Source organism: Zalophus californianus, chromosome 9, assembly GCF_009762305.2.
Source record: "Zalophus californianus isolate mZalCal1 chromosome 9, mZalCal1.pri.v2, whole genome shotgun sequence".
Classification (NCBI taxonomy): domain Eukaryota; kingdom Metazoa; phylum Chordata; class Mammalia; order Carnivora; family Otariidae; genus Zalophus; species Zalophus californianus.
In genome coordinates, this window is record NC_045603.1 from 10,927,999 (window position 1) to 10,997,200 (window position 69,202).

The window sequence follows — 69,202 nt, forward strand, 5'->3', positions numbered from 1 at the left end:
CCCCCCCATACCCATGTTGCTCCTATCCAACTTCTGCCTGTCCCTTACCCCTTTCCTCCAGCTCCCATGCTGCCCTGCGCCTCCTTAATCCATCCCCACAAGCAGCCTCTGGCCACTCTCGAAGTGAGCTCCTCCCTGGCTCCCGGGCTCCAGGGTCTGTGGGTCCCCTCTATGCCCACTGGGCACTTCGCTGCTCTCCAAGGGGCCACGCCACTGTGCTGGGGCTCTGCGCATTTCCCTGGGCAGTCCCTGCAATCAGGACCGTCCCCTCCCCACTGTCTGGCAGGTGTCCCACCCTATCCCTACCGGCCCTTCTCTCCTGTCCCTCACTGCAGGCCCCAGTGCTTTGCCCCTCAAGGAGGTCATTTGTTCCTCTTTTCTCTTCCCCGCCTCTGGCCTCAGCCTCTGACGCATCCATGTTTCTCCCGGAGTCCAGTGCTGGCCTGGAACCAGGTATCAGAAGAGCATGTTCTCCCCCAAGGAGGCCCGGTGGAATCTGGCTTTTCTCCTGGAGGGAAGTTGGATTTTAGGAAGAGGAGGCTGTGCTCACAGCTGCCTAGAAGAAGCCAAATGGGGTGGCGGGGGGGTGAGGGGTTGGGGGTGGGAAGGGCTGTTGGTGGAGATTGGTCCTCTCTGGTGACTGTGGGTCCAGAGAGGGTCTGCCACTTGTCTGAGATCATGCAGAAATTTGGGGCAAGGCCAGGACTTTGACCTAGATGTGTCTTACTTCTTCAGCCATTCTGGGGAGGTCTGGCAGGGTGGGGGGCGTGCAGGCTGGAGGAATGGCTGGGTCTCTGCTGCCTCCGAGCATTGGGGGAGGTGGGCCTTTCATCGAGGGGAAGGAGGGGTTCGAAGCTTGCAGCTAGGGTGGGAGGAGACCTGTCTTTGATTCTTTGGTGCTCATACTTTTTGGACCCCTGGGGAATGCCTGAGTCATCGCTGAGCCAGCAAACAGATTTAGCTTCTTTCATTGTCCCTAATAAATCAATTTCTCCAGGTCTCTCACACCTGCTGCTCGACTCCTGGCTGCCCGCACCCCATCATCTCCTGCCTGCTGGCATCTGGGCCAGTGCTCCCACTCCCCAGGCACGGGGCAGACGCCCCCCCCCTTGCCTCCTGGAGCCCCCTTGCTCTTTCCTCCTCCATCCCAGGGCATCCTGTGCCAAGCCTGTCCTCCCTTGTTCTGGGATGGCCTCTGTTCAGCAGCCACGTTCCTGGATCCCCAGTCAGAGCATCATGACAAGGGGCACCGTGGTCTCAGAGACTGGAGGCATTATTGTGCCTGCAGCTCAGCCCCTGCCAGGGCCCAGCCTCCCTCAAACTCTTGGCCTGCTGAGACTTGTGTTTGGGGCCCAAGGGAATCCCAGAAGTACCTGGCCTTGTCATGCTTCCTTGTCCTAGCTCCTCCTGGCCCCATTGGCTGGAAGAGCCTCCACTTAATCTTTCACGGGCACCTCTTCCAAGAAGGCTTCCCAGATCTTCAACTCTCCTGACCCCACGACTCTTTCCTCCTCCTATGGCCCCAGCCTGTTTTGTACCATGAAAACATGTGCATGGTTTCCTTTGTAATGAGAATGATAGCACTTAACATAACTCTGAGTAGGTACCCAACACCGTTCTATTTTGAACATACTGAATTATTCCCATTTTATAGATGGGAAATCTGAAGCTCAGATCGCTTAGGAAACGTGCTTAAGACACAGGGTAGAGTTAAGCCTTGAACCCAGGCCCTCCGGGTGGCTCTCACTACTGCCCCCCTGTGGCTCTTCACAGTGAGTGGCTCTCATGGCACCTTTTTTATCCACTCCGCCATTCCTCCCTGCCCCCCCACCCCGCCCCAATGGACCCTCCAAACAGTCTCAATTCACCCCAGGGCAGGGGCTGTGTTGGGGCCATGTCTGGGACCCCCTTGCACAGGGAAGTCCGCATTAAAGGTCGTGTCGGGGAAGTCACCTGGCTCAATCCTTCAAGGAGGAAGATCGCATCTAGAGGGGGTAGGCCGCTAGTGCAGGGTCCCAGGGCCAGAAAGTGAGAGAGCCAGGGTGTCTGGCTCCTGGGCTGAGCAGGGGGCCCTGTGCTTGGCAGGAGGGGAGAGCGCAGGCCCGTGCTCATCGGTGCCTGTGAAGGCTGCTTGAGCCTGCAGATCCTCTGCTTCCCCTTCTGGGATGCCCAGACCCAAGCTCTACTCTAGGCAGCTTCGCCTCCCGCAAAGGGCAGCTCTCAGGCCTCCCGGCTGCCTACACGGTGGCAACTCTCATTCATGTGTGGTGGGAGCCCCCTGCTGCCCACAACGAGGAGTGGCGGGCTGGCGGGGAGGTGGGCAGAGGGCCACCCTGGGGAGCGGCGAGGGGCCTGGGCCAGCAAGTCCAGCCCACTGGTCCTTCCCGACTGTGATGTGGCCCTGGCTGTCCGCCTCTTTGGCCAATCCCCCAACCCGCAGCCGCACCAACTTTCTCCTAGTTCCCTGTGTCTCTACACACCTGCACCCGCTGAGGCTGAGGCCCAGAGGGCCTTTTCAGTGGGTTTCATCCTAAGCAAGAATTATTGAGCACTGAGTAGGGACAGGCTGGCCTGGGAGGAGTTCGCAGTTGGTGTGTGCGTGCGTGCGTGTGTGTGTGCGTGTGTGTGTGTGTGTCGGGGGTGGGTGCAGCAGACACGAGGTAAGCTCACTGCAAGATCAGGTGTGTGTCTTTCCCCCGACCTGGCTGCCAACAAACACTCATGCACAGCTCCTTTGAGAAGCCTCTCTGCCCAGCCCAGCCCTCCACTGGCCCCCGTGCCCCCGGGCCATAACAGCGCGGGTTGGTCTAGGCTGTCCCTGCCCCTTCGCACCTGTTTTCCCCAGCAGCCCCCAGCTCCCTTTGAGGGCCACGGCTTTATCTCCATCATCTTTGGATGCCTGGTTCCGTGCATGGAGCCTGGTACGCTGTAGGCGCTGGGGCCGGAGCAAAGAACGTATGGAGAGACTGATCGATCAGTTTGGCACCTTCAGTCCTCAAGGAGCAGCTCAATGGTGGAATCTCAGGCAGGGGCCCGGGGGAGGGCGTGGAGGCCACTTCATCGCCCTACATCCAGAGGGTGCTGCCTAGAACCCTGGAATTCAGGATTGCCAGATTGTAAACCCCATGTGGGCTTGTCCCCCCAGTGCCTGGACCACTGTAGCTACTTAAACATTGTGGAAAGTACCAAGAAGTGAAGGTTACTGAATTCCAGCTTGGGAACCCTCCTCCCCCTCCCCAGTGACTGCTGGGGTCAGCCTGTACTTGCGTCCTTCCGGAGCCAGGCTGGACACCTGCCTTCCGAGGCAGCCGCTCACTCTCTCTTCGGCCAGCACTGCCTGTTGGGAAATTCTTTTGCCTTTCCCTGGCCTTGACAGGGCCACTTCTCCCCTGCCCCTGCTCTGAGGGGACCTCCATCGTAAATCCAGCCTCCGGGGACATCTGCCTGGGTGGCAGCCACGTTGCCCTGAGGATGAGGGTCCAGGGCCCTCTGAAGGCCCACTCTTCTCTGTCTGGTCCTCCTGCCTTCAGCTGGGAAAGGAACGAGAGGGAAGGGCCTGAAGGGGGGGGGCGTCAGGGACAGCAGGTGTGGTCAGAGAGAGGACAGACCCCACTCCCGAGATGTATCATGAGCTTTATTCTGTCTTCTGAGTGATTTCCAGGACAGCCACTCATGCCTGCAAAACACTGCTTCCACCCTCTCAACGACGGGGGAGGAAGCTGAGGGCCAGAGAGGGAAAGGGGGGCGGGGGGGCGAAGGCCACACAGCCAGCGTGTGCCAGTTGCGGGAGAGGACCTAGGAGCCCATGACCCTCAGCCCGGTGCTCCTTCCGTGACTGCTGTCCCTTCAGGGGCCGAAGGAGGTGGCGGTGGTGGCATCCAGTTCCCAGGCTGACGTGGGGTCTGTGGAAGTCCTCAGATGTCCGCCAAGGCCCCCTGCAGATGCCCATCCCAGACGCTCTTGAGTACCGTGTCATTACCAGGCACTCACACACCTCTGGAGACGGGGATCCCACCCCTCACAAGACAGCTACTTTCTCCATGACCCCATGAAAGGTGTGCATGTGTCAGTGGGGTTGGAGGGGAGGAGAGACTGCCCCCCCTCCCCTGGGGAGCCCACCTCGCTCTGGCTCGCCCACTCAGGCTGGTGGTGGGGCAGACGCAACCGCATCTCCTGTTTCCTGCCAGGGAACTGCCCTCCAGGGACTCCCCCAGGGCCCGTGTGAGGGGCTGAGAAGGGCTTCTGAGAAGGAGCCTGTTCAAGGAATCCTCCTCCAGGCTGGGGCCTCCCTGAAGGCAGAGCTGCTTGCGTGTGTGCTGGGAAGTCAGCTCAACCCTTGATGTGCTACCGCGGGTCTCAGGATGCCCGGACCCTGCTGGGGCAGCCCCTCAGCACCACAGGACCCCTGGTCAGCGGTCAGCAGAGAGGCTAGGACTGAGGCTCTGCCACCAGCTTCTATGTCATTCAGTGGCATGGGCGCCGCCTCCAGGCCGCCCTCCTGGTCACCACGGTTCCCAAAGCTCTCTCTCCTTGGCTTCGCAGTTGTGCCACCAGCCCTGCGGGCATACATCTGTCAGGGATGCTCTCTGCCATTTTCTTGAGGAGTGCCACCTGCCCCTCCTCCAAAATGGACATCCTTGCAATTGGAGCCCACTCTGCTCTTGGCTTCCCTGCAGCCTTCGGTCGGAACCCCAGCAGCTCAGGCATCAAGTGCAGACATCTCCAGCCAGAAGCTCCTTAGGTGGATCCAGTACAATCTTGTCCTTCTACCGAAAGGGAGCGGTCCGTGAGGAGGGAGGTGGCAGTTGGGGCACCGCTGGGACCCGCACTGGCGCTGTTACCGTTGCTGGGGGTGAGGGGGCACAGACACCGAAGGCACCAAGACGTTTCTATCCAAACCCCACAGTTTTCCAAGAACCAGAGGAGCGTGACTTGGCAGAGGACACACGGCGATTTGGAGACGGAGTGGGATGGCGTCTGCAGGCGCTGGGCTCCTAGTCCAGTGCTCCTGGCGTCGCCCGGCGGTCCTGTCTGTGGGTCTGAGCTGTGTGTGTGGGTCCCTCAGGCAGGGACGGCCAAGCCCCAGCCGAAGACAGGGGAGGAGCTGGCTGAGAACCCCCTGAGCAGAAGGAGGAGGCATTACCATGGCCAAGGGCGGGAAGCACTCAGGACCCCCACGCTCCTCCACCCTCGAGGGCCGACAGCATTTCAGAGTCCAGATGTTTCACAGAAGAGGAGACTGAGGCCCAAAGGGAGGACAGGGTGCTGGGTTCTGGGGCTGCTTTCCTCGCTCCTTGCTGCAGTGACGTGGGGGCAGGGGGCGGGGGCCTTTCCGGGCAGTGGCTGGGTGCCGAGGGCCAGGGGCCCTAAGTGCCACCTCTGAGCCCGTGAGGCTTCCCACTCACCCTCCTGAGCCCTGCCCCGCCCCCACTCCTGGTAGCTCAAAGTCATGGGGGCGGGGGCAATGTCTATGGGCCAGAAAAGGGTGCCCTGGGGTGGGACGTAAGTCTCCAGGTACCTCAGGTCATGGGGTTCCCGTGACGCCTGGACCCCCCCCGGCACCACCTCCCGGGAAGCTCAGTGCTTGTTGGCAATCTTCTTCTTCCGAGCAGAGACCAGGTCATAGAAGGGGACGCGGGTGATGCTGGCTCTGAAATGAGAGCAGGTGAAAAGATCGCAGGGCTGGGCTGGCTGCCAAGGGGCTCCCAGCTCCCAGGGTTTGTAGCAGGGGTGTGGGTCTCCCAGGGAGGGGACGGCCTGCCGGGTTGCAGGAGAAAGGCCAGATGGCCCCACCAAGGACCAGGTTATGGTGAGTCAGCCTTGCCCGGAGTCCCACAGGCTGGGCGGGAGAGGGTGAGGCCGAGAGCGCACAGCCTTGGGAATTCTGCCCCCCTCCCCCAGTTTTCCGGACCCCTCTTCAGCCTCCCGGAAGGAGGTGGCAGGAGCCCAGATGGAGCCAGCAGGCCTGCTTGTCCCCCCCTGGCTGTGTGCGGGGCAGGTCCCTCCCCCGGGGCGGCGGGGGGCTTGGGGCCTCATCTGTAAAATGGAGGTCAGAGTGGGTTTGGCCTGGCCACTTCACAGGCCTGCTGCACCGCTTGAGGGGAAAGAACCCACAAATCCCTGGGATACAGCCCCTCCCGGCCCGGCGACCACCCGGTGTCTTCCTCTGGCTGACAGGACCCACCATCCCCCAGATCTCCCCATTGGCTCCTGCCCCTCACCTGACTCCCTCCACTGCCCATCCTGGCACCTCAAAATCAGCCCCTACGCCATGGCCTTCTTCACCTGGCCACACCCCTTCGCTGTTTACCAGTCTCCCCGGTGCCCCCAGGAGAAACCCCCACACTAGTTGCCATGGTGACTAAGGACTTGGTCTCCCACTGCCCGGTCCCTGCAGAGCCAGGCCCCCCGCACTGCCCGGCACCAGGCCCCCCCAGGACACCAGGCTGCTGTCCAGGGAGGCCCTGCACTGACCTGCCCTCTCGTCTTTGCCGTTACTGGTCCTTCCCCCTAGAGAGCCCTTCCCTTCCTCTCTACCAGGTCTTTCCAGGGCCCCTTTGGATCCTGGTGCCAACGAGAGCGCCATTCAAGAGCACTGACCACGGGCCAGGCACTGGGCAGAGAGCATCTCGCAGGATCGTCCCACCAGCCCATGAAGTTGGGGCCTCGCTCCCGTGTCCTGGGGCCTGGCTACAGAATCTGGGCAGCAAGGATTTGCATGCCAGAGACAGAAGGGAGATTCCGGATTTAGCCCCTTTTGCGGACAAGGAGACAAGGCCCAGGGAAAAGCAGGGGCCTCCGGGAGGGACAGGAGGCCCAGCCGGCCCTTACCGGATGGCCTCAATCCACTGGTCGCGCTCGTCGGCGCTGGACGCAGAGATGCGGTAAGACTCGTGCTTGCCCTCCACCACCTTGCCCTCGCCGTCCGTCTTACATGCCTTGATCTTCTGGCCCCGGCAGCTGGGGTTGTACAGCTCGAGGCAGAACTGCGGGGAGGTGGCTGGGTGAGGGCTGGGCAGGGGTGGGAGGAGAGGGCAGCCGGGCCGGGCTTTCCTGGGCATTCAGAGAGGACTAGCCACTTGGGGCTGGGACCGACAGCAGGACACACACCACCCCGGGCCGGCTTCCCATGCGGGGCCAAGGGGAAGGAGCTGCTCCTCCTCACGTTGAGAACCTACTATGTGCAAGGCTTGACCTAAATCCACCATCTCCCCTAAAACCCCCAGCTGACTGCCGGGGAAACTGAGGCTCAGAAAGGAGCAGAGACTTACTCAAGGTCATTGGCCAGTGTCAGAGCAGGCTCTGAGAGACAATGAGACCATGCCCTTTTGATGCCATTGACCTGCCCCCAGGACCCACGGCCTCGGGAGGGAAACTGAGGCAACCCGAAGCCCCACCGAGGGCCTCCTGGAGGGCCCAGGCCAGCCGCCCCCTCGCCTCCCTCTCCATTTCAGAAATTCCCCCAGCGGCTGGGGCTCTCAGGACCCCACCGCGCCACCTACTGGCTTCTTGGGGTCGTCCACCTTCTGCACGGAGAGGTTCTCCAGAGGTATGATTCCCCGTGGCTCCTTGTCCTGCAGAAGGGGCCGGAGAAGGCCAGGATCAGCAAATGCAGCCTTGACACCCAGGGCAGGGAGTGAACTTGTGGGGCTCCCCAAACCCATAGAGGAGTGCACTCATCTCCCCAGACTCTGTCCAGCCTTGGAGGGGGAGGGGAGCAGCGGAAGGGGAGGGGAGCAGCGAATGGGGAGCCGGGGCAGGGAGTTAGGAGGCTGCACTGTAAGCTTGGCCCCGCCCCTCCCCCCTCCTTGCCCCTCAGTCCCCCCCACCCCGCCCCGTGAAATGGGTGCGCAGGGGAGCTGAATGATCTCAAAGGGGCCCCAGGCTCTGTGAGTGGACTGATTAGCACCAGTCTGGGAGTGGGGAGAGGGACAGGGGCAGGCTCAGGAGCCCCCTGCTCACAGTGGTGAATTCGAAGTAGTAGAGACAGTTGTCGGTCAGGATGAACCAGCGGCGTTTCCACGTCTTCACGCGGCCCCCTGCGAGAGGCCAATGGCGCAGTCAGCCAGACTTCCTCTCCCTGGGCCACTGACACTTCCTTCCGTGAGAGTGGGGCCTGGAGAGCTTTCCTCTGCCCCTTCCCCTCAAGCCTCCTAACCCCCAGCCCACCACAGTTTCCCCCAGACCCATCACTTTGTCCCTCAAACACCCTATTGGCACTCATCACCCCAGGCTACCCCTGGCCGCTTGAGCTGGCATTCGAGGCTCCTCCAAGATCAGGTCCCAGGACCAGCGGCCGCCCTTCCCCCTCATTTCAACTCTTGGCCGGCTCACTGCCTGGCACCGTGCTAAGTATTTCGTCTTTCGCTTGCCAGACAATGTTCTAGATGTTTTTAGAAAATATTTGCTTATTAATCCCTAGAACTGCCTATGAGGAGGGGACTGTTATTAACCCCATTTTACAGATGAAGAGACCAAGGCACAGGGAGGCGCGGTCGTCTGCTCAAGGTCCTGCAGCAGAGCTCAGATTCGAGCCTGCTGTCCCTAGCCCCAGAGCCCAAGTGCTTGGCCATTTTGCCACACATTGAACCCTCCCAGTGCTCGCGATCCCCATTCCACAGCCATGGAAACCGAGGCCGAGGAACCTGACCACTGGCACGTGCAGGGAGGAGCTGAGATCTGTGACTTAAGAGTCTCCCTGGGGCTGGGAACTGTCCATCGGGCAAGGAAGGAGTCGCCATGGTCTGCAGAAGGGCTGGCATCCGGGCATGGGGCCGTGGAGGGCTTGGGCGGGCATCCCCAGCCCAGGTCTCTGTTGCAACACGAGGTGTCTGTCCTTACCTGTCTCCAAACGCCACCATCCCTCGCTGGGCTGCCTCCGCTGGGGAGGCATCCAGGAGTGCTGGGCCCTGCAGTTCCCCTGCCAGATTTGGCAACCCAGCCCCCACCCGTGGCTCCCCTCTGCAGGCTGGAGGTCCTCCCAGCCCCCTTGTCATGCTGAAGGGAAGCTCCCCTGAGCCATATCCTGTACCATTTCCTCCCCCATCCTTCAGGGACACCCAACCTTTTGCCCACCCACTTGTTGGCTGTGTGGCCTCAGACAGGTACCCTAACCTCTCTGGGCCAGGCTTCCTCAGAAGCCCTCAGGAAGAGAGAGAGGCCTGTAGTTGAAGGGTCTGGGGGCCTCTCATCTCCTCTTCCGGCTCGTCCTCCCCTCCCCCACTGTCCCCTTCCTGCCCAGGACAGACAGATGGAGGGATGGGGCAGGCGGATGGCTGGGCGGCAGGGGGGGTGGGGGTGGTGGTGGGGGGAAGGGGGGCGGTGTTGCCTGACTCCACCCCTGAGGCTGCATGTCAACGTGTGCATGTGTGGCGTGTGCCTGCACATGTCTGAGTGCATCTGCCACGTGCCCGAGGGTGCGCCTCACCCAGTTTGAGCAGCCAGCCCTCGCGGTCAGGGTTGAAGAAGGTATGAGTGAGGTCATTGCCGTCATCCTCCGGGATGGAGAAGGGTTCGCTCTTGATACTGTCGAAGAGGTTCTGTCCCCAGAGAAGGGAGGGGAAGACCGGGCTGTGATGGCCATCCCAGTCCAGAGCCTGGACCCTGCTGGGTCCGTGGGGCCTGGAAACGCTCCCTGCTTCCCCCAGGCCGCTGGGGTCCCCAACCTCACCACATGCCAGGTCCCCCCGCTCTGTGGCCAGAGTAGTGCACACATGTGGAGGCCGCTCCTCAGAGAGACTGTGCCCAGCTGCCTCGCCCATGCCCGTCTGCTTGCTGGGCTGGGTCTCCCCCACTGGGTGGGGCGCCCCCCAGGGCAGCCCTGGGTGTCACAACCCCCAGGACTCCCCCAGGGCCTGGCCTCAAACAGGTTGGCAACTCTTTACCGACCAGTCGGTTGATGGTGCCCCCCTTTCCTCTCCCCCACCCCGGCCCCCATTGCTAGAATTCCAGCCCCCGTTGCTAGAATTCCAGAAGAGCACTGGCTTTGGCGTCAGGCTATCTGGGTTAAAATCTCAGCTTAGTCACTCGATGACTGTGTGACCATGGGCATGTTCCTCAACCTATTTGAGCTGCTGGTCCTCATCAGCAGAAATAGAAAGACGCTGACCCCTCAGAGTTCTGGGGTGGGGTGGGGGCGGTAAATGGACTACACAGGGGTCAGAGCCCCTCCCTGCCGTACGTCTAGGGGAAGGTGAAGAGGAGGGAGGGAGGAGTACAGCTTCTGCCTTCACCCAGCCACCCAGCAACCCTCTTACAGGTCAGCTGAGGGAGTCAGAGATCATCACCCCAGTGTCTGAGAGTGTTGCCGACAAGGACACTCAGCTGGGACCTGTACACCCCCACACAAGTTCGCCTGTGTGTGCACACACATAAACGCTCAGACATACCCACATACACACCGGGGTATAGCAGCCAGAGTCAGGGCCTCCTTAGGTAACATCCATGAGGGGAGGGGGGCCCCTCTTTTGCTTAGCTGCAGTAGCAGAGACTTCCAGGTATACCCTGGGTAGGGGGACACGGAGGAGCGACCAGGGAGTTGGGGATTGACTGCCTGCGTCGAGAGGCCCAGCCCAAGGACAGGCTCAACATGGGATGCTGAACTTGGCTCTCAAGGGCAGAGACCTGTTCCAGGTGGGCTGTGGTCACAGGGGTGGGAGTTGCCAGAAAGCAGATTTCAGTTTTCCATGCAGGACCTTCTAGCAGTTAGAGCTGCTAGCATATGGATGGAGCAACCTGGTATGATAATGAGATCCCGGTCACTGGAGGTATGCAAGCCAGGGCGGAGACCTCCCTGTGGGGGAGTTGTGGATGTCCACAGTGGATCATCCCGGTGTGTTTTGAACCCCCTGCCACAGGGCCCTGTGTTCTGTGATCAACCCGCTCATGTTTCCGTGTGTTTGGAGAAACATTCTCAACTGTTTCAGCTTATTAAAACCAGATCCAATGCTGGATCTCCATCTCGAAGATAATTAACTCCCTTCCTTCTGTTGCCTTTGTGTATACTGCTGTACCGATGGTTCCCTTGAGATTTGAAATGAAAAATTTCACAAGTACTGTTGGATTCCCCTAAGGTTTTAGAAATGATGTTTGTTGGTTTTTAAAAGGTCTTTGCTGACCCGATAGCTCCAGGGCTCGGGTGGGGTGTTGGTTACAATCCCACCAGAAGCAGCTTTTCCTGGGCTTGATGGAGGTGGCTTCGGATGTACTCCAGAGTCCCCGGCTCAGCCTGGCTGTGCTGGGGTGGGTGTAGGGAGAAGCAGGGACCACAGGCCCTTTTTTGGAACCCCCACACCCCTAGTGCAGCTGGGAAGCTCTGTTGCCCTTCCTGGCCAGGCCCAGCCCTGGGAATTCCCTGGTGGTGCTGGCTGATCGAACAAAGGCCAGTGGCAGAAAGGCCTTGTCAGCAAAGCTGTCAGCACAGACAAACGTTTGGGAGGCCCAGGACGCAAGCAGGGGTCCAGACAGGGGGGCCTCATCCTCCGCGGTACCCACAAGGGGTCTCCTGGCAGCTTCTGCGGGTGGCCTATCAGCTTACACGTTCTGCTCCCCACAAAGGAAATGGCTCGGTTCATCTACCATTCCTGCACCTTGTAAACACCAGCCCTCCCCCGTAAGTAAACACCCCTGCGTGGGGGGGCGGGGAGGGGGGGCAGCTGGTGGCCACCAAACCTGGCTGGGTAGACGCCAGCTTCCAGCGGTTCTGCTGGTCTTGTCTCCGTCTCTCTCCGCCCCCGGTTTTCCTCTGGGGGCTCCCCTGCCCAGACACTCTCTGTCCAGGTTGCTGAGGGGGGTTCACACCCACCGCTCCCCTGCCCCAGGCTCCAGGAAGGAGCGAATGACTCCCATCTGGCCAATCAGAACATTTCCTCCTGCTGGCCATGGTGTGTGGTTCAGGGAGGACATGTGACCCAAGCCAGCCAATAAGCCTTAGTTCTGGGACTTTAGTTTTAGCTGCTGAGAATGAACCCGAAAGCTGCCTGGGTGGTCTCTGCCGCAGCTTGAAGAGAGCCTGTTTAGGAGGGAAGCCAACATGGAGGAAAAGGTTGCCGAGAGATGGAGAGACCAGATCAAGTCCTGACCTCACTGAGCACCTGGATCTAGCTGAGCCTGAAGCCGGGAGATCTGAAGCCAAATCAATCCCTGATCTTTTCCATTACACGTGTTGAGATTCCTTTAGCCAGGAAGCAACCGGTAACTGGGAAACACAGCCAAGTCCTCCATTCCCAAATCCTGCCTTCTGCTCTCTGCTGAAGGAAGGGCCCTGGAGTCAGACAGGCATGGGTTCGAATCTGATGTCCTCACAAACTATGAGACCCCTGACCAGCTCCCGCTCTAGGAGGTCGGTTTCCTTTGCTGTGAACTAGGAAGGGTGCCCACTGCCTAAGGGTGTCAGGAGGAGTTAATGAGAACATAGAGTGCCCAGAACTGGGCCTGGTATGTGGTCAGTTCTGATGGAGATGTTTGGACAAAAACTCAGGAGGTCCAGGGCTGCCCACAGCAGTAGATGCCCTGCACTGGGAGACTGTTCCCCTGCCTGAGCCTCAGTTTCTCCACCTATAACACCAGAGGCTGGAGAGCCCTCCTTCTTGGCCTCTTTCCTTTTTCTGCTCTTCCACCTGAGCACCCTCTCTGGGCAGCTCTCTCAAGGTGAGTGGCCCTCTTCTTGGCATTCCTTGGGTGCCTGTCAAGTGCCAGGAGCTTGAAGTGCATTAACTCGGCTTCTCAGGAGAACCACCTGAGGGCACCATCATCTGCCCACTTTGCGGGTGAAGAAACTGAGGCTCACACTCAAGGTCACATAACCATAAAGGGCAGAGCTGGGATTTGATCTCCTATCCTCTGAGTGCACACCCTGTACCTTTGCCCTGAGTCTCTTAGGCATATCTGCCTCATCCCTATCAGGATAGCCAGGGCAAGACGGGCTCAACCCGCCTGTCCCCTGCCTCCCATAGTGCACCTCTCTGAAGCCTTGCCCAGCTTAAAAGCATTATGTGTCCTCAGCAGGGCCCAAGCTCCAGTACCACGATGGGGAATCTTTCCACAAAGTGACAAACTTTGAATATCTGAAGGTGCTTAAAGGTGAGGTCTTGCTTTACATATAGGGATGATGAGGCCCAGAGAGAAGGCAGGCAGATGCCCCCCAAACCACACAGCACCCAGGCTCCCCCCCGCCCAGACTTCTGCAATAAAAGCCTCCAACAGCAAGGACCAGGATTGTGTGGTTCTCTTTGCACCTTGGGAGGGGGATAATAAACCCTTCCCAGACCTCCCAGGCAGAGTGTGACCTTAATTGAGATACTAGACCCTAAAGCCCCAGGAGGAGAAAGTTACAATCTCTACACAAATGTAGCGCATTGTTATTAACAAAAGGCTTGAATTGGGAAACATGCCCAAGGAGGGAGGTGTTCAAGAAGGCTCACCGGGGAGGTTGGGGGGCTGAGGCAATAATGCTGGTGTGCCATTAACTCATTATCTGCCAGACCAGGTGTGCCCAGCCTCCTGTCACGGGCACCACAACAAGAGGACTTACCGATTCCCAAATGCATTTTAGATTTTGGGCATCTTGCTAGGTGCTGGGGTTTTAAAATTATTATTAGTTATTCCTCATAGTGACCTAAGCCACCATTTAGACCCTGTGCTCTGTACCTGGCAGGGGCTATGCCCTTTACATTTTTACAAATTGCTACTCCCAGCAGCTCAGTGACGCAGGCATCATTATCCTGGTTGAGAGAATGGTGGCTTGGAGAGGGGGGTGAGTCATTCCCCAAGGTCACCGACAGGCAAACGGGGCAGACGGGGAATTGACTCGAGCTCTAACCAGCTCTCAAGGCCTCATTCTGTGCTGTGGTCCCCCCCCCTTACCCCTGTCCCCCCCCTTACCCCCATGATAAACTTTCTCCTCTGGAGACCGAGGAGGGTGGTGGGCTAAGGGCGTGGCAGTTCTCAAACAGGGAGGGGCACCCGAGTCCTTCCAGACCCAGGCTTCCCCCCAGACCTGGCGGGGTGCTAAGCTGGGAGGGTGGGGTTCTCACCCTCTCCTCACCTCCTGCCAGGCTGTCACCGGGAGGCGACGGGAGCTTTATTGAGTTCTGGGGCATCTTTAGTGCCGGAAATGAACTGTCAATTCATTTTTGCCGCACCAGGTTCTGCGGCTCACTCCTGTGTTTACAAAACGGCTCCAGCTCCGTGTTGCCCATAGTTACCAGGCAAACCCCTGAGGCCATCATTCGAAGCCTCCTTCCCCACCTTGCCGCCTGTCCCTATCTGTGCATATCCACACCCCCAGCCAGCCACTGCGGACCCTTCTCCCTTTCCCAGCCAGGCGAGGCCTGGGTTCTGGCAGTTTCCCCTTTCTGGACTGTCTTTTCTCTGTTTCCCTCTGTGAAAACTCCCATTCAGTCTTCAAGGCCCGGTTCAAAGTCTTCTCCTCTCTGAAGTCTTCCAGGATGACCCCCTTCCTCTGCCCCCAGGAGAGCGACAGTCATGTCCTCTGTGTCTCTGTAGCTATGTTCCCGTAGTCAGTACAGCATGGATCACATGGGGCTCTAATTCACATAGGCATCATCTTCCCACCAGACCCTGAACTTGGCCTGGGTGGTTGATTCATCCCCGGGTGCCCCGTGCCGGGCACAGGGCCTGGTGCAGTGTGGCAGGAGTGGGGGCTGTTTGCGGAAGAGATGGGGAGGCCCGCAAGCTGCCTTGTGGAAGACCTCAGTTTCCCCCTCTCTGGAGGAGGGAAGGCTTTTAGCAGAGTCTGAGGATTTTCAGCCCTGACATGCAGAGACTCTAAGAATCTGGGATTCCAAGCAACACACCCAAGTTGTGTGAGGTGCCCTTTCTGGAAAGTGCGAATGATGGGTGCCCAGCGTCCCCCAAAGGATGAAGTCTGGGAGGACCTCCCGGGTGGTCTATAGAAGACATCCCCCTTAAGATGGGGGCCACTTGGGAGTGCCCATGTCAGGACCGACCCGTTTGGTGGTGGCCCAATTCAAGACAGTCACCAACCTGGGTGGTCCATCTCAGAGCCCCCTGTTGGAGTGGTCTATCTCAGAGGAGCCCCTCTTGGGCTGTCCACCTAACGACGGGCCCTGCCCGGATGCCTGGGGACCAGGAGGGTCGGGCCGCGTCCCTCTTACCCGCAGCTGCTCCTCAGGCAGGTCACCGCCGCCATTGATACCGCGGTTCATGGACACAAAGCGCTCGAAGGGCGGCCTGTCCCGGACATTGGGGTTGTGGAGGCTGGTGTTGAGCATGATGATGGAGAAGGACAGGACGTAGCAGGTGTCTGCGAGATGGGACAGCAGTCACAGTCCTGGCCCTGGTCACTCTCTCCTCCTGTGCCCTGACTGCTTCGAGGGGCCAAGCATCACCCGTCTCAACACCCCAAAGGTCCATGCTGTCCTAGCTTGGCATTCGAGGCCCGGCCTCCTCCCCGCTCTTACAGGCCTCCCTGCTCCAAAGAAACTTCAGCTGCCGCGCTCCTGAGCCGCTCCCATGCCTGCCCACCCCTGCACTTTGGCTCCTGCTGGGCCCCCTGCCAGGCACGCCATCCCCTTCCCTTTGCTACCCATCTGAACCCTCCCCTTTTAGCTTGAGCTCAAGCCTCTCCCCGAGCTCTTCCAGCCTCCCTCCCTGCCCACTCTGTTCTCTGCCTCCTCAGAACTCGGAGAACACTTATTGTTGGCTATACTGTTCAAGGCTTAGTCACGTGCTGCTTGGCAATCTTGCTGGCGTTGTGGGGCTCCTGGGGCCCAAGCTCCTGTTCCATTCTTCAGACTTTCATGGGCTTGGGGGCGAGGCTGGGCTGAGCATTTGGGAGGGAGGTCATTGCTCCTCTGGGGCATTTTTGGGCCCTGGGTCCAGAGCCAGAGAAGTCCAGCTGTGTCCCCAACTCCCTGGTGGACCTTGGGAATGTACCTGACCTCCTCGGCTTCTCCACCATCTGTGACATCAGGAAGTTTAACCTGAAGTATCTTCATGCTCTAGAACATCAATGATTCTACCCCTGAAAACAGTGGCACCCAACAGAACCACCTAATAGCTGTCCATCCCCATTACAACCCGGTGAGGCAAGTGCCCTTACTAACCCCATTGTACAGAGCAGGACACTGAGGCACAAGGAGGTTCAGTTACATGCCCAAGGTCACAAAATGACGCAGTTAGACTGTGATTCAAATCTGGTGCTTTAAAATTCCGTCCTTTCTATAAGTATTTATTGTGTACCCATGAAATGCTGTGGACTGGGGATTCATTGGTGAATAAATTTGATATGGTCCCTACCCCTGTGGGGTATTTAGACTCGTAGAGGTGACAGATGATAAAGAAACACACCCCCAATTTATAGGCAACTACAAGAGAGGGCAGATGCTCCATGGGACCTGACTATGGTCACACCGCCACGGACAAGCCACGGTGCTTCTCGGAGTCTGTGTTAGATGCAGAGAGGAGAACACTGCTGACCTCAGAGCGGATGAAAGGATTACCTGACTTTGCACAGGTAGCGCTCAAGAAATGGGATTCGTTACTGGTGCTGTGGTAACTTCAGGTACAGAGAAGCCAGGACAAGCCTGCCGCGATGACGTCTTGTCCACCCTGCTGGGGGCGGGGCGGTGTCTGCAGTACTGATCTTTGCTGGTATCTTTCTACACCCCTATGCCCCCGACCTCCTGCCCAGCATGTTTCCTGCTTCTGGCCTTTGCCCAGATGAAAACTCCTGTCCGAAAGGTCATTTCTCCACCTTGACCTCCTGGAGAACTCCTATTCATCCTTTAAAGCCCCGTTCAGACCCCACTGCCTCTGGGAAGCCGTCCTGGATAGGCTGACTCTGCCGTCGCTGTCCTCAGCCAGGGGGGCTGTGCATTATTTCCTGCCTCCTCTCCCAAGGACCGGGCCCTGAGGCAGCCCTGCCTGACAAGCGCCCAGCAGAGGGACTGGCCCAGCGTTGGCACTCAGAGAAGTCTGGGCTCCCAGGGTCTGGGTGCTCGGGGGGGGGGGGGATCTGAGAGGGTGGGGCGGGCATGTGCCCGCAGTTCCGGAGTGGTCCCACGTCCCACAGCCCCACGTCCCCTCCCACACACGCACCTGTGGACTGGAAGACGCCTGGGTTGCAGAGGCAGTATCGGATGGCAAACGTCTCCATCATCCGGTCGATCTTCTGGGCCTCGCCTGGCAGCCGGAAACTCCACAGGAACTGTCTGAGGGCAGGAATGGGGCAGTGGGTGGGGATCCCGGTGGCATGGGGTGGGGGGACCCTGGATAAGCTGCTCTGTGTCTCTTAGCCTTAGTCTTTATCCTGTACATGGGAGAGTCTGGCCTGTCCTCCAGGTGCTCGAGGAGGAGCCTTTTCTTTCAAAGTGGAGTGTGTGCATCCCCCTCCCCATCTGGGCCCAGAACCCTTTGAGGTCCCCTCCACCTCAGCCCAGGGGGGGCCTCTGTCTGCCCTGGGATCTGACTGGGGACCCCTGGGCAGGTGCCTTCCCCTGGCTGGGCTTCCTGTTCTGTGAACCTAAGCCCTTCCAGAGCTTCAAACTTAGTTCCCCAAGGGCAAGGGCTGTCTGTACTGCTCCTCTCACACCTCCCGCTGGCTTCACCCCGGCCTGGGTGCCGAGGGACTGCTCAGTAACGAGCAGAAGAAGGAAGGATTGAATATTGGAGACTCCTGACCACGTACCCCTCTCCCTTAAAGAGCGCGGGAATTGGTGGGAAGGCCACATTGCTTGGATGGTAGTGGCTTCTTCCTTCTCTGCCTTGCAAACTCCTAATCATCCTTCAAAGCCCAGATCAAGTGCCCCCATTCGGGAGTGATTTTCCAGGCATTACTCATAGCAGCAAGACTTACTAAGCCAATTCGAAGTACTTTCTGTTTAGTTGGTACAGCCCTATGAATTTGGTACTGTTATTATTATTAATTTCTTTATTTTTAAATATTTAATTACTTTATTTATTTATTTGAGAGACAGCAAGAGATAGAGAGTGTGAGAGAGAGCATGAGCAGGAGGAGGCACAGAGGCAGGGGGAGAAGCAGACTCCCCGCTGAGCACGTCGCCGGACATGGGTCCCGACTCCAGAACCCTGAGATCATGACCTGAGCCTAAGGCAGACCCTTAACTAACTGAGGCCCCCAGGTGCCCCTGTTATTAATATTTTTTAAAGATTTATTTATTTATTTGACAGAGGGGGTGAGTGGGGGGTGGGGCAGAGAGGGAAAGAACGTCAAGCAGACTTCCCGCTAAGCGCAAACCCGACGTGGGGTTCCATCCCAGGATCCTGAGATCATGCCCTGAACTGACACCAAGAGTTGGATGCCCAACCTCCTGCGCCATCCAGGCGCCCCAATTGGTCCTATTATTATTCCCATTTTGCAGATGAAGGAACTGAGGCACAGAGACTTGCCCCAGGGATGAGTCGCAGAGCTGGGATATGAACCAGGCAGTCTGGCTCCAGAGTTTAATACGTAATAATAAAGGGAATACTTACTGCGCTGTATTAATAAAATAAATAAAACACTAATCTCAAAAGTAGTGGGAATAGCAGAAGTAGTAGTAACACTCGTCACGATAATTAAATACGGCTGTAATAATGTAAGACCACGAGGAGCAGTGGCTGCAGGAAAGTGATCAGGCATCAGAGACCAAGGGGTGATGCTGTGTTTGTGCCATGAGTGTGGCTCCTGATCCCCCCTCCCCACCCCAGGCTGGGCCACCCCTGGGGGCCGGGCTGTGCTCTCCGGACCACTCACCTGAGGGCCTGCACGAGGTTGAGGTTGGCAAATTCGTGGCAGTCCACGAAGGCGTGGAGGACCTGCAGGTTGAAGGGATCCCTGGAGAGGGCAGGAAGGAGGGCACATGCACTTGGGAACTTGCTGGCACCCACCTCCTGGAGGGGGCTGAGGTGGGGGCGGGGAGGGGAGCCGCGTCCCCCTTCCGGACCCAGCCACCTTCTGGTCTGCTCACCTCTGTCTGAGCTCACGTCATCCCCCACACACCTTCACGGTGTGTTCACCCAGGAGGGGAGCCCTGGCTTTGGAGCAGCCTGCCCTGCATCAAGTCCTTCCTCTGTCACTTCCTGCCTGGATGACCCTACTCAAGCCGCTGGACCTCCCCAAGACCCCGTGTCCTCATCTGTAAAATGGAGAGAACCACGCCTACGCCTATTTCTTCCCACATCCCAGCTCATATCTGGAAGCACTGCCCTTTTCTGCCACCTGCAACCTCTGCTCTCTTAGGAGAAGGAATGTGTTCACCAGGGAGCCTGGGAGAAGAGTCGCTGGTCTAGCTCCCCTCTTGTCACTTACCGCCCACCTGGCACCCCCAACAGCCAGAGGGGTCCTTTCTCACCACTCCTCTGCCCAGAACCCTCCCATGTCACCTACTACTTCTTCCCTCCCTTGGTCTCTTCTAATCTCACCAGCCTGCTGTTCCTTGAGCACGCTTCTGCCCCAGGACCTTTGCATGTGCAGTTCCCTTTTTTGGCATGTTCTTCCCCCAGATGTCTTCACTGCTCACCCCCTTTAAGTGTCAAGCATCACTTCCTCCACGAGACCCTTCCTATCTGTAATACTTAAAGTCACAGCCCTTGACCCGTGGTCCCTAGTGGTTCTCATTTCCCTTCCCTACTTTATTTGCATTCCAAAGAACTTGCAATTTTCTAACATATTTTACATATTTTGGGATCTGTCTTTTGCACTAGAATGTATCTCCCTGAGGGCAGGAGTTTTGTTTGTCTTGTTCACTAGGATAAATTCAGGGATTAGATACTGCCTGACACATGGTAGATACTAAAAAATATCTATTTGTTAAACAAATGAGTGAATGAAGGAAGGAAGGAAGCCAGGCTTTGGTTCAGAAGGTGGAGGGGAGTGATCAATTAGCCCTCTCAAGCCCAAGAGTTGTGATTTCCCTAACATAATTCATTCCCTCATGTACCTGCACACATACACACACACACACACCTGTGCATACCTGCACACCCTCATTCCCTATCTCCCTAAGGCCACGCCCCACCTTACCTCTCCCCCAGGTAGGTGCCAATGGCCGTCTTGTTGAGGCCCTCCCCCTTGTACAGGAACTGGGCGATGTCCTGGACGTCGGGGGTCAGCAATTTGTGCTCAGTGAGATACTGGATGCCCTGGAGGGGGTACATAGAGCCCACGATCAGCCCTCACACAGCTGCTGGCCTGAGAGGAGGATGGGAGGGGGCCTCCATGGCCAGAGTGCGGGACAGGTGGTGGGGCACTGTGGCCTGGCATTCTGACATAGGCACAGACTGTTTTGGGAAGTTCTGTCTTCCTTAAGAGAAGCTGAATTTGTAAGGTGGTGAGTCCCCCATCACTGGAGGCATGCAAAGAGAGATAGCATTCCTGCAATGAACCAGGTTCACGCCATGATCTCCCCAGGTCCCCTTCAGTCTGAACTCTTGGATTATATGCTTCAATGATTCTGTGAATTTATAACTTTAAGATTCAGTGATTCAGACATTTCTTTTGTCCCCTTAAAACTCATATATTTAAAAATAGTGTTTCATTTTTTTCTCACAAATAATCTATGTCCATTGTATAAAAATAAGAAAAAACCCAGCTAAATCCAAAGGAGAGGAAATGGCCGAATCCCACCACTCAGAGGGAGACAGTGTCCAACGTGGCGCCTTTCCTTCCCTTTCTACATGAAACTGCTTTTCTGATCTGACGATATCACACATACCTCTCGCCCCCCACCAGCCCCAGCACTCAGAATCTGTCCAATTTTGGGAGTTTGAGGGGTCGGTCTCTGGTTTTCTGTGAGGGCTCCTTTGTGTCCCTGTTTGTCTTGGGGAAGAGGTTGCTGGAAGATGGGGGGCAGGTGGGGGGAGGCTCTCAGTGACAGGCAGAGGGTCCTGAGACCCCTCAGTGGCCCTTCTCTGGTGCTCTGGTGGGAGTATGAGTTAGTGTGCGTGTGTGTGTGCATGCGTTTTGTGTGCGTGTGCGTGTGCGTGTGTGTGTGTGTTCCGCGTGGATGGGGCCGGGGTACGATCCTCGAGGCTGCGGGAGGTGAACGGGTGTGTGACACTGTGATGGGGAAGAGGCAGCCTTCTCAGCCAGGGCAGTAAATTTCCAGGGACCCCTTGGCTGCCCTGACCCCACCTCCGTGTGTCAGCTTGTCGCTTCCTCCCGTCTTTGTTCAAGCAGGAAGGGAACCGGCTGCCACCTAGCTGGCTGAGAGGTGGGGCTGGGGTTGCTCGGAGGCAGGGGGAGAGGCGGGGGGGCGGTGTAGGAGGTGCGGGGGGAGGGGCAAGCCCTGGGTGCTCCATGCCAGGGGCCCCAGCCTGGCTCCCCCTGGCAGAGGCTGGAAGACACTTCTGGAGACTAAGCCCAAGGATCTAAGGGCCCCACTGTCCAAAGACCTACTCACAAAGGAGGAAGCAGAGGCTCAGCCAGCGGACTCCAAGTCCGTGAGCTTCACGCAATGTCCCCACATCCTCCTGGCTCCCACCTCATGCTATGCTATGGGGTGACAGAGCCCTTCAGCTTTGACGGGCTGTGGGACACTGGACAGGTACTGAGCTCTGCTGGGCCTCAGTTTCCTCATTTGTAAGGAGGGTAATTGTCAGTTGAGGGGAACCAGAGGCCATTGTGAAGGTGTCCAGCCTGGAGCTCCCCCAGCCCCAGGACCACTTGAGCCCCCCACAACTGCCTACCTTCATGGGGTCCATATTGAACTTCTTACGCCCGATGCATAGCTCCTTCTCCTTCTGTGCTAATCGGCTGTAGACACAAAGATGTCAGGCTGGACTGCCCCGGGACCCCAGGGCACCCTCTCCAAGCCCCAGGGATGCTTTGCTCAGCTAGAACCAATATTCCCCAAGAGCCTCCAAGTGGGGTCCTCACACCCTGCATCGGAATCACCTGGGAGAGCATGAGAAATGCAGGATCTGGGCCCCTCCCGGAGCTACTAAATCAGACTCTTCTGATGGGCCCAGTGCCAGCATTTTAACCAGCTCTGGAGCCATGGCCTTGGGAACCCAGAGGTGCTCCAGGGAGAGCATTTAGAGGGGCCTGTGCAGGACAACAGGGAGGCTGGGGGCGACGGCACAGGCTCTGGAGCTGGACTCCTGGCACAAATCCCACTCCACTGCTTTGTTGGCTGAGCTACATTAAGGTGAATCACTTTATCTCTCTGGGACTCAGTTTTCTCCTCTGTAAAATGGGGATGACACCATCACCTGCCTCACAGCATTGTGGAGAGGTGAAAACGTTCAAAATAGCTTGGTGATAGGTGCTCTGTAAATGTGTGTTATTGTTGGAGCTGGAACAGGGCATCTGGAGACCCAGGGCAGCCACGTGTGTGCCCATGCTTGCCTGTGTGATTTGTGTGTGGGTCTAGAAAGGTGACCAGAGACCAAGGGGTGGCAGGGGCAGGGTGGTGATTTCCTGAGACACAGTTGTAGGAGTCAGTGTCTGAGGCCTTAGGGGATTATGTAGGGACCAACATTCTCTCTCTCTCTCTCTCTTTTTTTTTTTTTTGAGAGCGAGAACGAGAGAGAGCATGAGCAGTCGCGGGGGGGGGCAGGCAGAGGGAGAGGGAGAAGGAGACTCCCCACTGAGCTGGGACCCCAAACTGGGGCTCGATCCCTGGACCCTGGGATCATGACCTGAGCTGAAGGCAGACCTTAACTGACTGAGCCACCCAGGTGCTCCAGAACGAAGATTCTTATTCTCCACAAGTGGGGAAACTGAGGCCCAGGGAGGGGACCAGCCCCAGGTCACAGAGCCAGTGGGGGTCTTCCCACGGGAGGGGCAGGTGGATGACACCCTATGGGTGCAGTGAGGTGGGCCAGCCTTGGCCTTGCCACGGCCCGGTTCTGGTCCCTGTGAGGCTCTTGGCTCCTGGTCCTCCTCCTTGGGGCTGAACTCCCCTTCTCCCGGCCCATCCCATGATGCTCGTGGCCAGCGACTGATCAGGGGCTGGGTCAGGGTGGGTTGGGAGAGACTTTGGGCGGAGGGGTTGAGGGTGGGGGTGTCTCTTAAAAGAGGGGGCCGCTGGAAGTAAGGACCAGACCAGACCACGCGGTGGAGTCTAGGGTCCTGCCTGTTCCTATCTCACCTCCACTGCCGCCTCCTCCAGGCCGACCCGTGGCTTCACCAGGGCCCCAGGCCCAGGCATGGCCCCTTGCTCCCTCATGCTCATTCCTGGGGTGTGACATCCTTGGGAAGCCACCGTGGCAGCTTCTCAGTGTCCCCTGGCCCGGCCCCTCACCTCTCCTCCGCGGTCTCGAAGCAGTCAATCTGGGCAAACACATCTGCGATCTCATCTTTCAGCTTCTGTGGGGTGGCAGGGGGCACGACAGGGTGGGAAAGTCAGGGATGGAGGCTGGGACGGAAAGAGATTCCCGAACACCCTCCCCCACACCCACTTGCACCCGTGGGCGTGACCTCCGACCCCACGGAGCTGCCACTGAGTGCCCCTACCCCTGACAGATCGCTTTCCCAGATGTTTCTCATTCTCACAATCCAAAGTCAACCTATTGCCTGTTGATACCCAATTCCCGAAGGGCTCCTGTCTTGGGGGAGGCAGTCCCCAAGTCCCCACCCTTCCCCCCATTTTATTTCCAGCCTTCCTTCTCCCCTCTGTAGCTGTGGTGTGTCCTGTCTTTTAGACACTCCTCTCTGGCTTCCATCCCCCATGCAATGACTCTGCAACTCGTCCTTGACTCCGTGCCGACTATGGGCCAGGAGTTATGGGTACACCAGGGTACCAGAGAGTGCAGGCCCTCTTCTCAGGGTTGTAATCCCAACGGAATTTACAGAAGAGGGCGCTGAGGTGCAGAGAGGTGACGTGATACGTCCGAGGTCTGATTCCAAGTCCGTGCTTTCCCCACTCCCCTCCAGCCTTTTCCATCTTGACCCTGCAGGTGGTGCCCAGGGGAAGAGGACCCCCTAATTATGCCAACCACAACCCCTGGGCAGATAGCAGAGTGGCGGCTTGTCCAGCACCCTTCTGCGGAGCAGCAACATGAGTCCCTGGCAAGAGTCCCTAGAGCCCAGCCCAGCCCTTCCTCACCTTTCCCTGCAATCTGTGGCATAAGCATGGTCCCCAGGCTTGTCCGAGAACCCAGGGGCAGCATGGGGGCCTGGAGACTAGACCTGAGCCCAGTCAGTGTCTGCCCATGTGATGATCTTGGCCAAGTCACTGAGAGACTTCCCCATGATTCACTTGCAAGTATTAATTGAGCACTTACTATGCTTTGACTATTGAGTTGGGGTATGATGGTGGGAGAGAGAAACCCAAACCTTTGTGGAGCTCCCAGTTGGGTGGGGTTGGGATCATGGGGTCATGGGCAAATGAAATGACGGTGCAGAAAATGATCTGAGTAGCTACACTGTGGTGAGCACGGCGTAAGGGATAGGCTTGTCCAATCACCATGTCACACACCCGAAACTAATGGAACAGTGTGTCAACTCTACTCAAATTAAAAAAAAAAAGAAAATGATCTGAATCATGGTACAGGAGGAGCCTGGCACATGGTAGGTCTCGAGAAAATACTTGCTGAGTGAATGATTCTGTATCTTCAACTTTCTTAGGTAGATGTGTGTGGGGTGGGGGTGGGGTCCCAGCAACCCCAGCCGGGTGGTCTGGGCCAGGGCAGTCTCTAGGAGGCAGCATTCGAGCTGACAGTGAAGTCACGAGAATGAGGTGCCATGAGGAGAGCTTGGGAGAGTCCCAGGCTATGGGAACTGTGAGTGCAAAGGCCCAGGGGCAGGACGGAGCCTGGCACATTCCAGGAACAGAAACAGGGCCTGCCTCACAGGTGGCTAAAAATCAGATGAGTGAATGTTTGAGCAACTGGTGCATTGGCGAGTGCCGGGCATATACTGGTGTTATCTTGATTATGTAGGGGCTGAAACTGAGGCCCAGCGTGGAGGTGAGGCCTGATGGGGGCCACACGGATGGGAGTAGAGCCTGCCGTGCTGTGAAGTGTAGAGAGCACTGGGTGGGGCTCTATACACAGTAGGTGCTTAGCCGATTGCCCCCCTTCCCTCCCCCACGCTCCTGGCTCTCTCTGGGTCCTGGCAGCTGGGCCTGGGAGTCCCCGTGGGATTCTGGTCTCCCCACTCCTGGGGGCCGGGGCCAAGGCCACATGTGGGCTGGAGCCTGGCCCCGCTGTCCAACCAGCCTCGGTCAGGAGTGGGGAGGTGTGTGAGCATGTAGGAGTGTTTGCTTCTGGGTGGGTGTGCTTGGAAGGTGTGTCAGCATGAATGTGTGTGTAGACATGCGCACGCACGTTTGTGAGTGTGAGTGTGCACACACCTGGATGTCTTCCAGAAGCTGCTTCCGGTGCCACTTGATCCGCTGCAGCTCCTCTGTCTCCCCACTGCTCAGCTCCGCTGGGTCTGGAGAGAGAAGAACCAGTGGTCACTGGCCCATTCACCACCCTCCCCTCCATCACTCCCCTCCAGCCACACAGGCTAGCTCTTGCTTCCGCCAGGGCCCTCTTCCTTCCAGAAACCCATGGCTTGCTTGCCCTCATCACTCAGGCTTTGGTCCAGATGTCACCTCCTCCAGGAGGCCTTCCCTGACTACCCTCTCTAAAGCAGGCCCTTCCTCTACCTTCCCTTCCTACCCAGCTTTGTACCCTTTTGGTACAGACTCCTTGAAACCATTTTGTTTATTCGCATCTTTTCTGTTCTACTCATTATACTCCTAGCACCATGAGAGCAGACACATCAACAATTTTGCTCACTGCTGCATCCTCAGCCCCTAGAAAGAACCTGACGTATAGCAGGTACTCAGAATACTTGCTGGAGGCATTTGTCCTTCCTTGGAACTTTCATTTACTCTTTCCCTGGATCCCGTGTTTATCATTTATCCACACTTATTTGCACAACCAGGAAGTGGTGTATCATTTTGTCTCACATGCCATTGGCCAGAAGTAGTCACATGACCACACCTAGCTGCAAGGGAAGCTGGGAAATGAGCCTTTAGTATGGTGGTCCTGATACCCTTATTATGTAAGATGGGGAGACTGGGTTTTGGGGGACAATTCACAGTCCCTGCTCTAGACATTGAGGCTCAGAGAGATGAGGTGACCTGCTCAGGGTTGCACAGGGACAAGCCGCTGAGCCAGAGTGAGACTTGGATTGGGCTGGCTACAAAGCCTGGGTTCCTTCCTCATCACCTGGAAATGAATGAAGGGAGACATGTGTGTGCTGGTATTCTGTGCAAGGTGCCACACTGGGGTCAGCGACCCACCTCTAACCCATTGTGCATCCTGTTCCATCCACAATGCTCACCTGGTCAAAATCCCCATGGACTCCATATTACTTTTTTTTTTTTAAGATTTTATTTATTTATTTGAGAGAGAGAGAGAATGAGAGACAGAGAGCACGAGAGGGAAGAGGGTCAGAGGGAGAAGCAGACTCCCTGCCGAGCAGGGAGCCCGACGCAGGACTCGATCCCGGGACTCCAGGATCATGATCTGAGCCGAAGGCAGTCGCCTAACCGACTGAGCCACCCAGGCGCCCCTGGACTCCATATTACTTAAGAGAGAAAAGTTCTCATCCTGGCCCTGGCCTCCCCAGCCAGCCTTATTTCCCACTCTTCTCATTAAGAGCCTGACAGTCCCCTTACCAGCTCCTCACTGTCCCCAAACTGTCTCTGTCTTATTTCCCCACGTTTGCTCATGCAGATCCTCCACACTGGCATGCTTGTCTGCCTGTCTATACACTCCCTGACTCTTTAAGTCATAGCTTTAGGGAATACCTGGTCACATTTCTTTAAGGTTTTCTAAGGACAGACATTATCCCTCTCAAATGAAAGCAGAGAGAATATTTTTTTAAGTTTTATTTAAATTCAATTAATTAACATTACTAGTGTATTATTAGTTTCAGAGGTGGAGTTCAGTGATTCATCAGTTGTATATAACACCCAGTGCTCATTACATCACACGCCCTCCTTAATGCCCATCACCCAGTTACCCCAACTCCCAATCCCCTCCCCTTCAGCAGTCCTCAGTTTGTTTCCTATGGTTAAGAGTCTTTTATGGTTTGTCTCCCTCTCTGATTTCGTCTTGTTTTATTTCCCCCTCCCTTCCTCTATGTTCCTCTGTTTTGTTTCTTAAATTCCACATATGAGTGAAATCATATAATTGTCTTTCTCTGATTGAGTTATTTCACTTAGCATAATACCTTCTAGTTCTATCCACATCGTTGCAAATGGCAAGACTTCATTTTTTGGATGGCTGAGTAATATTCCATTGTATATATATCCCACATCTTTATCCATTTATCTGTCAATGGACATCTGGGCTATTTCCATAGTTTGGCAAAAGAGAGAACTTTTTCTTTTAAAAGATTTTATTTATTTACTTGACAGAGAGAAACACAGCGAGAGAGGGAACACAAGCAGGGGGAGTGTAACGGGGAGAAGCAGGCCTCCCGCAGAGCAGGGAGCCCGATGCGGGGCTCAATCCCAGGACCTTGGGATCATGACCTGAGTCGAAGGCAGACGCTTAATGACTGAGCCACCCAGGCGCCCCAAGCAGAGAGAATATTAAGGGCTCCCTTTCCCTACGTCTCCCTCCCATTGACTGTGCAGCCATCTTGGACTCTGAGATGGAACTGAGTATTGAGATGGGGAGGCACCAAGCAAGTACTCAATAAATGGTAGGTGTCCAACAGATGTATAATAGGTGCTATGTTGTGCCATCAATTCTCCTCTTCAGGACCAAGGCCCCCATTCTCTCGGGGGCTGGGGGTGGGATTGGGGGGTAGCCTGCTGCTGTCACAGCTGAGTTCTTCCCTAGGAACCTAACTCGGCCAAATAGAGCTGCCCCACCCAAGGATATGCCCCTCCCAAAGGACAGCCCCTGCATAAAAAGCCACGACCTTTTGCCTACTTTCTGGACCTGAACCAGTATTGACATAGACTCTGCCAACTGAGAAGAAGCTAGGTCCCCAGAAGGAAGGGTCCTGCAACGCTGGGGCAACTATATATGATAATGATATACTGATAATGTCTGCCCTGCTCAAGTGGTCAGGATGGGTCTGTGTGACCCACAGAGTCATAAAGCCATCTGAGCACAAGAGTGATCCTTCATAGTGGCTCCCTCAGGAACAGCTGTGAACAAAGGGTTCCAGTAAGCCCCATGGACAGGTCACCCAGGCCCCTGTGTCATCCACTGTGGTTGCATCGGGTCCCTTAGCTCACACTATGTCTGCATGGGTAGGTCCCTTGTGATCTCTCTGGCAAAGGAGCAAAACACCTGAACTTGGTTCCAGAACGGGCGGCTTAGTGTTTGGGGACAAGTAAAAACTGGATAGCTGTGGAACTACAGCCCTCCTCAAAGGTGCCCCGGAGAAACAGTGGTGAGAAATCCTCCCAGTGGGGAGAACTGGGCCAGAGCACCTGGCCATCCATTTCATGGGCAAAGAGCAGGGGCACGAAGTGAGAATACACATGCATATAGGGTGTGAAAATTAATAAAAGGAAATCTCTGTTAGAATGGAGTCAGGGGGCCCACAGGGAGAGCTCTCACACCCTCCTCAATTGCAGACCCGAGAGAAGGAGACACACCTTGCAAGAGGGAGGCTCTTCTCCTCCCTCAGCAACAGCCCAGCGGATGAGAAAGTCACAACTCAGCCAATGAAAAGCCACTACACATCGAGCTCCCAGTTAACTCCAACTTTCCAACTCCCCTCTGCTCTAGGAAAGAGCCTCCTCTCCTGTGTTCTGTGGACTTGCCAAGGGTTTGACCATAGCTTGCTTGTCCTGGATTGCACTTCTATACTGTTCTGCAACAAACCCGTCTTTGCTCGTAAAATAACTGGGAGTTTTATTTTTTAAGGTTAACAATGACCAGGACAGCATGGCTTGACATCTTGGTCCGAGGCTGGAAAGAAGGAAGATTGGAAGATTGGGAACAGAGAGGTCTAAGGAAGAGCAAGTGGATGGTCCCCTAGGAGTGGACATGGAGCGTGAAGATTTATTTTTAAGATTTTATTTATTGATTTGAGAGAGAGAGAGAGAGAGAGAGAGAAGGAGTGCAAGTGGTGGGGGGAAGGGCAGAGAGAGAGGGAGAGAGAATCTCAAGCAGACTCCCCACTGAGTATGGAGTATGGAACCTAATGCGGGGCTCAATCCCCCAACTCTGAGATCATGACCTGAGCAGAAATCCAGAGTCGGATGCTCACTGGACTGAGCCACCCAGGCACCCCGAGGGTGAAGATTTTTGTGAAGCACACTAATGCGCCCCAGCAACCATCCACCAGAGGAGAGGACCTGCACCACCAAGCAGACAGAATGACTGGCCGGTGACGTCATCCTGTCTCTGACCCGCCAGCCCAGTGCTGGTACAACTCTCTGAGGATGAAGCCGCCATGGGGTCTGGGCGGAGGATGCATGTGGAGCCACTCAGCTAGGCTTCCCCAGCTCCTGCGACTGCTGAATATCCCAACTGCCACAATAGAGACCCATTGTTTCCCAGGAAGGCCACCAGCAACTTGGTGGCAAGTTGATTATATCAGATCCCTTCTACTCTTAAAGGCCAGTGATTTATCTTGACTGGAAGCCACACATGTTCTGGACACACAGTGGCCCTTCCTTCACATGGAGCCTTGGCCGGGGCCCCTGTCTTGAGGCTTTCAGAGTGCTTGATCGGCCCACTCACTATGAGTACCGCCCAACATCACACTGGACCAAGGGACTCTCTTTCTTCTTTTTGTTTTTTAAGATTTTATTTATTTGACAGAGAGAGAGAGAGAGCACAAGTAGGCAGAGCGGCAGGCAGAGGGGGAGGGAGAAGCAGGCTCTCTGCTGAGCAGGGAGCCCGACGCGGGACTCGATCCCAGGATCCTGGGATCATGATCTGAGCCGAAGGCAGACGCTTAATGACTGAGCCACCCAGGCGGCCCTCAAGGGACCCTATTTACAGTGAAGCCGGTGTGGGAGAATATGGCCCTGGCCCTGCTGGTCCTCTCTGGCACTTCGCCACCAGAGGCTGCCAGCCTGACAGAGCAGAGGCAGAGCTTCGTGAAGGTGCAGCAGAGATACTAGCTTGGAGCCGACATCCTGCTTGGACCGGGCACCGTCTACCGGGATGCAGTATACACCCTAAACCAACGACGGTTAGTGGTGCTCTGTCCCCAACAGGTCACCGACACAGATCCAGGCACACGGAGGAGGAGTGACTCCGTGTACCCTCCTCCTGGTGACCCCCATTTGGGAGTTTTCCTTTCTGTCCCTGCCACTCTGAGCTCGGCAGGCCTAGAGAGCCTGGCTTCCAGACAGAAGGGGGAGGTGGTACTTATACCAGGGGACAAAGCAAGAGGCCCGTTAACCTTCAGCTCAAAAACCCCTACTTTATGCCAGTAGCTCTGTATAAATTGTGCCTTTTAATCCTTACAGCTCCTGGAAGTGGCCAGGACCCCAGGAGACATGTCGACACGCAGTGCTCTCTCCCTCTCTCTCTCCCTCAAGTCTCCCCACCCCCATGCCCTGTTCATCTCCTTTGTTCCCATGCCTCCCCTCCCCCACGCAGACCACAGGCTCGGCCCTGGATGACTGCAGGGCATCCTTGTGTCTCCCTGCCTCCATGCGGCACCTCCAATCCAGTCTCCCACGGCGTCCCCGTGTCCTGGGGACAAGACCCCGAATCTGCCTGGGCCCACCAGTCCCACAGGCACAGCCCCATCCTCAGCTCACACTGCGCCATCCTTGCGCCGGCCCTCGGCCTCCTGGACGTCCTCCGCTTGCTCCCACGTGGGCCCTCCCCACGTCTGTAATGCCTTTCCTTCTCCCCTTGGCCTGGTAGCTCCCATTCATCTTCTCCCCTCTCAGGTGCCCTCTGGTGCAGTGTCTGGGGACACTCTCCCTCACGTCCCTCCTGTCTCCGCAGCGGTTCCAGGATCTGCTCAAAAAACAAGCTATCTGCTGGGGGCGGGACGCTGCTGGGGCCCCTACTATGTGCCAGGTCCTGTGGGCTCCAGGCTCTCGCCGTCTTCTATCCCACTGGATCCCGATGACAGCTCCCAGAGGAAGGTCTGTCTGATCTCATTCTATACACGAGGCACCCGGGGCTCAGAGAGGTCCAGTGACCTGCCTGAGGTGACACAGCTGGAGAGTGGTGACACCCAGGCCCAGCTAGGACTCCGAGGCCACCGCCCTGATGGGGATCTTCTGATGCCAGATATTTTCATGCAAATCATCAAAGCCCCATCAGACACTAGCCCTGGTGGTCCTGACATGGAAATGCTGACCATGACGATGTGTTTGAGAATGAAGGCCAGATGCGGAATGATGCCCACAGTCGGTTCCTCTTTCCCTTTCTGGGGAGTGAGAGAGAAAACCAAGCCAACTTCCTCGAGCTGGGGAGACTGAGGCACAGGTGTGGGTGGAGAGTGTTCTTGGGACAGTGGGATGGTATGGGGGTGGGGAGGGGGGTGTTTTGCCTTCTTTCTTCACAGAGCTTCTTTTGGGGTTTGACAGGCATGCTAATGGATCCCCCCTGTCCCCTTCTGGCAGGATTCTGACCCCAACAGGATTCTGACCCCTGTGCTGTCCCGAAGGTCATGGGAAGCACCCCACCTTCCAACCCTTCACCTCCGTGTTTCAAGAGGGGATTTCCCCCCATTTCAGAGCTGAGGGCACAGATGTTTCGGGAAGGGTGACAAGGACACAGAGTGAGAGCCTGGTGATGCTGGAGTTTCAAACACCAGAGCAGCTCATGGGAGGCACATTTTGATAACAATAGACATAAAACTACAAACAAATAATAAAAGGAGAAGGACCAAAGCCACCACCATGAACTCTGTTGACTCCTCCCTTGGCTCTGAGTTTCCCACCTCACAAGGGCTCCCCGTGGACGACGGGCCCCACCCACGCTGAAGGCTGAGGCTGCCCAGGCCAGCTGGGGGTGCCCTCGTGCCCACCCTGACCTGTTCCGCAGCTCCTCCTGACTTCCCCTTTGTCCTTCCTCTTTCCCATCGTATTTTTAGAAATCGTTCTGCTTGCAGCCCTGCTTCCAGAACAGCTGGCCTTGCTTCCCCTTTCCAGGGCAGGAGGAGGGCGCGATCCTGGGGCCCCGAGGGCAGAGGGAGGCATCTGGGAGTCTCAGCACGAGGGGCACTGGGGCAGAGGGGGTGTCTGGCGGAGCTGCTCCCCGGCCCAGCCCCCAGGGCTCTGTGGGTGTTGTGTGGCTTCCTCCCCACCCCCAGAGCCAAGCTGTATCTATTTTTGACTGCGCCCAGCCTCCCTGCACCAGCCCAAAGGTGCTATCTTTTGTCACATAGGGGCTTTGCTGCCTGGACCTCTAGCCTTCCCGGCAGGCCTTGGGGGAGGGGGCCTGATCTGCTTCTGGGCAGAACACACGGCAGGAGGGGAGGCTGTCCTGGGGGACCTTGGCCACCATCCTGTCTACAGTACAGATGGGGAGCCGGAGCCCACAGAAGGAAAAGGCCCATCACAGCCAAGGGTGGGTTGGTGCCGAGCTGGGACCTGAGCCAGGTGGGGCTGACTCCCAGTCCCTACTTACTCTCCCAGCCCGGGCCGGGAGGATGGTGCCCACTGACAGATGATGAATCTGAGCTCAGAGAGGGGAAGTCACCTGGCTGTGGAGGAGCTTTGATTAAGACCCACTCTGGGTAATGGAGGATGACCTTCCTTCCTTCCCTCCGACTCCTCCAGGAAGTCTTCCCGGCTCTCCCCCTCCCAGGCAGAAGGAGTCGCTTCCTCATCAGCCCTGGGTCATTGTGCTGCAGGATCTGTCTCCCCCTCCCCCACATACTGGACCAGCAGCTCCCCCACGGCTGGGCCCACAGCCAGGTCACTGCTGTCCCCAACACGGCCCAGCATAGGACCTGCACACAGGAGGACTGTTGATAGCATGAATGAATGAATGAATGAATGGACCAATCCATGGAGATCTCAGACCTCCCAACACACCACCTGCATTGACTTTACTCAGGCCACTTTTCCCCAGGGCCAGCCTAAACAGAGCAGCACCCCAGCTTCTGGCCTCCCGTCTCCCACAGCCCAGGCTAACCCGTGGCTCTCCTTGCAGGCTCTTGTCCCTGCTCGGGCCCCCTGACATCAAGCAAGTCAGCCCTCTCCTCTAGTTCACCTCTGGGAGCCTCCGTTTCCTCATTGTGGAGACAACCACCCTGTTCTGAAGGACTCAGTCTGTGAAGCCCCAAAAGAACAAAGTAAGAAGGGTGGGAAGCCAGGCAGTGTGTGCGGACATGGCCCCCCTCCCTCCTGTCGCCTCCTATCTGCTGAGTGACCTTGAGCCTGGCGCTGCTCCTCGCTGGGTCCCCTCTTGTCTTCTAGGCACCACCTAAGACATACTCCTGGAGCCCGCCCAGTTTGTGAGCCACCTGCCACCAAAAGCCCAAAGGCTGTTGAAAGGGATGGGTGGTTCTCTAACTGGGTTCCCCAGAGCCTGCCGGGCCCAGGAGGCCTGGGCGGCGGGGTCAGACCGCTCCGTGTTAGGTTTTGTTTGAAGAAAGGGTTCTATTGCTCACAGGGTGGATGTCATCTGAACCTGGGGACCTGGACAGCTCCTGGTCGCGCTCGGCTTCTGGACTTCCAGGCCATGCTGGGATGGTCTGAGCACAGGGCACAGAGGCTTTGTCCCACTTCTCCGTGCCTTGCAGCAACGCAGCACCATCCTGTTCTCTCCCCTCCCAACTGTGCAGACTGTGCCTCCCCTCTTTCCCCACCGGACATATGGTCCCGCTCATTGGGGAGGGTCTCGGCCCTGGTTCTCTGCTGCTCCTCCCTGGCCCCCCTCCACCGGCACTCGAGGCGGTGGCCTCAGCCTCCCCAAAGGCAGTCCTCACACCCCATCCCCAAAGGCCAAACGGGAGCTGCAGGGCCCTTGTGCCGCCCAGACAGCCATTGTCACCAATATCATCATCTTCAACTCGAGCAACCTTTCTTGCACTGACGGTTCCTTGTCCCGGGAATATTCCTTCCCCAGAAACCCATACGGATCACTCCCTCCCTCCTCCAGGCCTCTGCCCAAATGGTGTCTCCTCCTGAGGCCTTCTCGACCACCTTCTCCCATCATCCTTACCTACTTGGCTATTCTTCCTCCTGCTTGTCACCTCCTGACATATTACATTAATACCTTTACTGTCTGTCTCCCCCTCTAGAGCGTGAGCTCAGGCGGGCAGGAACAGGGCCTGCTTTGTTCACTGGACTCCCAGCTCCTGGAGCACAGCCTGGCACCCAGCCTGAGCTCATAAACATTTGTTGCTTCCTTCTGCATGTCCTACCTGTCTTAGATCTATTTTTGTATCGATTCCTTCCAGGATCCTGCGAAAGCAGGCACTATTATTGTCCCCATCTTACAGAAAGGAAACTGAGGCCCAGAGAGGTTGGCCCCAGGTGCTTACCTGGGTGGCACAGGTCCATTCTGAGGCCCTGGGGAAGGGTGGCCTGTACCGCCTTTGCCTGCTGACCCAGCTGCTGCTGGAGCTGGCGGGGCAGAGATGTGTCACCTCGGCTACAGCAGGCCGCTTCCGGGTGGCCCCGCCCAGCCCCGTGTGGGGAGGAAGTCAGTCAGTCTGCTGGGATCTGGTGTGGAGGCTCTTGACACAGCAGCACTTCCTAAAACCAGCAGTTTCGTGTCGCAGGGACTCTTTGCATTTTTGGGTGCGGGCATGGGAGATTTAGAGACAACAGAGACAAAGGGAGGGGTTGGGAGATAAAAAGGGAAAGTGAGACGCACCGACGTGCGCGCGCGCATGTGCGCATGCGCACACAGCGAATGGTGGTCGCTGGGGGCCACAGTTTTCTCCAGCGGACAGTGGGCCATTTACTTAGCAACCTCCTCAGATATAAGCTGAAGTGTCACCTCTGGACAGCTGGGCCCCAGAGATTCTACCCTACAAGCTCTCTTTTGTCTACTCTCCCTTGGGAAAAGGAAAAGGGATTCAGTGCTATAAGAAAGGCTTTGCTTTTCCTCCATGACATATCTGGGTTTTTTCCTATCTAGTGACCAATTGGCAATCATATGTTTAGTTTCTCTTTTCCCTCAGGCTGCTAGGAAACTCAGAGTCAAATCTGAGGCTCCTTTACAGCTGCCCTACTGTAGCATATGGACTTTGGGACCAGGCTCAACTGTGTGACTCTCAGCTCTGCCGCTTGGGACTGGTGAGAACTCAGGCAAGGCCACTTATCTGCAATGAGCCTCAGTTTACTTACCTATAAGAGGGGAATGATAATCCTTACCTCAGGGTTACAGAAAAGATGGTGGGAGAGAATGTGCGTAAGATGCTTGGGATAGTGGGTCCTCAATGAGCACTATCTCCTTTCCCTCTTGGTTTCGATTTTCTTTCTGGTTAAAATTCCCAATTTTATTGCTTGTGAATTTTCTGCAGGCTGATCCAATTTCTTTGTGGAAAAAAGTGTTGTGTAAAGAAATATCTATAAAATAAATGCTCACGCGGTGTAACTTTTTGTGGCACCCATCGATTTCTTCATCTGTTTCCCTACCAGGCTAGAGGCCCCATGAGGACAAGGTCACCTCCGTGTCTCCATGTCTGGTAAGAGCAATGAAGGAAGGAAGGAAGGAAGGAAGGAAGGAAGGAAAGGAACATAGGGGAGATAGTGTGGTTGATGCCAAAGTTGGCTACATTTTCCACCCTTCCCTGTGTGCACCCCCCTTTGCAAGGCTACCCTGCTACTCCTCCCATCAAGAGGTGGAGTCTATTTCTCTGCCCCTTGAATCTGGGCTGGGCTGTGTCTTTCTCTGGCCACCTGCCTGCCCAGCTTCCATGGGAACTAGCCTGGGCTAGCCTGCTGGGGAATGGGAGGCCATGCAGAGAAAGGCTCAGCCATCCTGACTGCCACCTGGTTGCAGCCTCATGAGTGAAACTGGGCAACAATGGGAGAAGGACCATTAAGTGGAGTCCCACCCTCATGGCTGTCCCATAGCACTGTGAGAAATAACAAATGTTTGCTGTTTTGAGCTACCAAATTTTGGGGTGGTTTGTTACGCAGCGAAAGCTCACTGATACAGGTGAAATCCAACACCTTCATTTCATTGAAGTGGAAACCGAGGCTCATTTCTGGGACACGCTTTGACCAAGTTGGAACTTGAGTTAGTGGCCAGCTCAGGGCCAGACCTGCCAGTCTTGTGCTCTCAGCACTCTTGGAACCAGCCCCCCTGTTGCCCGCGGGCCCATGCCTAACTCAAGGTCACTCTCTAGGAAACTTGTTGAAATGGTCTCCATAGTAAACTAGATTTTTCTCTACACATTGGGGTCTGAGGCATGAAAACCCATTTCCTGGGTCACTTCAAAAACAGAAATGGGGAGGAAGGTGTCATTCCCCATGCAGAAAAGTTAACACATCAGGATTGGGACTGTGATCCTTTACAAGGCCTGCTTGCAGGTTTGGCTTTTGGCTGGTGTCTGGGAACTTGGGTTTCTATTGTTCTCTGATGAGAGTGGCTCACTGAGCCTAAGCTGTACAAATACCGTGGGTTATGCTGAACACCTACTTTTGTTTTGGGTGTCTGCAAGTTTCGTATATGCTGGGCAGAGGGTGCCTACATGCCTGGCCCCCAATAAAAACTCTGGGTGCTGAGTCTCTATTGAGCTTCCTGGGTTGACAGCACCTCACATGCGTTTGCACACTTTGCTACTGGAGGATTTAGTGCCTCCTGGCTGGCCCCACTGGGAGAGGACTCTTGGGTACTCACACCTGGTTTCCTATGGACCTCACCCCAGGCACTTTCTCTGGGTTTGCTTTGTACCCCTTTGCTGTCATAGATCAGAGCTGTAGGTAAGACTATGTGCTAAGTTCTGTGAGTCCTCCAGGTGAATCACCGAACCTGAGGATGGTCTTGGGGACCCCTGAAACATGCCCTAATGCTGCAGCCAGGCCCAATGGATGGACCTTGCCTGGGACCACAAGCTGGCATCTGGGGCTTCCCGTTCTGTCTGAAGGGCTGGTTAAATGGTTCAGTTATTATGACTAACTTGTTCTTTAAGACTCAACTCAAATGCCACTTTCTCTGTGAAGCCTTCTGTGATTGCACCTCCTTTCCCTCTGCTCCTCCAGCCTTGAAGGGACCCTCTCATTGTGGGTGGCAATGGGTTTGGTAGATTTAATTAGAGGGGAACCGTGGGGACCTGGAATCAAATCCCAAATCAGCACTGGCTAGTTGTGTAAATTTCTCTCATCTGAGCCTTTTTTTTTTTTTTTTGTCATCTGCAAAATGGGGACAGATAAAATTAGGTTTCTTTATATGACACAGAAAACCCAAATAACAGTGGTTTAAAGAAATTAGAGGTATATTTATCTCTTATGAGAAAGAAGCCTGAGGTAGGTAATATAGGACTGTTCTCATAGAAGCCTGGGAATCAGGGATCCAGGCTCCCTCTAACTTTTTGCTTCTATCCTCAAGATCTCCTCATGGCCCAAAGTGGTTGCCTGATGGTACCTGAATTTCGGGTAGGAAGAAAGATGAAGATGGGAAGGGCTTCCTTTAAAGGCCTCTTCCTGAGGCTCTTTCTGGCGTGAGGTCAGCCCTTTTCCCTGAAATGGGTGTCTGCTTCCTCCATATGAACTGCATGGAGGTCCATAGTTGGCTGTGGAACAACACACAGCAGTCTGCAGACATGGGATCTGGGAGGTCTTTAGACAGCCTCCACCACCACCATTTATGGAGTGCTCACTACATGCCAGGCACTATGCTAAGTGCTTACACATCCTTTCATTTAATCTTTTCCACAACCCAACAAAGTGTATTACTATCCCTGCTTTATAGATGTGGAAACTGAGTTCAGAGAGGTTAAGTTACTTGCTCAAGGTCACACAGCCAGGAAGAGGCAAGCTCAGATTCAAGCTCTGCGCTGACTTCATTCCCACTCTGAACTTATGCAAGCATCACTTTCAAACATTTAGAAAGAAGTTTAATAGCTTGCCAACCTCTTGGGGGAGAGGTAGGAAAGGTCTGGCACTTGAATCCAACTGTAGTAAAACCATGTAGGTGATGCTTTCTGTTGCCCACAAGCTCAGAATTCCTCACCTGTTGGACATAGCTGACTTGAAGGCAAGAAAGCTGGAAAGAGCTTAGGGATGGTCTAATTCAATGACCTCATTTACATGTGTGATAACTGAGACCTGGAGAGAGAGGGTCTTAACAGAGTGAGTAAGGGGCAGAACTGAGACCTGGAGAGAGAGGGTCTTAACAGAGTGAGTAAGGGCTCAAGGGCTCTGCCCTTGAGCCCATTTGGGCTGTAGAGTCAGAGTAAACCTTCCATCCATCCATCCATCCATCCAGTAGATGTATGTACATTCACTATGTGCCATGTGCTGTTCTTGGCACTGGCACAAGACAGACAAAAATCTTGGCCCACGTGGGGTACATGGTTGAGTCACCTGGACTGGGTAGGACATGGCAGGTAGTGGGCAGGGTGTGTCCGGGATGAATCATCTCTGAAGTCCCTCCCTTTCATAATTTTCTCTAATTTCTCATTTTTTTCTCTTGACTAGGTATTGGCCTGGCAGAAGAAGCACCCCTGAATCTTAGGACTGCTGAGGCTCTGGCCTATGATACTCCAGCTGCAAGTGGGGCTTCAGAGGGGGCTTTCCAAACGTGCCTGATATCCCCCTGACCTGTCATTCCTTGTCCAGTTTGGCCGCAAGACTTACTGGGAGCCTTTAGCACAGGGGGACAGGAGGAAGCTGGGCCTGGGAGACAGTCCATGGCTCAGTAAGTCAAAGGCAGGGATGGGGGTCAAGGGCAGCAGAGAACACTTTGGTGTCCAAGTTCATGTCAAGAAATTGCCCCTGATGAGATAATTGCACACATGTGGAAAAGGATGAGCCCATGAAGATTCTTCCCAGCATCCCATTGGTAACGGGGGCATTTGGGAAGAGTCAAACGCTCATCAGGGACTGAATGGTTAATAAATTATGCTGAGTCCAGATGATGGGCCAGTGTGAGTCATTGAAGAGAATAATGAGGATGTAGAATTCAAGCATCTTTTGGTTTTCAGTATAGCTTAAGCGGGAATTTACTGGCTCAGTTCCTGGAGAGTGGAGGATGTGGTTGACCTTGGGGATATGGAAATCAGAGACTTAAGATGTCTTTCTCTCTCTCATTCTCCTGCCCATTCTCTCAGTCTGTCTGAGCGGTTTCTTTCTTAGTTGGGTTTTCTCCATAGTGCAGCCAGTCCAGCCACAGACAGCACCAGGCTCACATCAGATCACCTTTGACTTTGGAAAGACGGCCTACCAAAAAAAAAAAAAAAAAAAAAAAAAAAAAATCTTAGGGAAAGACTCTGATTGGCTAGGCCTGGGTCACATGCCTATCTCTGGACCAATCCCTGCAATATCATAGGAGGAACGCCATGATTGGTCAGGACTGGGTCACATGCCCTGGCTCCTCGTCGGGAGGGAGGTGAGAGGGGAAGGGACAGGCCCGCGAGAACAGCCAGGAGAAGGGCAGTCCCTTAAAGGAAGGAAAACTGGGTGGAAAAAGCAACAAATGTCCACTCTGGCTGGTTTTTTTTTTTTTTTTTTTTGGTAAGTTTTGACTTTTTAGTTTCTCTTGTTTTTATGATACAGATGATCCTAGACTGTATGGATTGGTATGGAATATTATCCTCAACCTCCGGCTGAGTGTGTGCACGGGGGTCGGAGGCAGACTCTGGAGACAGACTGCCCCGGTTCCAATCCCGACTTTGCCACTTTCTCACCGTGGTCTTGGGCAATTGATCCCCAGTTACCTCATCTGTAAAACGGGCATAATAATAGTGCCTACTTCATATCATTACTTTGAGAATTAAACAAGTTAACCCATGTCAAGCACATTTGAGTGGTGGTTGGTGTGTTGTAGGTTTTTGATAAATGTTAGCTGTTGTAGATGCCTAGAGAGAGGTTGTCAGCCTGACTGGGGTCAGGCAGGTAAGCGAAATGAGGACACAACAGGGAATGGTGGGGCTTGTGGCAAAACGGGGAGGCTTGTCCCATGTGAAGTGGGCAGCTGGTCCTCAGGGCCAGCAGACTGTTGCCTTGAAAAGACAAGAGCTTGGGATGGTCAGATCTCCGTTTTTCAAGGATCACTGGATTTATAAATTTGTGTGTGATATTAATAAGCAATTAGTTTTTTTTTTTAAATTACAAAATGCTGAGCTGGGGAACAAGGTGAAAGTCAACAAAATGGTTGTCTCTGGCTCATGGCTTACTTATTTGATGCCTGGGCTACCAACACATGATGGAAAGATATTCACCAAAATGTTAATTAACAGATAGTCTCTGGGTTGTGGGATTTAAGGTGGTTTGAACTTTCTGTGCATTTTCTATGTTCGTCTGAGACTTGGGCTCAGATCCCAGCTCTACCCGTGTGGCCTTCCCCTGTGAGTCGGCTTCCTTATGGGCAAAGAGAAGATAGGAATGCCTCCTTCTTTTGTGTGGAGGAAATTGCAAAAGCAAAACGTGTAAAGGTCGTGGCCCAGTATTCAGGGTACAGGTGTGTATGGGATATAGGGCCAGCCAGTATCTAGCTGTGCCACCCGGCTCGGACGTCTGAGAACGTGGGCCCTCCCCAAATGTTTGACTCTGAGCGTGGGACTTGCAAAGTGGAATTTCGAGGGGAGGGGAGTTGTTAGGTGAGAGTCATCATTTCACACTGAGTTCCTGAGTGTGACCCCAAGTGCTGGGTGCTAGGGACAGAAAACTCAGCAGCTACCACCAACACTCAGTGGTAAGACTGTGGCTGGAGGGGCTCCGACCCATTCGGTGAGGACTTCCCAGAGCAGGGATGCCCGTCCAGAGTCTTGGATACTTGTACAAGAAAGGAAAGACTCCTGTAGAAGGTCGATTAGGAGTGTGTGCTTCAGCGAAGGTGGGGGTGGGACGTGTTCCAGGTTGAAGGAACAGCATGAATAAAGGCTCAGAGGCTTGAGATGGGGTGGAGGGCAGGATTGGGAGGAATCCAGACCCGGCCCAAGTTCTGCCTCAGGTTTCCCCCTCCCCCGACTCCTCCTCCCAGTCCTCCACCCTCCACTCAGCTGCTCCCTGACTCCCACTTCCCCTTTCCAACACAGGCGGCAGGAGTTTCGGGTTGAGACTGTAGTTTCTGCTGGGGACCGGAATACAGACATTTGCACATCAAGCATATGTATACATGCATGTCACGTGCACACGGGAGGTGGCCCTGGGCTCTTCCTCCTCGAAAGCTCACTTCAGTGGGGCCTGGGAGAGGCAGAAGCCTCCAGTGGGCCTCGGTGGCTGTGCTGTGGGGTAGGATGGGGCCGAGGTCTGGGGTTAGCCAGAAGCAGCATCTCCCTAGGCTGGGCCTCCCTCCAGGTTGCCAGATGGCTTGGGCAGTTTCAGGTGTCTGTACCTGTTTGGCCACACCCGCCAGGGCTCTGCTCATCCCATTTGGTCCGGGCAGGTCCGTGCTCACACCTGGATGCAAGGCATCCTGGGAAACGGAGCACCTGGCATTTGCAGCATGTCGGTGGGAGATGGGCTTCCCCAGCCAGGGAGGCAGGATGGAAGGGGCTGCTGGTGGGAACCAAGGTGTTAGCCTGTGGAGCCCTGGCGGGAAATGCTACCACAGGGACGGGGGACGGGGAGGAGGGAGCAGGTGGAGGCCCAGGAGGAAACCAGGCATGTCTGAGACCCCGAGTTGAGGGCCTTTGAAGAAGTGGTCAGCAGTGCCTCTGGTGGGTGTTGGGGAAGTGAAGGTCTCTGGGCACTCAGCAGCTCGGGGTGAGAGGTGGTGAGGCAGGGTCCACAAGCAGGGGTAGCTGAGGAAGTGGAGGCAGAGAGGTCGGGTATCAAGAAAAGATCAAGAGGTGGGGTCCACTGGAGCAGGGGTGGGGGTGGGCAGGGTGTTTTTAAGGAGTGACTCTACTGGAGTCAAGCCACCAGATACCCAGGCATCTGTGGCTGGAAGGGTCACTGGCAGGAGGGGTGGAGGGCCCAGGAGTGGTGGGTCATCCTGAGGGGAAAGGCCGGAAGATTCCCCTGGCCCAAGGGCATCTCCAGTGTCTTCCTTCCAGACCAACACAGAAGCTCAGAGGCGCTGCCGCAAACACACAGGGATTCCAGTCCAGAGTTTGGTTGTGACTTGTGTGTTCTTGTGGTTAAGGTTGAGTCATATTTCTGGGACATCAGTTCTAGTTATTTGGGAGGCCACGCCTCTAGAGTTTTTGTCAGTCCTTCAAAGATTGAAATCTGATACTTGAGGATTTAAACTTATGGCAGGTTCAGTCTGCCGTGGAGTCTCATTCTTTTGGCTCAAAATTGTGGTTATAGACTTTGACAAAGTGCTCCGTTGACACATGTTCTCATGGGTCCCCTTTCGGCCATTTTGGTGTCATCTCTGGGCAGGGCTGGGGCTCCCTGGGACCTCCAGCTTTGAAAGCCAACTGATCACATTATTCTTCTGCAGGGGCTTCCCACTGCCCTCCGGATGGCATTGAGACTCCATAACATGACCCAGGAGACCCTCTGGAAGCTGATGGCTGCCTGCTGCCCCATGCTACAGCACTACGGACCATCCTTCTTTGTCTTGGTCAGACCGTGTTCTCTTATGCCCCAGGGTCTTTGTATATGCCACTCCTTCCACCTGACTTACTCTTTCTCCTCACCATCTCTGGCCAGCTCCTACCCATGCTTTAGGTCTTTGCTTAAACTGTGCTTTCTCTGGGCATTGTGTCCTAACCCGAGTGTTCATGGCTCCTGCACAGCCTGCCAGAATCATAGCACCCATCTAACTGCTCACTCAAAATCAGTTTTCATCACTAGAGCATAAGCTCTCTGAAGGATGAGGCTGGGTCTATCTGATAGGCCTGTGGTGCTAAGTAAGTTTTGTTGAATGAATACTAGCTGGGGTGGGGGCCAGGGATCTCCCACATGAGCTCTAAGGGTCTGTGGATCCCTGACTCATGATGGCCCGCAGTAGTCAAGTGCCATCTAACTAAGGCAGCTTGCTGCCCAGCAGGTCAGAGTCTGAGCATCTTCACCGCCGCTAACCTGTGTCAGGTGGTAACGCTTCCTCCCATAGTGACCCTGGGAAAAAGCAAGAGCGGAGTCTATCAGCAGTTTCCAGCCATTTTCCAGCATTGAGCTCGGGTCTTCACCCTCGCTCTGAGGTTGGCCATCTGCGTGTTGGCAGGGTAACTCTGTGAATCAGAACCGATAGTTATCCAGAAGCTGGGTGAAATAGACCAGCGTGTGAGCTTGTGACCCCTGAATCCCAGAACATTCTGCTGGAAGGTCCTCAGGGGCGTCTGAGGTCTCTCCCCCAGTGAAGAGAAAACCGTGGCAGGGGCGGGAGGCTGGGGGCCTGAGCACCCTGAGGCTTGTTTTCATTCTGTTTTCCTACCACCCTTTCGATCCCCTCAGCTGCCCCTCAGGCTCTGTGTGCTGGGGAGGAGGCCACATCTGGTTTCTCTGTGTGGCCCCAGGTCCACAGGGTCCTGAGACAGGTCTGGCATAGACGGGGTGTGCACCTTGCCCAAAGTCAGCACCAGGGGGTGTGGGACAAAGGACTCCTGACTCCCACCTGCTAGAACCTTCTATTTGAACCTGAATTTTGAGGCCAGGACATGGGGCCTCGCAGGTGGGGGTCCCACTGGGTGTGAGGGGTTTCATGAAGGAATCCCCTAAAGGTAGCCAGCACTGGGCCCAGCCTTGGGGCAGTGGGAGGGCCTGGCCTGGGTCCTCAGCTTCTGGGAGCCTGGGTGGGGAGGAGAAACCAGACGGGGGTGGGGTGGTGGGGGGCGGTAGACAGGGGGAGGGTGAGCGGGTAGGGGGACTGGAGGGTCTGTCCCCTTGGTCACCCCCTTCCTGGGATTTCCTCGGGGACCAAAGGCAGCTCGCGGGCTCTGCCCTGTGGTGGCCGGAGGGATGCCACTCAGAGAAGTCACAGCCTGGGACTGGGTGGGGCTTGGTCTTGGGGTGGTGACCGTGGCCAGGACTGAGCAGAGCCCGGCAGCCCTGCCTTCCCTTTCCCTCTCTACTCCATCCCTCCTGACCCTCCATTGCTGGCCTTAGGGTGGCGGTGGGGGTGAAGTGGTGGTGGTGGGGGGGCGACAGGGAGGTGCTGGGTTGGTAGGTGGGCCCTGACCAAGGGGAGGCGGGTGAGGTCATGCAAGGGCTGGTTCAGATCTTATCTTTACTTAAGTGGTGGGTGGTTTTGTCCACCATGATTTATGGCTTTGATTTTGATTTATAAAGAGATCACAAAATATTATTTATCTTATCTGCGAAGTTTTGGCCTCCCCCTAGATTCTGCGCCTGAGGTGATGGGGGTGTCATGCCTCACCCTCACCCAGCCCTGCTGGGGGGAGGGGGCAGGTAGGGAGTGGCTGGGCTGCAGCTGGAGTTCTGGAACCCCCCCGACTGTTCCCTTGTCCCCCCTCCACCTTCATCACCTGCCTATCCCTTCATCACCTGTCCATCTTCCATCTGTCCATAGTTAAGAACCTGCATTCTGCATTTAGACGGTCCGAGTTTGCATCTTGGCTGCCCATCCTGGGTGAGCTGTGAAAATTAAAAATTTTGCGTGTCAAAACCCACCATGAACAGAATAAAAAGGCAACCCACAGAATGTGAGAAAATATTTACAAATCATATATCTGATAAGAGATTAACATCCAGAACATACAGAGAACTCTGTGGATAATGCTGCTGTGGACACGGGTGTACAGATATCTCTCCAAGACCCTGATAAGAGATTAACATCCAGAACATACAGAGAACTCCCAAAACTTCTAAAATAAAAAAGCAGGGGCACCTGGGTAGCTTCATTAAGTGTCTGACTCTTGATCTCAGCTCAGGTCTCGATTTCAGGGTCGATCTCAGGGTCGTGAGTTCAAGCCTCACGTTGGGCTCCATGCTGGGCATGGAGCCTACTTAAACAAAATGAAACAAAACAAAACAAAAACGAAGCCTGATTCAAAAATGGGCAAAGGACTTGAATAGAGGTTTCTCCAGAGAAGACATACCAATTGCTAATGAGCACGTGAAAGGATGCTCAACATCGCTCATCATTAGGGAGAAGCCGATCCAAACTCCAATGAGATACCACCTCACACCCGTTAGGATAACTTTTATTAAACAAACAAACCAAAAACAAGTGTTGGTGAGGACGTGGAGAAATTGCAACCTGTGGGCACTGTTGGCAGGAAGGTAAAATGGCGGAACTGCTGTGGGAAACAGTATGGTGGCTCCTCAGATAATGAAAAATAGAATCACCAGATGATCCGGCAATTCCACTTCTGGGGATACACCCCAAAGAATGGAAAGCAGGGTCTTGGAGAGATATCTGTACACCCGTGTCCACAGCAGCATTATCCACAGTAGTTAAAATGTAGAGACAACCCCTGTGCCCCTCACAGATGAACGGATAAGCAAATGTGCTGCCTCCTTACACTGGAATATTATTCAGGCTTAAAAAGGAAGGAAATTCTTCCATCCGCTACAACATGGATGAACCTTGAGTTCCTTATGCTCAGTGAAGTAAGCCACAAAACGACAAACACTCCATGGTTCCGCTTATATGAGGTATTTAGAGTAGTCAAAGTCATAGAGGCAGAATATAGGAAGGTGGGTGCCAGGGGCTGGGGGATGAGGGAGTGAGAAGTTAGTGTTTAATGACCGAGTTCTGGTCTGACAAGGTGGAAAGAGCTTTGGGGACTGATGATGGTGCTGGTCGTACAACATTATGACTATCGAATACCACCAAATTATCTGCATAAAACGGGTAAGATGCGAAACTTGATGTCACGTGATTTTATGGCTATGGTAAATATTAAAATTGGCTCCCTCAACAGATCTGGAGCTCCATAGCAAGATCCAGTTTGGAGAAATGTATCTGGGTGTCATCAACATGCAGGTGACAGCGAAGTCATAAGACTGCATGTGCTTGTTCATGGAAGCTTTGGACAGTTGAGTTCAGATCCCTGTAGAAACCAGCATTATGGGGTCCAAGCTGTAAGAAGGGCCCAGAGCTGAGGATGAGATCAGAAAAGTAGAAGAACAGGAAGAGACTAGTCGAGGGAAGGTGAGGGAGGGAGCTGGAGGCCTTCGTCGTTGATGCTTACCCGGCATCTGCTCTACCTTATTCGGACGTAGGTCTTTTGGGGTCACCACACCTCCACTTCCAGTCCATGTGATTTATGAGGCTCCATCCCTAGATCCAGGAAGGGGGTGGAGAAGGCAACACAGACATCCAGCTCATAATATTCCATCTCCTGGCTGTGGTGATTGGTTCAAGAGTGGACCTGTGACCAAAGTAGGGTCAACGGGATTCAACGTGGGATTTTTGCTGGAACAACTAGGGAAACGAAACTCCTTTCCAGCTGTGATTTCCAGCCGGGAGGATGCTGCAAATCTGGAGTGCCACCAGAGGGATCCTGACAAGAAGTGAGTGGGCAGATGAAGAGCAGGAGATTGAGTCTGGATGATATCCTATGAGCTTCTGGATCCACCAATGCCCGAAGCCTGGACCACTTGATTACATAAGCCAATGAATTCCCTTTACGGCTGTGACAAATATTAAAAATTGACTCCCTCAACACCTATTTCCAGTTTGTCTCCCAATTTCCTTCCTCTGCTATAGAGTCTGGAAAGCTAAATCATTTCCCAGTGTCCTTTGTGGCCAAGGTGGCCATGTGATTCTGGCCAATGAGGAAGTCCCTGGGGAGGGTGTCCCTTCCTGAATAGAAGGAAATTCTCATTAGGAGAATGCCATTTAGGCCCCCCTTCTCCTCCCCTTTCTTGCCACTTGGCATGGGGGTATGAGGCCGGGAGCTGCAGCTGTCATCTTGCAGCGAAGACAGCAAGTATGAGATTCAGGACAAGCGCTAGAGGTGTTGGGGCCAAAAAACAGGATGAGCCTGGCATCACAGGGATGCGGCTCCAGGCCTGGGCTGCCTCTTCCTGACATCTCGAGAGGCGATAGACCCCTGCGCATTCTGAGAGAGTCAGCTGATACCCAGAGATACCCAAAGGAGCCCAAAGCAATGCAAGGTGAGCATTTCAAAAGTACTTAAAAGGGGGTCGGTAGCCCCTAGGCGGGTGATGCAGAGAATCTGGGAGAATGGGGCCCCGAGATGGAGCTGTGGGTCGGCTCACTTGCCTTCTGCTCTTCCCCCTCCCCTGTGCTTCCGTGAACCACGGAGCCTGGAGAGCTCAGAACGCCACTTCTCCCAGACCCCTTGCAGCTGCGGTTCTGGCCGCGCATTCGATTCCGCCGCGGGAGATGGGGCCGGGGGCTGCCTACCTGCCACTCTAGGCAGCTGCACGTGCTGAGGAGATGCTGTAGCAGACGAAGACGGTGGTCAGTGGAGGGGGTGGAGGTGCCTCCAGCCGGAGGAAGGAAGGTGGAGGAGGTGGAAGAGAACAAGGACCATCTCAGGACGGGTTTGGTGGGGGTGGGAAGCTGGGGTCATCTGAAGGAGGGGTTGGTGGTTCCAGAATGTGGTCAGGGAAGGGGTGTGTGTCAAGGAAAGCACTACGGAGCTCAGCAAGGGCATGGCTGAGCCCCCGGGGTCTTGCTGAGGCTGAAGTGGCGTCCACAGGGGTGGACGGGGTGGGTCAAGAGGTCTAGGCTCCTGGGCGGGGACCAGCCGGGTGTGTGGGAAGGACAAAGAAGGAAGATGTCAAGGGTGTTCTGGGTAGCTTGTGCAGGACGAGGGATCTAAGAATGGGCTGTTGGCTGGGGGTGCAGGGGGCGGGAGGCCTGGGCAAGTGGCCAAAGAGAGGACTGCGCAGCCGGCGAGGTTGGGTTGAGGGCAGGGCCGGGAAAGCTTGGAGGGGACACAGATATGCCCCAGATAGGCATGTGTGGTAGAAGGGATTTTCCTGCCTCCTACCCCTCCCAGTTCCTCTGTCTGGTATTAGGAGGCTGGCAGTGGGAGGGAGCTTCTGGTCATGCAGCTCAAGGCAGAGAAGGAGGCCGCCCCGTGGTCCTTTGGGTGGTCCTGCCTGTCTTCAGCGGGACTCCTCCCCTGGGTGACCTCCTGCCGCTTTGAGTATCTCTACCTCTGGACAACTCCATGCTTATGTCTACCCTGGATCTTTCCCCTTGCTCCAGACTCATCATGCAACACACTCGGCATGCGTGTCTTTGTCTGACAGTCTTCTCAACCGAAATATCCAGAATGGAAGCCTTGATTCCTGACCCTGCAAACCCTCTCCTTCCAGTCACTGCTTTCTGGTTAAAGGGCACGTCCGTCTTCAGGGTTGCTAGGAATGAAACTGGCGTCATCCTTGACTGCATCAGCAGATCCTGTAGACCCCACAGAATATATCCCAGGTCCGGCCACTTCTCCTATCCTCCACCATCACCTCCCTGGTCCCGGCCTCCGTCCCTCTCGCCTGGAGCCCTCAGGGAGGGGCAGGCTCTTCCAGCTTCTGCCCTTGTCCCACTAGGGGCTATTCCTCACGTGGCCGCCAGGGGGCGCCTTCGCGATGCGGATGGGGTTTCCCTGCTCGCGGACGGAAGGCAAAGTGGTCACTGGTGCCTCCAGGCCCTTCCGCTGCTCTGCGTGTGTACGCTTCACTGAGTCCCACCGCCTTCCTGCTGCCCCTGAAAACAGTGTGAGCTCCTTCCCGCCTTTGCCCTCGGCGGGTCCTTCCGCCCGCAGTACCCTTCCCCCATCCTTGCAGAGCTCAGTCTGGCTTCTAATCACCTTGTTTTCTTCCCTTCTCGGTCTTTCTCTTCTCCCCGGCCTCCCTTGTTAGCTTTCCGTGGCACTTTCCACCACGTGTATTCTCATTATCTGTATTAACTTGTGTATCGTCTGTGTCCCTAGCAGCAAGTGAACTCCCTGGGGCAGGGACTTGGCTTTGCCCACTGCCAGGTCCTCAGGGCCTAGCACCCAGGACTAGCTTGTTACATATATGCTGCATGCTGCATAGTGCATGTCATCCTAGGACGGCCCAGGGGACTTGTCGGCAGGAAGCCATCCTCCCCCTCCCTGCCTCCTCCCCTCCCCGGGATCGAAAGTGTCTTCCCCTCCCTGCTCAGCATCAGCGTCCTCTTGGCCCACCCAACAGTGGAGCCAGCAGAAAGGCAGGAGCAAAGGGGTCAAATGACCTGGGGGTCCATGGAGGAGGAAGGGGACTTTGAGAGTCAAAACCCAAGACCCGCCCTTTGGACAAGATAGGGAGGTTGCTGTGCATGGAGTGGAGAAGTTGCCCCAAGACTCCTTGCCTCGGTCTGTCTAGAGCAAAGGTGTGTCCGTACCTTGGCTTGTTCGGTGCCCTTGTGTGCATGCCTGAGGGCTGCCAGGCAGGCTGGGGTTGGGGGTCTCTGCTCTTACCCTTCCATGAGAAGGCTAAGGGATGGGGAAGTAAGCAGAGGGTCCTGGGGGTCCAGGGGGAACACCCAGTGCTGAGTCTTGGAGAAGAAATAAGATCTGGTCAGGCAGAAGGGGAGGACAGGGATTTGGGGCAGAGGGAACGGCAGGTGCAAGGCCAGACTGAGTGTGGCTCTGAACCTTCCAGGAGTCTGGCCTGGGCGTGGTCGAGGGGTGGGGACGAGCACGGGGACCCTCCCTCCCTGAACGAGAGTGAGCCTCACCAAGGGCGAACAGGATCCCATTCACAGTTGGGAAAGCTCATGGCCCTCCTCTTGTAGCCCCCAGCACCGACACCTACCTACCTGCATCCTTTTTTTTTTTAAGTTTTTTTTTTTTTAATTTATTTGACAGAGAGATAGTGAGAGCAGGAACACAAGCAGGGGGAGTGGGAGAGGGAGAAGCTGGCTTCCCGCTGAGCAGGGAGCCCGATGTGGGACTCGATCCCAGGACCCTGGGATCATGACCTGAGCCGAAGGCAGACGCTTAACGACTGAGCCACCCAGGCGCCCCATCCTACCTGCATTCTTAATTAGAGCTGCCGGGTGGGAAGTGGGAGCCCAAGTGGAGAAATAATAGGAGGGGGAACCACGGGGCCCTGACGGGGCCTGGTGCTGGGGCTGAGCGAAGGGAACGCTGCCCCATCCAGGAATATTCAAACGCATGAACGAACGGGTAGCAGCTGACCACAGCTTTTCAGTCAGCGGGGAGAAAATACACTGTTAGGGTAAATGGTGCTGGTCGATGGGTAGCCACCTGGAAAAAAAGCAAAGTAGCATCTGCTCTGCGCGATGTAGCAACTAACCAAATGTAAAAAGTTAAACCTTAACACTGCAAGCAGAAACACTGTAGGAGAACGCTTTTATTAAATGTGATTTCAGAGGGGCCGAGACCTTTCTAAGAATCACAAATGAACAGAACAATATCAATATGAAAGTGTCTTCATGGCTCAAACCGCCATTAGCTGAAGCCAGTGATGGAACTGGGAAAACACGACTTGTGTGATGACCAAAGAGCTAATTTCCCTAATATGGAAATCAATGAAAAGCCCGGACACCAAATAAGAAAATGGGGTATGAAAACATAGTTCACAGAAAAGAGAAATACAAATGGCTTTTAACCGCCTGGAAAAATGCTCACTGGTACTAAAAGAAGTGCAAATCAACACTCCATCACAATAGCACTGCCTCCAGGAACATTAGAAATAAGAAAGTCATCTGAATGACTGTTGGTGAGAACGTGGGAGATGAGCTTTCCTGCACCGCTGGTGGGAAGGTGAATGGGTACAACACCCCGCGAGGGTATGTGGCACAAAGGAAACCCCTGTCACCCAGCAGCCTTCCCAAAGGGCAGGGCCTTCAGACGCTAGCGCCCGCAGAATGGCGCAGGTGCACTGTTGTACGTGGGCGCGCTGTGGGAGAAGCCAAAGGCGGAGGAGAAACCCACCTGCCCTTTCATAGGAACTAATCAGAATAATTCTGGCACGCCTAAGCAACGGAATCCAGCTTCGAAAATGAGGAAGGAAGCTCTTTCCGAATGAATACGGAACAAACTTCAAGGTAAACAGTCAATGAAAGCCAGCAAAGTGCAGGACACTGGGTATCGTCAGCTCCTTTTGGGGTCAGAGAAAGGAACTGAAGAATGCTGTTTTTTCTGCTGGAAGGTCCCTGGAAGGACACACAAGAAATTGGCAATGGAGGTGACCTTCTAGGAAGGACTGGGTGGCTGGGCGGTGGGTCAGAAGGCTGACTTATAATAAGCTCTTCTGCATACGTATAAGTGAATGTATTACTCATTCAGAGGTAATGTGAAAATATTAAAATATAACCAAAAAACTTAAAAAAAAGGTGTGCTGTCTAGGTCCCAGGTTAGGGGAGCGGGATGGTTGTGTTGTACTGGGAGGAGGGATGGGGGGATGCTGAGTTGGAGGAGCTGGTGGGCATCTGGGGTCGGGTGAGGGCATCTTCAGCAGGTCTCCAGGGTGGCGATGGTGGCCCTGGAGTGGCTGCGATGGTCCCCAGGGTGTGAAGAGCAAGGCCAAGACAGCGTCCTAGGAGCAGGTATATGAAATGGAGGAGCAGGGTGCCCCTGCACAGGATCCAGAAGGAGTTGCTCTGTCCACCCATCAATGGGAGGAGGGTGGCCTGGGTGTGCTCCCTGCGGTCTGGGGCAGGGGACAGTGGGAGCCTGGCTGTGCTGGGTCTCTGGGTGTGTCTGGGGCAGAAGGAAAGCCCCTGATGAAGAGAGGGGTCTGCACTCACATCTAGGGCCTCATGGGGGTCTCCTAGGAGAAAATCCCCTCCCTGAACCTGGAATTTGCCCCACGGAGCCCTTGGGCCCAAATATGGTCCCTCTACCAGGAGGGAGACGACTAGAACGGACAGCTGGCCCAGGAAGTTGGGTTAGGGGCAGGAGTGGGGGGAGGGAGGGGATGGGAAACAATCATCAGCTCTGTCTGAATCCACCCTCTGGTAATTTGAGCCCAGTCACTCTGGGAGGACCCTGCCAGGCTGGGGACCAGACTCCAGCCACTGGGGGCTGCTAGAACTAGCCACCCATCTTCGGCCACCTCTCTTGGTTGTGATGCTGAACGTGAAGTTGACCCAAAGCAGAGTGGACCTCCACCCAAATGGGTTCCCAGCATGCCTCCAGGGGGCCTGCCAGAGACGCCCACCTCCCAGGGGTTTCCTCATTTTTTTTTTTTCCTCGGAACTCAGATTTATTGATTTCCACCGTATGGACTTTAAAAATGGTATGAAGCTGACTGCCAGAAAAGGGAACTGGTGATTTTAAGTTAAAAATTAAGCTAATGGTGAAAGTATATCCCCTCTGGCTTCAGTCACCACATCGCCTTAGAGTGGATATAGGTTTTTTTGTTTGTTTTTGAACAAAGTCCCAGAACTCTGAAATCCAGGGATGCTGTAGGCCTCTCCCAGCAATGTCCTTCGCTTTGGGTCAGTGTCCTGGGCCAGAGGTGAAAGTGCTTTCAAAAATACTGCCACTTCCCCAGCACAGTATCTGTGATTGCATCCACATATTGAGTTGGGACCCAGTACACCCAGTAGTAAGAGGCTTCCGTGGGGCCCAACTGAAACGCCATCATGTGGTAGTCTTCATGTCCTTCGATAGGTTCACTGACCACATTTTTAATGGAGCCCATGGGCAATTTCTCAGTCCGCTCTTTAGTGCCGATCCACAGCTGATCTTGTTCCAGCCTGAAGGTGAGTCTCACTTTGCCTCCGGATTTGTTGTACATGCCGGACAAGGGTACTGTTGGTAGGCGCTCCTGGGCACCCTTAACAGATGGCATCACATCTTTGGGTTTTCCTTTATCCAACACTTTCCTGTGTTGTTTCTGCCGGTAGAGTGGTTCCTTCTTGTTCGCTTCAGCCTTTGCATCCTGCTGGGCAGCATCTTTGGGTGTGTTTACGGCTAAAACATCATTTATCGTGGAGCCGACCACCATGATCTTGGCTCCGCTGCTCGCTTTTATTTCTCTCAACGTCTTATCCTCAGGGACGAGTCCCTTATACATGACTTTCTGCATGGCAGGAGGGAGACCTGTAATCGAGTGAATCTTCTGTTTTAGTTCGGAGCCTGTGCTATCGAGGGGGAACTTCACGTCGTGTTTAGTCTCATTCCAGATGCTCTTCAAGTCCACCGGCTCCCTGCCCACGCCGCCGCCCGCATCCTCGCCGTTGCTGACCGAGGCGTGGGCCGCAGGGTCCCCAGGGGGCTGGGCCGGCGCCGGCTGCAGGCTACCTCGCGCCGCGCAAGAGTCCTCGGCCGCCGCCCCCCGCCGGGGCTTCGGCCTCCACGCAGTTCAGGGGCCGCGCGGGGGCCTCGGTCGCCACAGTCTCGGCCTCCGTGTCCATGCCAGGTTCCTCCGTGCCCTCCGGGGCTCCGGCCGCCGCCATGATGGTTGTGTACAACACCCACCACTCCCGCAGAGGCCCTCCTCATTTTTTTTAAAAGCTCTTATTTCTATAATAATTTTTAAGTGCTGACTTAAAATATAATAAATATGATAAAGTCTTTAAAAATGCTGGCTGCTATTTTAATAAAAGGTTTCACATTTTTAGTAAGATGAAATAATTCTGAAGTTGTATGCATGTGATGATATAGCCTAAGGGTTTATAAAGCAAAAATAAAAAGGAAGAGAATTACAGGGAGAATTGACAAAGTCACCGTCACGGTGGAAGAGTGGACATACCTTTCTAGTAGCTGATGGATCAAGCAAGACAAATGAGAACAATTTGTAATGACAGAAAAGATTTGAGCACTGCAATTAACACCTTTGGTTTCTTAGACATATAGAGAACATTGAATATCTACACATCTATGGAAAAATGAGCCTCATAGTAGCTCATACATAAAGCAAGTCTCAACAAATTTAAAAGCATTAGTGTGATGCAGTCCATGTTCTTTGGCCACAATACCACTAAGAAAACTTAGCAAAAAGACAATTCCTTCCCTGAATTTGAAAAGGAACACACTTTCAAATAACTCATTGATCAAAAAGAAAATCAGGATGAAAATCTTAAGATACATAGAACTAAAACATAATAAAATGTTACATATCAAAGTTGTAGGTTGTGACAGATTGTATGTCTTTTTTACCACCATTAAGAAAAGATGGTAGGTTGCAGCTAAAGTATCTGAGGAAAATTTACAGCCTTAAAAAACTGTTATTAGGAACACAAGGCTGAAAATCCATGAACTAAGCATTCAAAATTGAGAAGGAAAATAAGAATAATGCAATAAACCCAAAGGAAAAAAATAAAGGAAAAATAAAGGTAAGAACAGAAATTAGTTAGGTGTGAAAAAATTGTATAATAGGATTAAAAAGGCCAAAAGTTGGTTCTTTGAAAAGCTTAGTAAAACTAACAAATCTGGGGAGCAATTCGGAACAAAGGTCGGAAACAAAAATAGTCAATATGGAATGAAAAGAAGAAATATAACAGAAATTAAAAAGGAGACACTAAAAGTTTATAAGATAATACTATGACTAGCTTTCTAGCAATAAATTTGAGAACCCGAACAAAATAGAAAGCTCTATAAACTATTTCTAGAAAAATATATAAAAGATGGTTCCAGAAGTAATAGAAATTCCAAATAGTCCTGTATCCACTAAAGAAATTGATTTAGGGCGCCTGGGTGACTCAGTTGGTTAAGCGACTGCCTTCGGCTCAGGTCATGATCCCGGAGTCCCGGGATCGAGTCCCACATCGGGCTCCCTGCTCAGCAGGGAGTCTGCTTCTCCCTCTGAACCTCTTCCCTCTCATGCTCTCTATCTCTCATCCTCTCTCTCTCTCAAATAAGTAAATAAAATCTTAAAAAAAAGAAGAATCCATAAACTTAAAAAAAAAAGAAATTGATTTAGTAATTTAGAGCTACTACTTTCTTCTCTCACATAATTCTAAAACCAGGCCCAGATGGCTTTATTAATGTCATAAAACATTCACGGTAGAGATAATTTCATATTATCCAAACTCCTCTAAAATTAGAAAAAGAGATAATGTCAGGGGCCCCTGGGTGACTCAGTGGGTTAAGTGGCTGACTCTTGATTTCGGCTCAGATCATGATCTTGGGGTCCTGGAATCTAGCCCCACTTGGGGCTCCTCCCTCAGCAGGGAGTCAGCTTGAGGATTTCTTTCCCCCTCCCTCTGCCCCTCCCCCATAAATAAATAAATGATTTTTTTTAAAGAAAAAGAGATAACGTCACCAACTCATCTACTGAAACTAGCACAACCTTGATTACCCCTTTCCCTCCCCACCAAAAGACAAAACGAGAAAGGAAGGAACATGACTGGCCAATTGCACTGTTGAACACGGGACCCTCCCCGCCCGCATGTTGGCAAGTTGAAGTCAACTATATACACAAGACAATCATCTGGACAGCATTCCTTAGGGTGTAGTTTAAGCTGTGATAACAAAAAGCCGCCAAAACACAGGGCTTGAAAGAAGACACAGTGTATTTCTGTCTCAAGTCCAGAGGGAGCGGTCTTGATCTACCACCCCCCACCCATCCAGGATTGCATCAGCATTTCTATTTCCTAGCCAGTGGGGAGAGGGGCAAAAAAGATGGACGGGACAAATGGTTTAAGCCTTCGAGGAGATGATGGCTCAGAAGTTGCCCACATTAATTCCATGCGCACCCTTTCCCTCCACACTTAATCACAAGGCCACACCTCACTGGGAGGGACACTGAGAAATTTGGTTGAGCTGGGTGAGCGCATGGCAGGGTGCAAGTCCTTGAGCTCTGTTACTAAAAAGAGAAGGCTAGTGAGGGACGGTCAGCAGCATTCCCCAGAGAGGCTAAGTTGGATTTATGCAGGAATGCATGGGTAGTTGAACACCAGCAAAATGGATTAGTGTTGTTCACATCTCCATAGACACAGAAAAAAAGCATTCAATAAAATTAAACCCTTATGATAAAAACAGAACAAAACTGCTGTTACTAACAATAACAGGGAAACTTCTTTAATGGATAAGAATATCTGCCAAGAGCCTACATCATCTTTAATGGTGAAATGCTCAAAGCACTCTTTTAAAAATCAGAAATAAAACAAAGATGCCCGTCATCACGGAATCTATTCCACACTGTGGTAAAGGCTCCAGACACCCCAAGAAATTAATATTATAAAACTTGGGAAGGAAGAAGTAAAACTGTCATTTTCCACAAATGAAGGCTATCTACGAAGATAGTCTTAGACTTGCTGGTAGCAAAATCTCTAGATAAATTATAATAAGAATTTCCATCCATATGGCCATATATATAAGCCCAATATGCAAAATTTGACATTTTTCCGGCATAGAAGCAACCAACAGAAAATGCAATTTTAAAAGGTGTTCGTTACAATGACACTGAAAGTAATAAGGTATCAAGGAATAAATCTGATGAGAAAATGTGCATGACCTTTCTGGGGGGAAATTATAAAACTTTATTGAAAGATATAAAGAGGAACTATAACATGTTAATGGGTAGGAAGACTGAATATTACAGAGATGTCAATTTTCCCCAAATTCCTCTATACATTGAACGGAATTCTAATTAGAATCCTGACATAGTTCCCAGAACTTGACAAGCTTATTCTCAAATTTATACGAAAGAGCAAATGGTCAGGGATAACCATTTTGAAAAAGTTCAAGAGAGGAGAATTTTTACCCTGCCAGATATAGAGAACTGGCATAGGATTTCGGTAATTTAGGCAGCGTTGTGCTGGCTTCATGGACTCACACCCGGGCAGACACCTGCCAGGAGACAGGTGGGCGGGCTCACTGGGGAAAGGCCGGGGTGGGGGGGGGGGGCGCCTCACTGCTTTGTGCCAGAGCAGTCGGTGATGGAATCGACAAAATTAACTCGGTATCTCCCCATATCCTAAAATCCATCCCAAATGTGTAAAGCTTTGAACATGAAAAGCAAAACTTTAAAAACTTTATTATTTTTTTAAAGATATTATTTATTTTAGAGAGAGAGAGAGAGAGAGAGAGAGAGAGAGGTCGAGGGGGGAGGGGCAGAGGGAGAAGGAGATTTCCCGCTGAGCAGGGAGCCCCACGTGGGGCTCGATCCCTGGACCCTGGGATCATGACCTGAGCCGAAGGCAGACGCCTAATGACTGAGCCACCTGGGCGCCCCAAAACTTTAAAAGTTTTAGAAGAAAACATAGGAGAACATCTTTATGAAATGGGGGGTGTAGGGAAGGATTTCTTATGACTTACTCCAAAAGCAACATCACCAGGGAAGAAGTTTACATGAAGCTACATTCAAATAAAAACTATTAAAAGTCACAACTGATGAGAAGACACCCCAAAGACTGGAAAAAAGATATGTAATGCATTTAGCAATTTAAGTTTGGAAATCAGAGTATATAGAGTATACAAAAAATACCTTCCCCAAATAAATATAAAAGTATAGAGGAATGGACCAAAAAAATATGAAGAGGTAATTTAGGGAACAGCAAACACACACATCCAATAAATACTTGCAAAGATGCTCGATGACACCAGAAGTAAGTGAATATAAATTAAAACTACAATGAGAGGGGCCCCTGGGTGGCTCAGTTGGTTAAGCGTCTGCCTTCGGCTCAGGTCATGATCCCGGGGTCCTGGGATCGAGCCCCTTGTCGGGCTCCCTGCTCAGCGGGGAGTCTGCCTCTCCCCCTCCCCTCTGTCTGCTGCTTTCCCTGCTTGTGCTCTCTCTCTGTCAAATAAATCAATAAATAAAATCTTTAAAAATAAATAAATAAATAAATAAATAATCTAAAAAAGCCCCCCAGAACCCCACAATGAGATGCCGGTTCACATCCATGAGGTTGACCGAAGTATAAAGCCTACAAGGCCAAGCGTGGGCGAGGATGTGGACCCTGAGCGCTGCTGAAGCATGACTCCTCACTCTGTTGGAAGCCAAGATGTACATGGCCTCCAGGTCTGGGGCTCCATGTCTAGAGAGACCTCACCCACCACCTCCGGGAGTCCACATGCATCATAGCAGAGCTGTTTGTAAAAAGCCAGCCTTCCAAAGCTCACACAGATCCATTCACAGGAGACTGGATAAATACATTCTGATACATTCATATCATGGAAGATTAGATCCCAGCAAAAATAATCAAACCGGAAGTAGAAGTTTAAACATTTACCAGCACATTACTGGGTGGAGGCTGTGCCTCTCAAATCCTCAGGCTTGGGGTGAGGAGGAGGGAGTGCCCTGATCTGCATGGCCTCGGAATAAGAACAAGGACCTCTGTGAGGACCATCTAGGGAGGTGGACTGGGGCTGAAATGAACAAGGGTTTTGTAACAGGCCCAGGTGCCTGAGGATGGAAGAGACCGTCTCCTAAGGAAATGAGCTCCCCGTCACTGGAGGTATGTGAGCAGGGGCTGGGCGGCGGCTCTGTGGAATCAAGCGCTGGATACCAGTGGTGCAAGGGTGGGGCTGGGTAAACATGGCCTTTGGTGAGCTCTGCATTCATGCCCAGAGGCCCTGCGGTTCTGTGATTCAGTGTGGTTAAAAGAGGACAAGACTGAAAGAATAACCAAAGTGTGAGACACATCCCCGTGCTGGAGCCTGCCCATTGGTGCAAGGGGACAAGCCCGGCTCGTGCAGCAGCATGGACGTGTCTCCAAAACATGCTGCACGAAAGAAGGCTTCTGCGAAAGGTCCCATACTGGGTGATTCCACTTCGGTGAAATTCTAGAAAATGTGAAGTGATGTAGAACGACAGAAAGCACATCAGAGCTTATGTGTGTGGTGAGGGGAGGGAAGGAGCTTCCCGCACTGATGGAAATGTTCTGTAATGTTCTATATCTTGATCATGGCGAGGGGTTCATGGGTGTGTAATGGATGGAATCATGCACTTTAAATGGATCCATTTATTGTATGCAAACTATATCTCAATATGGACACTTAAAAAAGAAGGAAAAAAGGTGGAGAGGATTGGCAAGGAGGCCTCGGCTGCTGCATCTTCGCCTTGGTGTCACAAGGACTGGGCCTCAGTTTCCCCATCTGTGGAAGGAGGGAGAAGCCACATTTATTTCCAGTGTAGTGGCCACAAGTGTGTCCTCCTGGGCAAGTCAGGGAGCCTCTCTGTGCCTTGGTTTCCTCATCTGTAAAGTGGGGGAACAACAGAGCCCCCTCCAGGCATGCACTCAGAGCCATGAGTGTCGCGCTGGATGTCACAGGTGTGGCTGTTGTCCTTCTAGTCTGCGTCCACACGGATGCTGCTGTCTGGGCTGCTCACTTCCCCTCTTGTTCCTCTGCCAACCTTGGCCTTGTCCGCACAGCCTGCGGGCCGCCTGCAGATCGGGACATCCCAAGAGACTGGTTTCAGGGCACCTGCGTCACTCAGCGCAGAGCACAGGTTCTTCGGGGCCAGCTTTCTAAGCTGGGTTTTGCGTCCCCTGAAGTATCAAGCCCAATGCTAGGTATTCAAGTGATGTATCCTTGAATGCATGCAGGAGGAAGTCTGATGGCCCTAAGTCAGGGAGGATTTTGCTTGGGTTGTCTCGGAGAAGTGGCTTTCTCGGCCTGGAGGGCCACCAGGGCCCTGTATGGTTGGGCAGGCTGTTCACTGTAAAAGGAAGCCCCACCCTAGGGGGGGGTGAATGGGGGATAAAACCCATACATATACCCCTTTTGAAGTCATACCGTGTCTTCCCAAAGAGGTGCATTATTCTTTCTTTTCTTTTTTTAAAAATAAACATTTTGTTCTGGAACAATTTTAGATTTACAGAAAAGTCACAAAGATAGTAAGAGAATTCTCCTATATCCTTCACCCAGTTTTCCCTTACATCAACATCACTTACATAACCACGGGACACTTGTCAAAACTAAGAAATTAACATTGGGACAATACTGTCAACTCAATTTCAGACTTGATTTGGATTTTACCACTTTCCCCACTGATGTTCTTTTTCTGTTCCAGGATCCAATCCAGGATATCACATTGCATGTAGGTTTTGTTGTTGTTGTTTAGATCAACAGGGGTTGCCCTAGGGGCTAGCAGACCTTTTGGATGGGAAAAAGAAGGTGGGTACAGGGGAGCACCCAGAATAAAGTCCTTAGGGGGTTTGTGAGGGAGGAAGCCCAGGGTGGGTCATGGGGGGGCCACTGGCCTTCCTGACCCGGTCTGAGCACCGTGAAGTGTTTCCCACTGTCTCAGCTCAGCTTATGCAAAGGACAGAGGAAAGATATCAAAGTTTGTTGGCTGGTTTTAATTATTGACTGGCCCCATATTGGAGCTGGCCACTGTCCTGTGGTTTCCTGGTTCGTCCTAAGTGACAGTCCAGGCTGGGTGACCAGTGGCTCTGCTTATTTCTTCCCTTGGGTGTGGGGAGCAGTGGCAAAATGAACGGTAAGAGCCAGGTGAACTCGGAGCCCACGGGGAGAGGCCGTGCTGCTCAGATCCCAAATTGACTCATGGCTAAGGGGGAGCACTCACCCTCCCCATGAGCAGCAGAACTCCGGCTTTGTCCCCTCAGCAGCTGAGGTGCCAGAAGAACTTGGAGTCGCCTGGTCCTGGGTTTGATTTCAGGCTGGGTGGTCCTAGTGGGTCAGCTGCCTTCTCAGACCCTCCCATTTGACCATTGTTAAAATGTGCCACGGAGCCTCGTTCCAGGGCGCCTGGTCTCCCAAGTCTGCCTTGAGCACAGGACTGGCTCATGTGGAGCACTGCCCATCATTTCCCTTTAATTTCCTCTTCTCCCTCAGCGGGGCCCCCGCCCCTTTCCCGCTCCCCCACCCCCCTGCATCTCCCATCCTTCCCCACTCCGGGATTCCCACGCCCGCACCTGCTTGGGGGAACCTTATGTGTTGCTTGCGCAATCCCCTCACCGGGAGTGTCCTCTCTCTGGCAAGCTTTCAAGTGCTGGCTCAAATGCTCACGGGCCCCAGCTCTCCCTCCATGTAGCTCTGAGGTCCCCTCCCTGGAGATCCCCCCTGACATGTGTCAGGTCGCATCTTCCCCAGGGATCAGCTGTGCCTTTTGCACCCTAGACTCACCAGCACCTGATACTATGCCCGGCATACAGTAGGCACTCATTAAATGCTTCACTTAGAATTGAGATGAATTGAATTCCTGGAAGCCTGAAGTCTTTGGAGAACAACTCTGGCCCTGCCCCATGGGCAAGAAGTGAGGCCCCAGTCGGCAGGGTAAGCAGGTCTCCTGCGGGTGCTCCAGCCCAGCACCTGAGGGGCCCCGAGCTGTTCTGCCAGACCGCATGCTCCGCCTTCTGCAAACGGCTGTTGGGGCAGCAGCTTGGGTAAGTTCCCCTTCCGCTTCCTCCTACCTCTTGTCCTACTGAGGCTGTTCCTCTGCCGGGGCGCCTTGCCAGGCTCTCCAAACCCCTGGAGCCCGCAGAAACCCTCTCCGTGCCCTGAGCTGTCACCAGCGCTGCCTCCCAGGCCCCAGACGCCATGCAGGCCATCAAGTGTGTGGTGGTGGGAGATGGGTAGGTACCTGGCTGAACTTCCTTCCCTGGCTGAAGCTCTCTACTGGGGTATCCCTGACACCCGCCTGCCCTGCAGATGTAGGAGTCCCTGGGAGGCAGTGGGAGGAGGTTCTCCCTTCTTGTCCCGGGGCCCAGAGAGAGACCCCGAGGTGGGCAGAAGACAGCTTCACCCTCTTTGCCTACTTCACTCCGGAAGCTGCTTGGATGGCGGTGGGTAAAGGGCACAGGACTGAGGGTGGAGGTGCCTTGGGTCCCTCCCCTGCACCCTGAGAGCTGGAGCAGGTCTCTCATGGGACCTGTCTTCAACTCTGCGGATGCAGGGGCAGGGGTGGAGAACCAAGAATCTGGCCTTTGTCCTCCGGCTGACCTGGGCTCTAGTCAATGGCTTGCACTGCTGTGTGTCCTTGGGCAAGCCACAGAGCCTCTCTGAAGCTCAGTTCATCCATCTGGGAAGAGGCCACGCCCCCAGGATTGATGTGGGGTCACCTGACATAGTTTGAGGGGCTGTCCTGTGCATAGTGTGCTCAATAAATATTAACCTCCTCCCCCTCTTCCTTCGCTGACTTTCCCCTCCCCCCTCAGCCTGCCTGGTTGGGGAGGATGTGTGGGGGATGTGGGTGATGAGCAGAAGGGGGAGGGAGACATGAAGTGAAGGTGGAGGGAAGAAGGCATGGGAGGGTGATTGGGAGGGTCAGTGCGGGCTAGGCTGGGCTGAGGGGCTTTCTCAGCTGTGGGATCTCAGGGACCCCGGGTTGTCATGTCCCCGTGGGCCTCAGTGACCTCAGGTTGTCATGTCCCCGCGGGCCTCTTTCGAATGAGGTCTAAGATGCCGATCTCTGGAGCCAGCCAGCAGCAACGTCTCAGGGCACAGCCTACAGGTGCATCCTGGCGTTTCCTGTGAGTCCAACCCAGTAAACTCCAGCATTTCTAGCTGGTCAGGCCTCCGTTCCAACTCTCCCATTCTACAGAGGGGCAGCCTGAGGTTGGAGAGACTCACATCTTTCCTGGCCTGGGTCACAGTGGCCCTGACATGACAGACCGACTTTGGCTCTGACAGATCTCATGGGAGCGGGTCCATTTATCAGCCCTCAGCTGATTCCGACACACCGGCCTGGCCTTATCTGCCCGCCTGCCCAGCCCTGTTCACTTCCACTCTGTATCTGATCTGAGGAGGGGAGGGCAGAGCCAACGTTCCAGTTATTCAAAGTCACCTTGGTGGCAAGCTCTGGGAAGGGCAGAGGGGGGAAGAAGGTGGCTGGCCTCCTCAGAACAGGAAGTGACAATACAGGAGTGGGGCTGGAAGGCCCAGGGCTGCCCCTTTGGCTGCTAGCCTTCCCACCGCACCACCCGTGCCCCCTCCCAGCCCAGCTGACCCGCAGGGTGGGGGAAGACAGCGCGCGTCACGGCAGTTATTAGCGCTTGCTATGTGTCAGGCACTGGACTCAGTCACACCCCCTCTATTTGGTCTTCCCACCAACCTAAAACTAGGCCCATTTTACAGGTGGGAAAACTGAGGCCTGGAGAAGTTAAGTAATTTGCCCAAGACCTCATGGGATGTGAGGCTGGGTCTCTCTGACCTCAAAACTCCATGCTCTTAACGGCTGCTCTAAAGGGAAGAGGAGGGAGGGACAGGCTTCCCCTAGTGTTGACTACTAGCCGCTAAGCTCTGCCAGACACGGTGCTGGCTTCTTCTATGGGCTTCCTCTGATTTACTACTCAGCACACTCCTAGGAGGAGGAACGCCTCGGATCCCTATGTTCTAGATGGGGAAACTGATGCCTAGGGAGGTTAAGTGCCTTGCCCAAGGCTGTGCCATGGTCGGTGGTGGAGCTGGTATCTGGAGCCCAGGCCTGTGATGGCAGAGGCCTGGTTAGGCCCCTGGGTATTGTCTGGTTCAGTGGGCTCCTGGGCTCTTAACCCTGTGTGCCACACTGGTGTCACCTGGGAAAGCTTGTTACAAATACAGATTCCCAGTTCTGCCCCGCACCCACGGATCAGAATCTCTAAGGGAGGACCCTGAAGTCTGCCCTTTAACAAACACTCCTGATGACTCTTACGACTCAGTTTTGGGACCACTGATATTGGCATTCTCAGGTGGGGAGACTGAGGCCCAGAGAGGTGGGCCTGGGTCTTCCCTGAGGGCTGGGCTTAGGGGACCCAGAAAACTCCCAGTGTCTCGGGCAGGGCCCATGACCGCTGTCCTCTCGAACCTCCTGTCTTTCAGAGCCGTGGGCAAGACCTGCCTTCTCATCAGCTACACCACCAACGCTTTCCCCGGAGAGTACATCCCCACCGTGTGAGTCCTGCGACGGGGGGGGGGCGGGGAGCCGGGAGGATGGGGAGACACGCATCACCAAGCCCACCCCCTTGTCAGGCACTTCCTGTGTGCCGGGCCCTTTGTGGGCCCCTGGGGGGGGGGTCTCTGCCTGGCAGAGCTGCCTGACGACCCCATCAGGAGGCGGTAAGCAAGGTTGAGCTGGGCAGTGAGGAGCAGTGCCCAGGCCCCCAGAGCGGGAGAGAGTGGGCGGGTGGGGCAGGACGGGCAGCCTCCGAGCTAGGCCTCGGCAGGAGAAGTGGAGGGGAGGGTGGGCTGGTGGAGGAGAAGGAGGCAGTCAAGGGCCTTGACACAGGACACCAGGACAGTGGGACAGCCGCTGTTAGGGGACAGGGCAGTGCCAGCTGGAGGCCAGTGGGAGGCCCTGCCCTCCTGCAGGTGTGGAGGCAGGGCCGTCGTTCGAGGCCATGTAGGAGTTCGTGGGTGGCAGCCTCGGGAGGGAAGGGTACCTGGGGAAGCACCGGCCCTCGGCGGCCCCATCGCTCCCAGGACAGTGTCCCCACCCCCCGCACTGCACTCAAGGCTCCGGGCGGGCTTCTCCCAACCTTCCCTTCCAGCGTCACTGTCCTTACGTTGCCTCATGTTCTGTCTGCTTGGCCCCACCAAACACTCCCTGGGCATTTCCACCTCAGGGCCTTTGCTCAAGCTGTTCCCTCTGCCTGGGGTGCCTTTCCTTTGCACGTGTCTAAGACCTCCAAGGCCCGCTCCTGGGCCCCTCCTCTGGGAGCCTTTCTCATCCAGCCCGAGGGACCTCTCACTCCCCAGAGTGACTCTATCTGATCTTTCCCATGACTCTGAGTCTCTGGAGGGCAGGGAGTCTCATCCAGTTCCTTTGGGTCACCCCGTGAGCTTAGCACGGTATCTTAGGCACACTATGATCCATGCATTGTCTTAAACACGCTGGACACGTTTTGAATTGACCTCAATGGAACTTCATGGAGAGGCCCTAGGAGGATCCACAGGGGCTACCCTCCATCTACGGAGCGCCTACTGTGTGCTGGCCCCTGCATGAGACGTCACACAGGAGTGCCCTCACTTGATCCTCACGAGAGGTGGGCATTCCACCCGGGCCGCCCACGGGGGAAGCTGAAGCTCACCGCAGCCAAGGGGCCTGACCTGCAGGACACTGACTGGCACCCCGGCCTGGGCCTGAGGAAGGCAGGCAGCAAGGACAGGGCAAAGAAACTGGGGTAGGGAGCCTGGAACACTGTTTTTTCTGCCCCCATCTTGGCTCCTAAGTCCCCAGGTGGCCTGGGGATGGTGCTGGTCCCTCTCCGCACCTGCCACGTGTGCCCCTTGGCCATCAGTCATCAAGCGTTTATCAGGCACCACCTAATGCTGAAGGAGGGCTGGCTCTAGGCCAGAGGAAAGGCAGCTTCTGCAGAAGGTCATTGTCACCAGCCGTGTACGGGCTGCCTGCCGCCTGCCTCTGCCTATCTCAGCTGGGCCGGGGCCCGTGTGCTGAAGGACCTTAGACCAATCACTTCCCCTCTCTGAGCCTTAGTTTCCCCTTTTATAAGGGCAGGGCTGGGCTGGGAAATCCCAGGCTCACTGCCGGGGCGCCTCCCCTGGGCAGGGAGCCGAAAGGCATGTTCTCTGGTGCAAAATGGTGGGAGGAACAGAGACCAGGCTAGACCCAGTTGTTCCCAACAACTTGGAGCACCCTGGCCCCTGGTGGCCCCTGGTGGCCCCTGGTGGCCTCGGGACACTGGACACCCTTGTGGGCCAGATAGAATGAACCGGGCAAGGTCTGCCTTCCCAGGACTCTGGGGAGCTGAGACAGACACTAGGGCCACCTTGAAATTCTTGACCTTTGCACGACGGATCTTGCATTTTCATTTTGCCTTGGCCCCTGCAGAGGATGTGCCGGTCCTGCATGTCACCCTCCTGTGTCGTCCGGGACCGAGATGCTCAGCTCTGGACAAGCCCTCCTTCCGGGGCTCCTGCTACAATGCCTGTTACCCCTGTTACAGGGAGGGGGAGATAAGTCACGCTGAGCCCTTGACATTGGAAGGTGGGGGCCGCTGGGGAGAGCGGAGTTGGGGGAAACAAGAGATCTCTGGTACAGAGATAAAGCTGGGGAGAGCAGCTAGGGCTCAGGGCCAGGAAGGGTTTCCTGGGGCCGGGAGGCATATGTGCCAGCTCACAACCAGATAAGCAGGCGAGCTGAGCTCAGCTCATTGCCAGGGGTGGGGGGTTAACAGCTCAGGGTCAACCCCCCCATGCCACAGATGGGATTGAAGCCCGCTGTGTGGGTGGTCTTGTGCCGGGCGTTGGGGACACCAAAACATGGCAGGAGCACCCTGCACTTGCGTGCCTGTGACATAAGGGCTCTCTCCCTTCTGCCTTTCCCTTACAGCCATTCTCAAAAGGAACCCCAGACGAGTTTTCAAAAAGGAAAATTAGATGCAGCCATGTCCAGGCCTAAACCCCTCCCATGGCTCCCCTTCACGTCTGAAACCCTCTCCTCTCCTGGCATGTGAAGCCCTGAATGACACCTGCACCCCAGCCTCATCTCCTAACTTACCCCCCCTTTACCCACTGACTCCAGACTCCTGGGCTTCCTTGCGGATCCCAGATGCACCAACCTCCCCCACTCCTCTGTCCTCCTTCCCATCACTCAGTTCTCTGCTCAGGGATCAGCTTCCTGACCCTCTGTCTCAAGTGGTCCCTCCCTCCCCCCAGGCCCCAGCCCTCCACCCCCCTGCTTGATGTTCTTTATGGTCCTTCCTGATCTGACTTTCCCTGCCGGCTCTGGGAGGACAGGGCCCTGGTCTGTCCAGTTCACGGCTATCGCACCAGCTTCTAGAACAGAGAGAGCACGTCAGTGACGCTCTGGAGTGACTGGATGCTCTGGTATGTTCTGAGGTGTCAGAACTCGGCCACCAGTGGGTGGCTCAGCTGGTGGGAAGGAAGAACACACGGTTAATTTAGGTCCAATTGGCCAGCACTCGATTTTCACCTTCAGTTCACCTCCTCCTGGCAAGTCATGCCTGGAACTGCATGGACTGGAGGAGACCCAGCGTCTTCCGCTGGGCGCTCACTGCCCCTCGCCCATACTCCTGCTGCCACGGGCGGGATTCCCTCACTGCCTCGGCTGGCTCCAGCCTCCCCTGCTCGTGCACCCTCTCCTGTCCCTTCGTGCCCTGCCCAGGACACCCCCCCCTGCCTCGCCCCACCTCCCGCAGCCACCCTCCTCTCTCACTGCTAGCTCTGTAAGCCTCCCACTGGCCCCCCCAGCTTCCCCTCTGACCCTCCTCAAAGGCTTCTCCATCCAGTGGCCAAGAGGAGCCTTTTCTAAATGCAAATACGATCACATCACCCCACCCCACCCCTGCCCGGTGAAGCCCCTCAACAGTGCCTCATTGCCCTGAGGACCGAGACCCGAGGCCCAGCAGGGGTCCACGCCCACCTGACCTGGTCACTCCTCCCTGGTCCCCATGTCACCAGCCATGCATGCCCCCTGGCCTCTGGGTTCCTTGAATACACCATCTTCCTTTGTGAGGGTGGGCTTGGGTGGGGTGATCAGGTGATGCTGGGTGCTGGGCCCCCTTCCTCCTGCCCCTAATCCCCTATTCTACTCCATTCCAGGGTCAGGGCTGGGTCTGTAGCCCTGGGAATGCAGAAAGAGGCCACACGGACTCTGGGTGAAAACACTCCATCCGTGTAACCTCGGGCAGGTCACTTCTGGTTTCTGAGTCTGTGCCCTCATGTGTAACATGGGGACAAGGGTGGCACCCGCTCGCTGGGCTCCCTGGGCCCACTGAAGTGGTCTAAGTAGGAAGGGCCTAGAACAGTCATTGACACCCCTGAGTGCTCAGCAAACATGAGCTCTCTGCCTTCCCATAGCTCAGGGAAGCCCCACGTCCAGGCTCAGACCACTGACTCTCCAGCCATGAAAGAGCCCCCATGTTTAGCCTGTGAGATTTTCTGAATTGGGGAACCAGGCTAGTCCTAGATCTGCTGCCAAATGACTGTTAGATCTTGGGCAAGTGCCTTCCTGTCTGTGGACCTGTTTCCTCATCTGGAAAAAGGGGTGAGGGCTGGCCAGGGTAGGGGTGTAAGGTTCTTCTGGTCCCAGCTGCCAGTGAGTCTCAAGTAAGGGGGACCCCCGGGGGGCATGGATCCCAGCTGCACGCGTGCAGCGATCCCTCAGGCTCTGGCGGCTGGGCCTCTGGGGATGGACCAGCGGGTATGTGTGAGGACATTGAAAATGAGACCACTCAGCTGCCCAGCATCTCCCCACGGGGTGGCTTGAATGTTCTCTGTCTCTTCGGATCCTCCTAATGGCCCCAAGAGAAGGGACTTTTTTTTTTCACCTTGAAGAAAGTGAGTTTCAGAGAAGGCAGGTGACTCACCCAGGGTCACAAAGCCAGGATGAGGCTTCACAAGGAACTCTGTTCCCTCCTGGCTCTGGGTGGCTGTCCTTGGGGAAATCAACCCCCTGCGGTTCATTTGTCCACTTGCTCACTAACAGGTGTCGCAGAAGGAGCAAGGCCCGAATCCCAACTCCTTTGCTTATGAGATGGTTGGCTTTGGAAAAGTTACTTGACATCTTGAGGCCTCGGTTTCCCCATCTGTCTGATGGGAGTAACTTGAGGTTCTTTTGTCTTAGGCTACCTGGGACTTCAAGACCTAACACAGAAAAGTCCCTAGCCTTCTGCCAAGCCCCAGATCTGGTGCTTGGTGCTGCTGCAAGATCCCAGGACCCTGTTCTTTCCCCATCGCCACGGCCCCTGAGACCCTGGGGATGGCTCCACGAGGACACATGGCTTTGGCTCAAGGAATCTTGGGAGGCTTTTTGGCATCAGAATTTCAGGCTGGACATTAGAGAGGAGAGTGTCCCAACACCCTAAGTGTGTCCCGAAGGAATGTTTCTGACCGAAGCCAAGGACAACGCAGGTGCTTCTTTTTCCATCATGCCCAGTGGTGTCTCCCTGGACAGCTCCTTCTTCCTGATGTCCCACGGCAGTGTGGGTGGCATCTCGAGTTGGTACACAGAGCACCGGCTATGTGGCATATGCTGTGCTGGCCTCAGGGCGCCGTGAGGAGCAAGCCAGGCACGGTGCCTGCTGTTGGCACAGATTGCTGGCCTGGGGCCTGGACTGGCTGGGGGCCAGGAAAGGCTTCCTGGAGGAGGTGACCTTGAGATGGGGCTAGAGGCGAGTGAGTAAGAGTCAGCTGGGCACGGGGTGGGGGGGGCGGTGGGCGGGGCGGAGGAGCAAGGGAGGAAGAAGAGTGGGAAGTCAGAGGAAGAGTGTCTGTAGGAGCTTCCAGGCAATAGGGAGCGGGTCATCTGTGGAACTGAGAGGTGACTGGAACACTCCATGGATGAATAAGCATGATGTGTTGAAAATATCCGGCTACTCGCTTTTGTGTGTGTGTGTGTGTGTGTGTGTGTGTGTGTGTGTCTTTCTCAGAACAGGTGTCTTTGGAGTCACTCTGAAGCATTAGGGCTTCTTCAGCCTGTCCCTGAGCAGCATTCTGTGAGGGCTTCCTGGAGGAAAGGGCATTCCAAGGGCTTCAGTTCAGTTTGCTTTAATTCTGATGCACTCACTGGGTGCCAGGCCTGAGCCTAGAGATGAAGCAGGCATGGGCCCTGCCCACATG

At 54.6% G+C, this 69,202-nt stretch overlaps 3 protein-coding genes across 6 annotated transcripts in view; 1 reads left to right on the top strand and 2 right to left on the bottom strand.

Annotated features, from left to right (window-relative positions):
- Positions 1 to 3,620: 3,620 nt before the first annotated feature.
- CYTH4 (cytohesin 4) lies at positions 3,621 to 34,620 on the bottom strand. 3 transcript variants are annotated; one of them, XR_003520073.2, is made up of 14 exons: positions 34,367 to 34,620; positions 25,284 to 25,366; positions 23,232 to 23,296; positions 21,673 to 21,739; positions 20,009 to 20,127; positions 18,740 to 18,820; positions 17,083 to 17,195; positions 15,138 to 15,286; positions 9,428 to 9,539; positions 7,963 to 8,039; positions 7,503 to 7,574; positions 6,832 to 6,986; positions 5,519 to 5,650; positions 3,621 to 5,119 (listed from the first exon to the last, which is right to left on the bottom strand). XR_003520073.2 is itself a non-coding variant. In XM_027595096.2 (13 exons), the coding sequence occupies exons 1-13, from the start codon at positions 34,383 to 34,385 to the stop codon at positions 5,578 to 5,580; spliced, it is 1,185 nt and encodes a 394-aa protein (XP_027450897.1). In that variant the 5' UTR covers positions 34,386 to 34,619; the 3' UTR covers positions 3,621 to 5,577. The 3 variants fall into 3 exon arrangements, 2 of the variants coding, with proteins under 2 accessions (XP_027450897.1, XP_027450898.1); XM_027595096.2 differs by having other exon boundaries at positions 3,621 to 5,650; positions 34,367 to 34,619; XM_027595097.2 differs by lacking the exons at positions 23,232 to 23,296; positions 25,284 to 25,366; positions 34,367 to 34,620 and adding an exon at positions 23,079 to 23,203 and having other exon boundaries at positions 3,621 to 5,650.
- A 17,611-nt stretch (positions 34,621 to 52,231) lies between these two features.
- On the bottom strand, positions 52,232 to 53,256 carry LOC113922776 (ubiquitin domain-containing protein UBFD1-like). Its single transcript, XM_035721783.1, is given in 2 exon segments — positions 52,232 to 53,105; positions 53,107 to 53,256. Coding segments are annotated over 2 exon segments (930 nt in total). The 5' UTR covers positions 53,227 to 53,256; the 3' UTR covers positions 52,232 to 52,295.
- A 7,822-nt stretch (positions 53,257 to 61,078) lies between these two features.
- Positions 61,079 to 69,202, top strand: part of RAC2 (Rac family small GTPase 2) — a 15,853-nt gene continuing 7,729 nt past the window's right edge. Inside the window, exons 1-2 of one of the 2 annotated variants that reach the window (XM_027594893.2) lie at positions 61,079 to 61,257; positions 63,482 to 63,553. In XM_027594893.2, the coding sequence (XP_027450694.1) occupies positions 61,223 to 61,257; positions 63,482 to 63,553 (107 nt within the window). In that variant the 5' untranslated portion in view covers positions 61,079 to 61,222. The remainder of the gene's footprint in view (positions 61,258 to 63,481; positions 63,554 to 69,202) is intronic. The other variant, XM_027594894.2, reaches the window with a different exon arrangement.

Excerpts from the sequence above, each read along its gene's own strand:
- CYTH4 (XM_027595096.2), bottom strand. Across the intron at positions 21,740-23,231 it reads TTCGAGACCGCGGAGGAGAG|CCGATTAGCACAGAAGGAGA; the intron begins GTGAGGGGCCGG and ends TTGTGTCTACAG. Across the intron at positions 15,287-17,082 it reads AGGCGTCTTCCAGTCCACAG|ACACCTGCTACGTCCTGTCC; the intron begins GTGCGTGTGTGG and ends CCCATCTCGCAG.